We start from the raw sequence: 72089 nt of genomic DNA on the forward strand, positions 1-72089 counted from the left end.
TGCTAAGTGAAGTTAGCCAATTCCAAAAAAAAAAAAAATGCTGAAAGATTTCTCTGATATAAGGAGGCTGACTCATAGTGGGGTAGGGAGGGGGAGCATGGGAGGAATAGATGAATTCTAGATAGGGAAAAGGAGGGGACAGGGGATTAGCAAAGATTCTTTGTTGTCTGTTTTCTGAATTCAAGTGCCTTTGTTCATTGGGCATTTTTACGATTTTTTAATATCACGTTTTAAAGCATTTTCATTATGTGACATGGTATAGTTTTCCTTTAGAATGTTTGTGCATACATAATATCAGCAGGGAGATAAATAAAATTTCTATCCTAAACTTATTATTCAATTCAGTTTTTCTTTGTGTAGATAAGCTGAAAAATTGATAACAGATTCCTTTTTTATTTTCCTTTACCTTTTTTCTTTTTAATTAATTTCATACTTATAAAAATGTTTACATAATTCCAAAAGTCAAACATAAAATATTATCAGAAAATTCTAAAATCTACCCCTTAGTCCTCCATTAAATTTCACTCTGCTCTTAGAATATATTTTCATTAGTTTTAAAAATACTTTTCCTAATGAAAATGTTAAGTAAATATCAGCATTTATTTGCATACCCCAACCTATCTCCCATTTTAGATGAGAGGTTGAATACTTTTATAGTATTTTGTGTTTTGCTTACAACTCCATCCTGTTCATCCTTACATGAATAAGATATTCTGTATTCTACATAATTTCTTGATACAGATCTTGACTCAGTCTCCTATTGATTGAAAATTATTTGCTTTTTTTATTGTCTGTATTTAGTGTATTTGAGTCTTTTGATATTTCAAATAGTGCAAAAATGAACAATCTGTTCCTATGCATTTTTATATTTATGCCAGTTCATATTTTAGGACAGCTTCCTACAAGTGATTGTTGCATAAAAGAGCAAATTTGTTTGTCATTTTTTCAATATTACTATGATCTTCGCCGGAGAGATTTCTTCATCGCCATTTTTTCATGACTATTTTTCATTGCCAACATCATAATAAGAGCATGTTGACAAATTTTTAAGTTTTTGCCAGTCTTATTTTTTAAAAATCCTACTAGAAAGGAAAACTTCCCAAAGCTGTTCTGGGGAATATAAGTCCAAAATCAAGGAACCAGCAGGGTTGGGTTTTTTTGATGGTCCAGAGGGATAATCCATTCTGTTCCTTTCTCTCAGTCTCTGCTGATAGCTGTCCATCTTCTCTGTCTATTGGCTTGTGGGTACATCCCTCCAATCTTTGTCTTTGCCTTCACATGGTAGTCTTCTTGTGTGTTTCCATTTTCACATGAGTTTCTCTTCTTGTGTGTCTCTTTGTTCAAACTTTCCTCTGACTTTAAGGTATCAGTCAGAATCACATTAAGGGCCCATCTCATTCAAGTATGACCTCATAACTTAGCTAATGATATCTGAAAATATGTCTGTTTTTAAAAGCCACTTTCTGAGGTACTATGGTTTCAGACTTCAAAAAACATTTGGGTAGAGGCTGGGGGAATTCAATGCAACCCAGAATATATAGGGTTTGCAGAACTATGTTTAAATGTAAGACCAAGCATGAAGGTGCTCACCAACATTTCTTTCTTTCTCCCTTCCTTATTGTATGATTAGATTACATTTTATGAAAATTTTGCATCTGGGTAAATTATGTATGTTTTTTTTAAATCAATGGGTCATAAATGGAAACAATGTATGTTGAGATTGGGTTGAGCAATTGAAGCCCAGATATATCCTCCATGTAGCTATCTCTCATTATATACCTCCCTTTTATTTTATCTCTTTCTCTCTCATCCTCCTCCTGTGTCCCCAGGTTTTTCTCCCCTGCTCCTCCCACCCTCTTTCTCTCTCAGTTGTCCAGATACTAACTCAGTGAAGAACTTGCCTGGCACAGACATTAGATAGATGAAATCCATTCAAATTTTCCAATAGCTATGAAAACAGCCTCTTTTCCTATTCCTACTTGCATTAGCTTATTGAGTAAGAAATAATTGTATTATGTTAAGTCTACTTAATATGATGATTATTTAGTAATTAGAAGCAGGAAAGTTTAAATAGATGCTGCAGGTGGATGATGAAGAAATTTATATCCATGATTCGAAGTATTGCCACCCAAGATATGCAGTCACAAAATCTTGGGTGAAATTATTACCTGGACTTGGAAACTTGGAAAGCAGAATGTAGACTTATTTTGCCTGTGTCTATTCATTGGAACTTGGACACTTCCTTTGACAATGTGATACAAGAGAGATGAGATCAGAAAATAATTGGCCAGTTAGCAAGCAGAAACAAAAAAGGGATTTAAAAGCCAGTTGTTTTGATCCCACCAATAAATAATAGACAAAAAATAAGAAAAGTTTGGGAAAATTATGTAATTAAATTATGTGACTTGGTCTTGAAGTCAAAGCCAGATTAAGGCTCTTCACTTGCTCTAGGTAGGCCCCACTGACCCAGATGGAGTTTAGCAAAAGATGTTGGGCAATAAAACAACAAAATACATTATATTTAAAGTCAACATCTGAAATAAAGCTTGGGTGTGGTTACTGGCAATGGAGCTAACTGGGAACAAATAGATGAAAAGAATAAAAGGTTTGTGAGAATGGTAATAACAAAGAAGCATTGCTTTGCATTTGGACTAAAAAAAATCCTGTGAATGTTGAGAGAGACTTGAAAATAACACTCGCACTAAATCCTCAGAGATGGTGAAGGAATTTGATCCTCAGTGATCTGGAAGACTTTGGAGACATTTTATGAATACTTAGAATGAAATTTGCTACAAGCTAAGGAGGAGAATTTTCCTAGATGTCATAAACCATAAGGGAATGTATTGCCCATTAAGATGATCTAAACCAATGAAGAAATGGTACAAATTTATTTCAGAACTCCACCCTTGCAGAAATAAATTAAAGTTTTCCTTCTTTTTTTTCCCCTAGAATTCCAAAAGTATATTGCAGAATTCAATTATCAGCTACTTATCTATATTAGCCTAAATAATTAGCTCTTTTATTTATCTTCATGGTTCTTTCTATTTTATAAGTTGCCCTGAATATGACAATAATATTGGAATTGTCCTCAACAAGTTTCTGGAAGGAAATATAATATCAATAATAAGTGAATGATAAATTTTCTGTGACAATTGATTTCAGATTATAGTTTTTAATAACCCTTTTGACTTTTCTTTAAAGTATATGAAGAGAGTGCTTTGGTGATTTATGTATATTTGTTGATGGACAATTATTATTCAAACCAGATTATCATATTGGAAAATTGGCTAGAGAAAATGTTATTTTATTCAGTTGATTTTTTTGAAGGCAGAATCTTAGACAATTTCTCCTATTTTGATGATTGGTTTAGGCTTTCTCCTTTGTGTTTAAGTCACAAAACATTAATATCATATTAGATGTAGGCTGTAGTCATGACTTAGATTTTTTTTTTCATTTATGTACTTGAATTTATAACTTGTGATAGTCATATGTAAAGAAAATGGGGCACTAAGGTTATAGTGGTGGCAACTAAAACCCAGGGAGTTAAAGAAAACAATAGTATGCTCAGAAATTAAATGTTTAAAGAGTTAAATATTCATAAATTAGTACTTGAGACATAGAGCTACTGTGATTTTGATTAAAGAAGACATAACAACCAGAATATTGAATAAAAAATGAAAGCCTTATTTCCAGATACATGTTTTATTAAAACAAGTTGTAGGGTAAAATAAATTGTATACTAGGCCAAAAAAATTTTGTCAACAGTCTTGTTATTTAAAAAAAAAAAAAAGGTAACCTTTAATGGACACAACAAGTGTGTGGTTGGGTATACTATGCAGGATTTCCCTATGTTTGGCAATAAAACTCTTGTTATAAAGTGTTTTCTAGCTCCCATGTTCAAAGTAATGCATTGAGGGATATTACTGACCGTAGAAATTACAGGAAAGTCTGAGATGCTAGAAGTAACTATGATAGTCAAAATTTAAAAATTTAAAATCCTTCCTGGTTTGGAAGTAATTAATCTGTTACACCAAATACACATTCCAAATATAACATTCCATATATTAGGTTAATTACTGGTCACAATTTGTTTACATTCATTTTATCTGTACATTCTTATATTTAAAATAAAGAGGCACTGTGAGCAATAAGAACTTTTTATTGTCATGCAATTTTTGCAAATATGAGAAATATGTCTCTCCTTTATGCAGCTGTAGAATACAAAATACTGACGGTACCTTGGAGACAATTACAAAGTTTGTGTTGGATGCATACTTATAATGTTCTAATATTAATTGCAATGCACACATCCAGATGTTGGCCTGTTGTTTATTTCCCTGGATATGGCTGGAAATCTAAAGATAAGTCATAATGTGAAGACAAGTAAATTGGGATGTGTCAGAAATGGTTTATTTAAGAGAACACTTGACCAGACTTCTAACTCTGGTGATATTAAGTTTGCATAACAAAGAGGTGGAAAGAGATTTTCACTAAGATACCTAAATTTCAATTTTTTTTTGACTTCCTAATTTGAACAACAAGATTCCCCATATATTCTTGTGTGTGGCCAAATATTTAAGGCTGATTCAGTGACAGTTGTTATATTATAATGATGCACATTGGAAAAAGCAGTAATACTCCTTACAAAACTTGAAGATAAATCTTTATGCATCAATAACAGACATTTCTGTATCTTGAGCTTATAATAAAGTTTTTATGAAAAATCTGTTAAATGACTGCTAGGAGGAGGAAAAATGTTAAGACAAAATTAATTGAGTCTCATAACTATACTCAGTTTTTGCAACTTATTTAAAACTCATGGAGCTATTTGTGCCAAATGCTAGTAACCAAGTCAGCAAGAATTGTCTGCCAAATGCTAAAACTGCGTTAATTAAATTCATATTTAATTAATGCACATTTACTCACTGGGCAGTTTTTTTCATTTCCTTATTTTTGATAATTGTTCAGATAATTGCTGATTTAGAAGATGCTTAACTCTTTAAAAGTGTTCTACCGCCATCTAGTGTTTCAAAATAAAAATTTTATTATTTTAGTTTACAGATTTTCCCATCCATAGAAATTACTTGAAATTTTATGATTATATTATGAATTTAAATTTCAATAACATGAGATATACAAAGATATTTAAGTGTCAGTGCAAAAAAGTCATATTATTCACTTTGTGAAATATAACTGAAAATAATGTTTTACATATTAAATTTTAATAGGAATATATATTGAGTCATTTTATTTTATTTTATTTATTTATTGTTTTAAAACTTTTTTTTTTAGAGAGAGAGAGAGAGAGAATTTTAATATTTATTTTTTAGTTCTCAGCGGACACAACATCTTTGTTTGTATGTGGTGCTGAGGATCGAACCCGGGCTGCACGCATGCCAGGCGAGCGCGCTACCACTTGAGCCACATCCCCAGCCCTATATTGAGTCATTTTAAAGTTATAAAACAGAAAAATAACTTTGACTGCAACATATTAAGTATTGTAACAATGAAAAGTTGACTATACTAAAACCACTCTTCATTGTTCACTTTTTGTTACTTCTATTTAAAAACACGTGTTGATGAACTAAAATCCTAAATTGCACATTCAAGATTATCAATAATGTGTAATTAATTTCCCATACTAACTTCCACATTATGTTTATGTCACTCATCCAGTGTTGCCAGTCCTTACTATAGTGATTTAATTTCCAGTTAAATTCTGATGTATGTATTTGATAATTTTATCCTTATTATTTTAATTTCTCATAATCTGACATCTGAATGTTGTTCTGTTATATTGTTATTTTATATTTTCTCAGCAATTAATAAGTTAAAAATTCTTGAAAATTTTCTGTTCACCAAGAATTTTAACTTATAACCATGGATTAGTAATATATAGCCTAATTCAAAATATTTTGGCTTTTTAACTGTAGACAACTTTGCAGGCAATGTAGTCAATATTAAAAATCATGTATTGACCAAGTAGAAAATATAATAATCAATGGGCCATGTGTAGTCAACATAATAACTTTCTAAATATATTGCTCAGATAAAATATATTGTTATGGGATAAGGACACATCCTTGCTTTATTAAAACTTCTTGATACTTAGCATAACTTAACAGCCAACAAAACTTGCCAAATATTCAATTATTCCTACTATAAGCTCCATGGATCTAGATTTTGATACAATAGCTAAATGAGTCATAAAAAAAAATCATCCTATGCTAATTATATTTTATAACAATGGCAGGTTTTAAACACAAATGTATAGGGAGTAAGATAAGCAGACTACCTATAGATGAATGTAATAGTCTGATTTTCTAAAATTTGATCTCCAATTATCTGCCCTTCTAAATACTTAAACACATTAGGACAATACTGACCTGTGATGAATGCCATCCATAAATGCATTCTGCTTAGCTTATTTTTTTAAATCCAAATTACCTAACATTCTAAACTATTTTAGATTATATATGTGCCACTTGAACATAAAATAGCCATTTCACAATAAATATGTTCAGAACTGGGCTCAACTTTTCCCCTTTCAATCTGCCTTCCCTGCATTCCATTTCAGCTACTAGTAACTCACATCTTCCTGTTTTGTATCCCTCAAACATTGGTGTTGTCTTTCACTCCCCTTTTGAATATGAACCATTTACAATTAAAGAGGTATTATACAAATTTAACTAAACTTTTAGAGCTGTTAAACTTGACTGCTATTTCACAAGAACACACATTATCTGTTATTATTTTTGCAAGTAGTTTATACATGCTGACCCTATACTAAATTGTATTCAAATATCTATCTATCGTAATGTAAGGAACACATAAATACATATCATATATATGTATTATATATATATATATATATATATATATATATATATATATATATATATATAAAATACATATATATGATATGTATTATTTCACTGTTATAAGTTTCACATTCAAAAATAAATAATGTCAAGTTTTTCTTGCCTCCTTTAACCTGAATAAAAACCTCAGTTATACTTCTGACAAGTACTAGTATGAGTTTACTTTAAACTCTCCTATTTTTATTTGAGCAGTTGGCATAGAATTAGGTTGTAAAATTTAATGGAACTACATTAGATAGCAACTTAATTTTCTTTCCAACAGAATATTATTAGTAGTTTTGGGATCCATTATTTAAGATGAATTTTGCAGAGTTTGTTGAAGGTATCTAGTTTGCATTAGCATAATTAAGTTTTAGAAATAAGAACATTTCATCATCCACAGATTTGGCTGAATAAATGTTTTCAAAGAATGCTGCTTAACTGAAGAAAGGACAATGATCATTAGTGGTGTTTTAAAATAACTTCTAATAGTGTTGAGCTTCATATACACTGAAAGTGATTTAATGGTTTCCTTAAGGTCTTTGTAATGATTAATTTGAATTGTCAACTTGATTAGATTAAGAGATGCTAATGATTAAGAGGCTTCTGGCTGTGTCAATGAGGGTATGTCTAGGAATGATTGCCATGTGGGATAGCCAACTGAAGTGGAGACCTTCCCTAAGGTGGGCAGCACCGTCCAATAGGATGGTGGCTTGGAAGGAAGAAAAATTGGAAGAACAAGGAAGCAGCAGCAGATACAAGCTGGATTCTTCTAGAACTGGTTCTTGATAGCTGCTGCCATCTGAGGATATTGGACTCTTTCTTTTTCACTCTTCCCAAGCAGACTGTGCTAGTGATTCTCCAGGAAATTTTCAGAACCCTTTGGTCTTGCACTAGGGTATCCACAGGGAAGAAAACATGCTGAAAATATAAATGCCTGGGTCCATATTAAGTTGATATTAAAGTTGCTTTCTACCTCCTTCATTCCCTCTTCTGCTCACATGCATAGCTGAATGTATATATATATGTATATACATATATACATATACACACATATGTATATACATATATATATAAAATAAGTTCCACATTCTTCAAATATATATATATATATATATATATATATATATATATTGCTATAGTATATATATATATATATATATATATATATATATATATATATATATATATATATAATGGCTACATTCTCAAATTTATCTAAGCAAGAAATACTGTAGTTATTCTCAACACTGAAAACTCCATGAGGTACTGCTTGTCAAAATTCAGATAATAATCAATTATGCTATATGTAATCATCTGAACAGCAAGGGAATGATGGATGCCATGTTTATATGTGGTATATTACATCTTAGATGTAATGTAATGAGAGCAATCCTATTCCTAAGGATTCTTTTGCATGAAGGTACCAGCTCTTACATGGATCAGAAAAACTACATTGTGTGTATGAATCTATCTTTATTTGGTTCTATAAAAAATCAGAATGAACATTTTGCTCTGTTGGAAGTTATTGCAAAACTGGTAGTTGTGGAAATATTTGACAAATGAAGATCTACAGTGTTTTTATTGGAATAGAAGATTCCTAGTCCTATTTGGATTATTTAGATATTTGTTTGAACTAGTTTTCATTGTTTGAAATATTTTCAAAGACAATATTCCAAAAATTTAGGTAACAAATACTGCATTGTTTAATTTGTAGGCAAATTGTCTATAGCTTCTAAATTCTCATGCAAACATCTTTGTGACCAATTCATGTGTCTCAAACTGCCTAAACATTAATGGATTTCTTAATGAAGCAAGCTCAACCATCGAGACTTCTTCTAATAATGTGGAAGTTAGTATCAATAACAGGAAGTCTATGTGCCTAGGAAAAATATCTGACACTGTCTCAGAACCCTGTCTAATTTGAGCAAAATTTTTGACAATTTGATTTTGATTTCCCAGGTCACAAAAGTTTATAAATAGTAAATAAGAAATATGGGGAAGAGCTGGTAGCAGATACACAGATCAAAGACATGCCAAAAGGTAGGGTGGGGAATATTTAGGGTATTTTAATGAGACAGTCCTGCTCATTATAATTTCACCACATAGATAAGGATAAGTTAACTGGGGATGAAAAGGGAAAATTATAAAATGCAGAATACACAAAAAAGAGCATTTTGTAGAAAGGAAAAAAGAATAATGTTTTAACATATTTCAAAGATTTTTTTTTGCCCTTGAGGCATCTGCTCTAACACTGTTCATTATGACAATTGATTGTTTCAATGATACCTTATCTCATTAAGAGTGACTTATATTACCCATTACTGTATTTTAAGCAGATAAGGGATGCACATTATTCTAGGAAATCTCAAAATACTATTTTTAAAAATAAAGATAAGCTGTTAAAATTGCACTTAATTCAGCTAGAAAGTTATCTCATTTAGTAGTCTGTTCTCTGACAATGTCTTTTAGGATCCTAATGAAACTCTGAAGTTAGTTTGAAACATCAAAAACTATGGAAAATAGTTAACAGACATTCTTGTGGGTATAATACTGTGCTTCTAGTGATTTCTGTCATAACATCAGATTAGACAAATAAATAAAGATATATTCTGTTTTGTAATTTTGAAAAACTATTCTTAAGATTCAGCAAGTAGATTTAATGATATCACATAATTTTTAGCAATTATCTGCCTCTCTAAGGACACAAAGGTTTTTTTTTTTTTTTTTTTTTTTTTTTTTTTTTTTTTTTCCATTGATATGGTAGTGAAGAGAAGAAGATAATAGGAATGTGTGGTGGTGCTCAACTGTAATCCCAACAATTCAGGAGTCTGAGGCTAGAGGATCAGAAGTTTGAGGCCATCCTTAGCAACTTAGAGCGAACCTGTCTCAGAATACAAAGATGTCAGTATGTGACTTAGTGGTAGAGCATACCTGGGTTCAATACCCAGTCCTACACATGTACAAAAAGAAGATAATATTAGATAAGAGCTGTTTTCATTAATCAATTTAGGATTTTAGATCAAATTAGACTTAAATTCTTTAATATTTAAGATATTTCTGAAATTGAGCAAGGCCACATGGGTAGAGCTGTGAAAGAGTTGTTTTGAAGTAAAGTCTTATGGAAAGTGAAAAACATGAACACAGAAATTGAAGAGCACATTCAAGCAGATGCATCCTTCATTTGCTAATAAGGTGCTTTCACATAGTAGATATTTTTAAAAATTAGTTAAAATCAAAATACTATCTGGGAAGTACTACTGCATTTGTGTTCACAAGACACTTAATTTGAAACTACAAATTAAAAAAAAAATAAAGGTGATGGTATTTTGTGCTTTCTAAAATGTTTCTACAACATGGTTTCATTATGTCCCCATAACTCTAGCAAAGATGTTATTCTAAGCATTTTGCATCAGGGAAAAAAAAGGAAATGGACCCTGGTTAAAAAGAGGAGCACAGATAAAAATTACCTTTTATCTTGAACTTATGTTGTTAATACAGACCATAAAGTTACTATGCTATTAGAGTGGTCATTTAACAGGTTTTATTTTTAGTAAATGATTTTGTTGAAAATCATGCAGCCGGTAAATGAAGCTAAGATTTGAACATGGGTCTGTCTGGAATGGCAACTTGACTAAAATTTTTATTTCTATATATCAGCACAGTTTATCTTTGTTTTACGAATTAATGAATTGATATTCAACGCATGTCAATGTATCATTCTTTTACTCAAAACCCAGTTTCTCATTTAAAATGAAATAATCTAACTATTGTTGACTTTATACCATGAGGCTGGTTAAAATGTGTTTGTGGGTTGGATATTAGGTGTACCCTCAAATCTGTATTAATGCAAAGATGTACAGAGATGAAATGATTGGGTTTGAGAGTTGTAGCCCATTCAGTCCATCCTAGTTTGAAAAGACTGTGTGGTACCTATAGGCAGGTGGAACAAGGCTGCAGGAGGTAGGTTACTAGGAGTGTGACTTGAAAGGGTTCATCCTCCCTGTGACCCTTCTTCCTATTTCCTCTCTCTGCTTCCTGGCTGACAAGTCATGAGAAGCTTTCCTCCACCATGCCCTTTAGCCATGATGTGCTGCCTCACCTTAGGTCCAGAGCAATGGACTTAGCTGAACTTGGACTAAACCTTTGTAACTGTGGGAGAAAATAAACTTTCATTCATTTAAATTGTTCTCGTCAGGTATTTTGGCCACAAAAAATGAAAAACCTGACTAAAACAGAAATTGGTACTGAGAAGTGGAGCCCTTGCTATGACTAAACTCACTATGAGGTTCAGAAGCATCGGAAGCTGACTTGCAGGAATATTTTGGAAACTTTTTGAAATATAGGTTATAAAAGCTTTAGAATATTGTAAATAGAGCTTACTTGGCAGTTCTTCTGGGAACTCAGTAGACCAGAGTGCCAATAGGAATGTACACAGTGCTCATGAAGTTTCAAAAGAAAAACGAGGACTAGAGATTATTCATTTTCCATTCTTACAGGGAGGCTGTCCTTGTTTTGTCCATGTCCTGAGACTTTCTGTAAGGTTGAATTTAAAGGTGATAATCTGGTGAAGGAGAAATTTCAAGGTAGCACAGCATTCATTAGGTGTCATGTATATTGCTATCAGCTTTGCCTGCTATATGGTGAAAATTAAGAGCAGAAAGATCTTTAAATCTTGCAATTTGACCAGAAAAGTATACATAATACTGGCACCAAAAAGGTATAGCTGTTATAGAGATTCTAGTTATTAAAAATTGCTAAGTACTTTGCATAGACAATAGGAAGACACCTTGAAGGCATCTTGGGAATTTGCAAGACCACACTTATTCAAGGATGTAAAAGGAAAATCCCTTTGAGATCATTGGGGTTCCCTGCTTGCACAGGGATTCCTAGGAAGTTGTTTTACCTTACCTATTGTAGGCTCAGGGATGTAAAACATAAAGATTCCTTTGAGAAGTGGCCATGGGGGAACCCTGAGTTTATGGGGTTGAGGGGCTATGAAATTGTTTTATCATACTTAGCATCCCAGGCCCTTCTCAGAGGCTCTGTTCATGGTTTCAGGGGGCCCAGCTACTGCTCAAGCTGACAGCAGACCTGGGAATCATCTACTTGGTGCTAGTTGGTTCTGCAAAACTTCAGGATGGTGTGGTGGTGAACACCAAGATTTCAAAGGATAGACCCGAAAGGCCAGGCAATGTGTGGCAGGCTTGGAATTTCCATAGGCAGCCCCTGAGAGAACAATGTATGAAGTTGTGAAAGAGAAAATGAAAGTAGAATGGAGACACCAGGAATTAAAAGATACTAGTAATACAGACTACCTGCTAAGAAAACCTTCAGGTTGCAGAAATAATTAGGCCAGATAGAGGCCATGAGTGCTAAAACCAGCCAGGTCAAAGCAGCAAGTCTGTTTTTTTTTTTTTTTTTTTTTTTTTTTTTTTAATTTTGTAGTTGTAGAATGACTTTATTTTATTTATTTATTTTTATGTGGTGCTGTGGATCAAACCCATACTAGGCAAGCACCCCAGCCCTGTCCCATCCCTTCTTTCTATGTCACTTCTCTTCCATTTTAGAATGATAATGATTACTCTGTGACATTGTATATTGGAAGCATGTAACTTACTTTTCATCATTACATGGGTTCACAGCCAAGATTGCCTTGAGTCCTAGATGAGACTTTGAACTCAGACATTTGGACAACACTGGAACTGTCAAGATTATGGGAACTTATGGAGATAAACTGAATGTGTTTTGCATTGTGAGATGAACATGAGGTTTGGGAGCCAGGATGAAATGTTATTGTTTGGATACAAGATACCCACCACCAAAGGTCCTGTGTTAATGCAGGAATATTTAAAGGTGAAATAATTAGAGAGTTGTCAACTGCTCAGTCTGTACTAGTTTGAATGGACTGAGTAGTAACTGTAAGCAGATGGGTAGTGGAAGGAGCAGGTAAGTCACTGAGATTATGTCCCAGAAGGGTTCATGTTCCCTGAGGATGTTCCCTTCCTCTCTGCTTCCTGGCTGCCATTAGAAGAGCAGGGCTTTTCTAGCATGAACTTCTGCCATGATATTCAGCCTCACCACGGTCCCAGATCAATGGAGTCAGCTAATCCAAGAACTAAACCTCTGAAACCACAGCCAAATTAAAGTTTTTCTCTTCTCAACTGTTCTTGTTAGGTATTGTGGACAAAACAACAAAAAAGCTAACTTACACAGGAAGTATCTATTACCATAGTTATGCTGACTGTTATTCTCAGGAAAAGCACGACCAGCCACCCAACAGAATCTGTTGTGATTTTGAACTAGAAAATTACATGATACTTCAACCTAACACTACTTCAAAACACACCGTCTTTGAATGGCAATTGTTGGTCTCTATTTAAGCATTTTCTGCAGCAAATTTTATTAAGAAATTAATAAAGTTATTTTGAGACCTTGTCCATTGTTTTTTGGTTTATGTTAGATCATCATTCCGATAGAAAACGATAGGAACAGAAGAAATTCCTTATTAGATGAAATGATCCATTGTAATAGAGAAACCTCTGAAAGTCCCTATTGCCAACATGAACAGATAATTGCCATTTTCTGAACCCTATTTAGATTCCTTTGTGGAGTGTCCTAACCTCAGAACTGAATGAGCCATTGCCTCTAATCAGTTATCAAATGATGCCAAACACACATTACAGCAATGTTTACAGATAGTAACTTAGGAATGGAGGGCAAGACATCAACCTGGGAAATAACTGCATTGTAATTTATCAATTGTTGTAATTTGACTAGAGAAAAAAAGTAAATCTGCTGAATGGGTAGAATTAAAGATCAGTAATTCTTGAGGCATCCAACTAACTGGATAATCAATATAAATATTGATTAATATTCAATTATGGGGCATTAGGTGATGAACTGACATTAACACTTAGAATATGTTTTTGATTTACTGGAAGATCAGAGGACCCTCTACCCTGATGGTATGATATGTTCTGGAAGTCTTCCAGGACTTAGGAAAAGTTGAAGAAGGGCCAGACAAGGGCAAACATACTCTAAGATGTGGTCCTTATTCCCCAGCTAGAGTTCTTCTGACTTACCTGTATTATAGAAGCTTAAAGAAATGTAAATAGGATCTTGCCACAGATGGGGATAGAACAATTTGAAGACTTTGAGCTCTACTGCCTTTGTTCAGTTTTCAATTCCACATTATATTTCTTTTTATAAGACCTTATACTTTTTGAAAAGGGAATTTCCATGTATGTAATAAGTATCTTGAAGCAACAAAAAGTAGAAATATTTTTGCAGAAGATAGAAGGTGTATACTTACTATGGAGGAGGACCAAAAAGAGAAAACTGGCCTACTCTTTTGTTAGGGTACTGGGTGGGCAGCAAAACCAATAAGAAGGCAGCTTTGTGCAATATTAATCAGGAGAATTTTAAGATCCATTGGAATCTTGTACCAAGCCAGTGTTGCAACCACAATAGAGCTATTTCAACCAGATGTGACCATTGTCCTAACATCCAGACTTCCAGTAATAACCTGTGTGAACTGCTGGACACAGAGCATATAAGCTTCTCCCATCCCTAAAGCCTAGACTCTGAAATTCAATGAAAACATAGGTAGTTCTCTTTTTTAGATATTTATTTTTAAGTTTTTTTTTAGTAAAAAAGGAGCAGAGCACAATACCTTTTTTATTTTATTTTTTTATGTGGTGCTGAGGATTGATCCCAGGGCCTCGCATGTGCTAGGGGAACATTCTACTGCTGAGCCACAACCCCAGCACCAGGTAGTTCTCTTATTTATTTACTTAAAATAAAAAAGTTATTGAAAGTAATATTTCTTCCACAATAGCAACTATGTTATATTTCTTAAAAAATAATATTGAAATAATATTCGTATTTAATAATGACTGCTATTGAAGAATTCTTCCTCAGTAACAGATAGTAAATTGGAGAAAAAGGTGTACAAATTATCTCATGCTTTACAAAGGAAGGAAAGAAGGAAGGAAGGAAGGAAGGAAGGAAGGAAGGAAGGAAGGAAGGAAGGAAGGAAGGAAGGAAAGAAGGAAGGAAGGACGGATTTTTTTATGGTTCTGAAACACATCTGACAATGGGAGAAAGTGTTTTTGATAATTCAGTTGGAACATTTTGCATTTCAGTAATACTTTTGGCCATGTAGTTAGGCTTATATCCTTAAGGGGGCACTTTAATACAAAGCAAACTATTTCCCAAAGCTGATTTCAATTCTCAGTGGGCAAAATGGTAAATATCACTGAGTGTTTCACTATGAGATTTTCTATATATAGTATTAGTACTCTTTCAAATATACCTGTAAAAGCTAGAATCCTCACTGTAAAATAAGCAGAACACTATGTAGAATAAAATCCCCCCAGCCTCTCTCTCATCAGTTTCCCTATTAAAATAGACCTTGTTTGCAGATCATCAAAAACTTGTCAGGTATTTTCATTCTATGAACAGTAAGTAAAATTTAAAGAGTGAGACTTGGTAGGTTGTATCGGATGATTGTCCTCAATATTTTCTAGTTTTTACAGCTTTCACATTTTAATAAACTACTTGTTTTTGGTAAAGGCTCAGTCAAATTACAAATTGCCTATGGAGGAAGCTTCTCTAGAATCACTTAATAATTCTTTAAACTGAAGATGTTGGGAGAGGTTTTAGTATACTCAGAGTTGAGTCACGTGTAAAGGTTGATAAGAAAGACAGCAACTAGCCACCTTTGGTTTACATATCTGTAAGGGAGACCAGGGGTAAAAATAAAGATTAATATTCAGTATTATAGTATCTTAAAATACTATAGCCATATGTGGGCCTTAAAGATGGGTACATTTGGAAAAGAAAAGAAAATACTCCTTCAAAAACAAGGAAAATAAAAAAGTAAAATCTCATTTTCTGAGGGAGGTGGGAGTGGTGCATAATTCTGAAATGGATATTTGTGCCTTTTAATTTTTTTAACTTACCTTAATTTATTTATTAAGCACTATATTTCAATTTTATCTTATTATTCATTTTAAAATTCACATATAAATATATATCGATAGATAGATAGATCATGTGAAATGTGTTGTTTTGAAATGTATATACATTGCAAAATTATTAAATTTAGCTAATAATGTATTCATTATATCACATAATCACCAGTATTGTATGAGAATACTCTAATCCACTTTTCAAAAGCATTTTTCAAGAAAAATACAGTTAACTATAGTCTCCATGTTGAACAATAGATCTGTTATACTTACTCCTCTTATCTAACTGAAATTTTGTGTCCTTTGGCCAATATCTCCCCAAAACACCTCCCCACAACCACTTCATCCCTGGTAACTGCTATCCTACTGTATACTTCTATAAGATCAACATTTAGGATTCCATATGTGAGTGAAATCATGTGGTATTATCTCTTTAGGCCTGTGTTATTTCATTTAATATTCATCAGGTTTATTTATGTTATACAGAATGACAAAATTTCTTTCTTTTTTATGACTTGATAGTATTCCATTTTGCAAATATACCACATTTCTTTATCCATTCATACATTGGTGGATATTGAGGCTGATTCCATGTCTTAATTAATGAGGATAGTACTGCAATAGTCATGGGTCTTCAGATGTTTTTTAACATATTGATTTCATTTTCTTTACACCTCGCAATGAGATTGATAGGTCACAAGACAGTTCTACTTTAAATATTTTGAGGAACATCTTAATATTTTCCAAAGTGGGCATTAATTTACATTCCTATCAGTAGTGTGCAAGCATTCCTTTTTATATTTTTGTCTTCTTGTTAGTAGGCATTCTTGTGAGGACTAGAGGGAAAGTGACATCTCATTATGATTTTGATTTGCTTTTTCTTGACTATTACTGATGTTGGGTCATTAGGTCATCTATTGATGGACATCTGAACTGATTCCATAATTTGACTATTCTGAATTGTTTTGCTATAAATATTTAAGTGGTTTTATTGCTACAGTATGATATAGTTCTTTTGGATAAATAGCAAGGAGTAAGATAGCTGAGTCATACAGTAATTTCATTCTTAATTTTTTTAGGAATCTCCACATTGCTTTCCAGACTGGTTTCACAAATTTGCAGTCCCACCAGGAATGTATGAGTGTAACTTTCTTCCCACATCCTTCCCAAAATTGATTATTATTTGTGTTATTGACAATAACCATTCTGACAATTGAGATGAAATCTTAGTGTGGTTTTAATTTGCATTTTTCTTATTACTAGAGTTGTTGAACATTTTTAAATATATTTTTGGCTATTTGTGGTTTTTTCTTTTGAGGAATATCTGTTTATTTCATTTGCTCGTTTATTTAACAGGTATTTTTGGCATTAAGATTGTTGAGTTCTTTGTATTTTCTGGATATTAATCCCTTGTCAGAGGAGGAGTTGGAAAATATTTTCTATTATTCTGTAGGTTATCTCTTCATGGTCTTAATCATTTCCTTTGCTATACAGAAGCTTTTAATTTGATGTTATCCCTTTTATTCGTTCTTTGTTTTATTTCTGGAGCTTTAGGGGTCTTGTTGATGAATTTGTTGCCTATACCTAAATTTTTCAGGGTTGACAACTTGCAGTTGAAGGTATAAGTCTTTGACCCATTTTTTATTTGATATTTGCACAGGTTGAGAGATGGGGATATAATTTCATTCTTCTACATATGAATATTAAGTTTCCCCAGAACCATTTATTTAAAAGGCTGTCTTTTCTCTAAAATATATTTTAGGAACCATTGTCAAGTATTAAATGTCTGTATCTATGTGGATTTTTCTCTGTGTCATCTCTTCTATTCCTTTGGTCTTCATGTCTGTTTTGTTGTCTATACCATGCTGTTTTTGTTACTATGGCTTTATAGTATGATTTGAGATTGGGCATTGTGATCACTCCTGCATAGCTCAGGATTCTTGTTCAGGATTGCTTTGGATACCCTGGGTCTCTTACTCTTATAAATGAATTTAAGGACAATTTTTCTAGTTCTTTGAAGAATGTCATTGATATTTTAATGAAGACTGCATTGAATCTATGTACTGCTTTTGGTAGTATGACCATTTTTATAATATTAATTTTGTCTACCCCAAAACACGGAAGGTCTTTCCATTTTCTAAGGTCTGCTGCAAGTTCTTTCTTCAGAGTTCTAGATTTTATTGTAGAGATCTTCATCTCCTTGGTTAGATTAAGCCCAAAATATTTTATTTTTAAAAGTTCATTGTTAAGGGAATGACTTTCCAAATTTCTTTCTCAGCAAAATTTTTGTTGGAAAGCTATTGATTTCCGAGTCAACACTTTTTATCCTGTACTTTGCTGAATTAGTTTACCAGCTCTAAAAGTCTTCTGGTAGAGGTGTTGTTTTGTGTTGTGGTTGTTGTTGTTGTTTTGTTTTGTTTTTGTGTTTTTTTTTGTTTGTTTGTTTGTTTTTTGGTGGGAGAGGTCTTCTAGATATAGGATCATTTCACAGGGAAACAGAGATAATTTAGCTTCTATTTGTTTTCTTATTGTATCCTTTAATATTCTTCTCTTCCTGATTCCTCTGGATAGAGTATTGAGAAATACATTGAATAAAAGTGGCGAGGGTGGGCACTCTATTTTATTTCTGATTTTAGAGGAAATACTTTCAGTTTTTTTTCCATTTAATATGATGTTGGCTTTGGGTTCATAGCCTTTATAATACTGCCATAAGTTCCTTTTATTCCTAGTTTCTACAGCATTTTAACATGAATGGGTGCTAGATTTTATAAAAGACCATTTCTGTATCTATTGAGATGATCATGTGATTTTTCTTAATTTTGCTTAAGTAGTTAATTAGATTTATTGATATTTTATGTTGAACCAACCTTGTATTGCTGGGTTGAAGGCCAATTGATCTTGAATGTGTTTTTGAATGTGCTTTGCTAATATTTTATTGAGGATTTTGCATCTATGTTCATTAGGGATATAGGTCTATGGTTTTCTTTCCTTGATGTGTCATTGTCTGGGTTTGGTGTCTGAGTTCTACTGGCTTCATAGAGTGTGTTTAGGAGTGTTACCTCCCTTTCAATTTCATGAAATAGTTTGTGAAGGACAAGTGTTAATTCTTGCTTAAAGGTCTGGTAGAACTCTGCTGATAATCCTTCTGGTTTTAAGCTTTAATTTATTGGTAGGCTGTCAAAATTGTTGTTTCAATTTCACTTTGATATTTTTTGTTCAGGTTTTCTGTATTTTCCTGATTCAATCTGGAAAGCTCATATGTCTAGACATTATCAATGTCTTTGAGATTTTCCAGTTTATTGGAGTATAAATTTTCAAAATGGTTCCTAATGATGCTCTGGATTTTAGAAGTCTCTGTGATAATATCTCCTTTTCATCCCTAATTTTGTTTATTTGGGTATTCTCTCTCTTTATTTTGGTAGTTTGGCTATCTCATTTTTGATAAGGGAAAAGCTTTTTGTTACTATCTCATTGAAAATGTTCTCGAAGCCTTTATTTTTTGTTCTCTGCTATCCCAATCACTCTCAATTTTGTTCCCTTGATGCTGTCCCAGAACTCTTTTATATTCAGGTCATAGTCTTTTATGCTTTTTATTTTATTGCCAATTGAATATTAAAGTTTGTATGCCTTCTTTCAAGTCCTGAAGTCTTGCCTTCAAGTCAATATTTTCTATGCAATATATTCTGGTGGAGAGACTTTCAAGTGAATTTTTAATTTGATTCATTTTGTCTTTCATTTCCAGGAGTTCTGATTGATTTCTTTAGTGTCTCTGTTCCTTTTTTTAAAATGGTCTTTCAGCTCCCATTTTGGCCCCTTTAGTTAATTCCTTTGATCTTCTTTTAGTTCATTGAACATTTTAATAAGTACTTTATAATCCCTCTATGATTTCATCTAATTCCATATCTGTGGGATATTTTGTCGGGGGATTGTGTATTTTGGGAGGGGAGATTTGTTTGCTTGTTTTCTCACAAACTTAGAGGTCTTGGACTTATGAATCAATTGAAATAAATTCCCCTTTCTCTTTTACATATTTCTTTTTCTGTGCAGTTAACCTTTTGTTCTGGGACTTCTCTCTGGTTTTGGTAATCCGGTAGATGTTCAGGGATAAGAACTCAGTATCCCCTCTGGTAGATCTACCTTGGATCCTAGTTGTTGCTGTTTTTAGTTTTTTTATTTTTTGTGTGTTCGAAATTCTAGGTGTTAAAGTGATGTTGATGCTCAGGTGGGACTAGATCTTACATAGAGTGAGATTTCCTGTTATTTGGCTGAGTTATGGGTACTGCTTTTCTGTAAAATCTCTGCTCCGAACTCGAAGCATTCCAACCAATTTTCCAGCACTTGTTAGAGAAAAGGGGACCTGAGAACAGCACTAACAAGCAACAGATGTGCAGCTTAAGATAAATGTCTGGTGTCTACATTTACATCTACAACACTGGTTGCCCCCTATTAGGGATTGTTGGGGTCGGCATTTAAAAACAGTATCAACAGTAAAAAGCTGTGAAGTAGATCATGCAGCAAGTGTCTACTATGTTGTCTACTCTATTAATATTTACAAAAACAGAAGTGGGGTAGGAATTTATAATTCTTATAATTCTATTATATAGTGGGATTACATTTTTTTACATGAAGAAAAAATTGGCCAGGAAGGCAAGAGAAAGTTTAAATTAGTTAAAAAAATGAACACATACAGATAAGTATAGCAGATGCCATTGTACAGAAAGAGGAATTAAAAAAAAAATAACTAAAAGTATTACAAAAACCGTAACAGAGATATTGGGAGCACAAAAATCTGGCTGTTAGTGGGTGAAGAGATTGATGAAAGGGGAATGAACAAATGAGCAAATGTAAGAGCAAAACAACTCCAACCCACATATAATTTCTACCTATGTCAAATCAAGTATAAATAATAAACATGCGCTGAGGAAAGAAGCTAAAGTAAAATTATGTGAAACATACATGTGTGTGTGTATATATATATAATATTCACACAGTAAGAACACACTATACGTGTGTGTACATATACATACATATATATCACAAAATCTTGAAGTAAAAAATATTAAAAGTAAAAAAAATAATAAAATGATTTTTAAAAATTTATTTATTTGTTCTAATTTGTTATACATGATAGCAGAAGGTATTTCAATTCATAGTACATATATAGAGCACATTTTTTTTCATGTCTCCAGTGGTACACAAAGTCGAGTCACACCATTTATATCTTCATACATGTACATAGGTTAATGATGTCCATCTCATTCCACCAGCTTTCCTAACCCCATGCCTCCTTCCTTCTCCTCCCTTCCTTTTTCCCTATCTAAAGTTCCTCCATTCCTCCTATGCTTCCTCCCACCCCCTTTATAGATCAGCATCCACATATCAAAGATTCGGCTTTTGGGTTTTGGGGATTGGCTTACTTCACTTAGCATGATATTCTCCAACTCCATCCATTTACTGAAAATACCATGATTTTATTCTCTTTCAATGCTGAGTAATATTCCATTGTGTGTATATGCCACAGTTTCTTTATCCGTTCATCTATTGAAGAGCGTCTAGGCTGGTTCCACAATTTAGTTATTGTGCATTGTGCTTCTACAAACATTGCTGTGGCTGTGTCACTATAGTATGCTGTTTTTTTAGTCCCTTGGGTATAAACCAAGGAACAGGATAGCTGGGTCAAATTGTGGTCCCATTCCATATTTTCCAAGGAATCTCCATACTGCTTTCTAGATTGGTTGCACCAACTTGCAATCCGAGCAGCAATATATGTGTCTTTTCCCCCACATTCTCGCCAATACTTATTGTTGTTTTTATTCCTAATAGCCACCATTCTAACTGGAGTGAGATGAAATCTTAGAGTAGTTTTGATTTGCATTTCTCTATTTGCTAAAATATTGAACATTTTTTCACATGTTTGTTGATCAATTGTATATTATCTTCTGAGAAGCATCTGTTCAGTTCCTTAGCCCATTTATTGATTGGGTTATTTGGTGGTTTTTTTTTTTTTTTTTTTGTGTGTGTGTGTTAAGTTTTTTGAGTTCTTTATATATCCTAGATATTAGTGCTCTATCTGATGTGCATGTGGCAAATAAGTTTGCCAATTCTGTAGGCGTTCTCTTCACCTTACTGCTTGGTTTCCTTTGCTGAGAAGCTTTTTCAGTTTGAATCCATCCCATGTATTCTTGATTTTATTTATTGTACTATAGGAATCTTGTGAAGGAATTTGGGGCCTAATATGACATGATGAAGATTTGGGCCAACTTTTTCTTCTATTAGGTGCTGGATCTCTGGTCTAATCCCTATGTCCTTGATCCACCTTGAGTTGAGTTTTATGCATTATGAGAGATAGGGGCTTAATTTCATTTTGATGCATATGGATTTCCAGTTTTCCCAGTACCACTTGTTGAAGAGGCTATCTTTTCTCAAACATAAGTTTTTGGTACCTTTACTATGAGATAACTGTATTTATGTGAGTTTGTCTCTGTGTCTTCTATTCTGTACCATTGATCTACAAGTCTATTTTGGTGCCAAGACCATGCTGTTTTTGTTACTATTGCTTTGTAGTACAGTTTATGGTCTGTTATTGTGATGCCACCTGCTTCACTCTTCTTGGTAAGGATAGCTTTGGCTATTCTGGTTGTTTTGTTTTTCTAGATGAATTTCATGATTGGTTTTTCTATTTCTATGAGAAATATCATTGGGTTTTTGATTGGAATTGCATTAAATATTTACAGTGCTTTTGGCAGTATGGTCACTTTGACAATATTAATTCTGCCTTCCAAGAACAAGGGAAATCTTTCCATCTTCTACGGTCTTCTATAATTTCTTTCTTTAGTATTCTGTAGTTTTCATTGTAGAAGTCTTTCACCTCTTTTGTTGATTCCCAAGTTTTTTTTAGATTACTGTAAATGGGGTAGTTTTCCTAGTTTCTCTTTCAGAGGATTTGCCATTGATGCACAGAAATTTCTTTGATTTATGGGTGTTGATTTTATATCCTGCTACATTGCTGAATTCATTTATTAGTTCTAGAAATTTTCTGGTGAAATTTTTTGGATCCTCTAGGCATAATCATGTCATAAGCACATAGTGATTGTTTTTCTTTTCCTATCTGTATCCTTTGAATTTCTTTCATTTGCTTAATTGTTCAAGAACTATGTTAAATAGAAATGATGAAAGAGGGCATCCCTGAATTGTTTCAGTTTTTAGAGGGAGTTCTTTTAAGAATATTCACACAATAATATTCAAAACCATTCAAAATTATATTAAAAACTATTCAAAAGAATATTCACAACTATTCGCACAGTAAGAATACACTATATGTGTATACATATAAATACATATATATCACACAATCTAGAAGAATAAAAAAAGTAAAAAGTTAAAATACTATGAAATGATATTTTAGGAAATTTTAAAAGCTAAAATTTTAAAAAGAAGTGGAAAAAGATAAGAATATATTTTTTCAAAATGGGGAGAATACAGAGAAAAGAAAAAAGAACATATAAACAATAAAAGAAAAAAAGGAAAATCTTATTGAGAAACCAAGGATTTTTTCCTGATGAGATAGTCAAAACTGTTTGCAGTGATGGATTTTCATTCTTTGAATTTATTTTTGGCTTTGTAACCTTTGGGTCAATGGATAGAGTTGTTCTATCAAAAGCCTTTGTGTTCTGCACTTTGCTGCCAGGCATTGTGGCAAGGGGCCAAAGCTGGTTGAATAGTTCTCAGCTTCCCTTCCCCCAGTATCTGGTGGAATACAATGAAGGGTGCTGACAAATTATGTATTTATTTATTTTTATTATTTATTTATTCATTCTACTTTGTTACACCTGATGGCAGAATGCAATTGATTCATTTCATATTACACATATAGAGTACAATTTTTAAAGTCACTGATTGTACACAAATTATTTTCACACCAGTAGTGTCTTAATACTTGTACTTAGAGTAATGATGTCTAACTCATTTCACCATCATTTCTACCCCCTTGTCCCTTGTTCCCTCCTTTCCCCTCCCACCCTTATACCCTGCCTAAAGTTTCTCCATTTCTCCCATGCTCCCCCTCCATTGCCATTATGAGTCAGCATCATCATATCAAAGAAAACATTGGGCCTTTGGTTTTTTGGGTTTGGATTATTTCACTTAGCACATATTCTCTAACTTCATCAATTTACCTGCAAATGCCGTGATTTTATTCTCTTTTAATGCTAAGTAATGTTCCATTGTATGTATGTGTGTGTGTGTGTGTGTGTGTGTGTGTGTGTATATACACACACACACATATATATTTCCTATCCATTCATCTATTCAAGGGCATCTGGGTTGGTTCCACAATTTACCTACTGTGAATTGTGCTGCTATAAACATTGATATGGCTGTGTGCATTTCTGTAGTGGAGGCATTGCAGGGCTCTAAACAGGAAGTTCTAGTACTTGAGGGTTAAACTTGACTGAATTTTTTAACTCTGTGCATAGGTATTTGAGATTTGATACACACCCCCAAATTGATGGAGAGATGCTGGTCTCTGCAAGACAGCTACATCTCTAGGGCTTCTAGTAAAATATACTTTTAGGGCATAGGGAATAAACCACTACAGGTTCACCTTCACAGCTAGGAATAGGAAATACCAGGTATCTACACTGGAGTGCAGATGCTCCTGTGCGGCTATCACTGGCATATTACCAATAGCTCTTATGGGACTAGAAATAAAGGGAACACTCTCCTCTTGGTATCCAGAGTCTGAATGGTCCAGGTATAATTTTCTTTTTGCCTATTTCAGTCTCTCTGGTTCAGGCATCCTCTGGGAATTTTAAAAGTTATTGACTCCTGGTAACTTCCTTTATAAACTCCTGATTTCCTGTCTCTGCTCACTGCTTTGCAGCACTTGTAGATGTTTCCTGAACCAGGGGGATTGCTTTTTGTGCCCATATAATGCTTCCCACCCCTAGGTCTGCTATTTTTTTTAATGGAACCATTTTCCCTATTAACTCTGTGTTCATTACAATCAAACTTCTCTTGAATTTCCCCAAACACTTATTTCTTTAATTTCTTTATCTACCATCTATACCATTTTCTTTATCTTTGTTCACCCTCCCCTCTGTTGCTGCTGCTGTCAACTAAATTAGCATCTCTCTAATGTACTCTTTCTCATATTCATGTTTCTGACTTTCTTTATGATTTCTTTTGCAGTCCAGTATTAAGTTTCAGTGATTACCCACCTCACTGAGAAGCAGTCTTCTTGCCTTTTAAGTCTGGTGCTGAGGAACTGCTGGGAAGTGATCCTTTCTCTAATTCACAAATTTTTCTCCTCTTAAGATCTTTTGTATTTATATTGGATCAGTTGTCATGTCTCCTTATCCAATTTTTCTTATTTGAGTGTTCTTTTTTTTTTCTTAATTGGCCTTGCTGAAGTATGTTCATTTCATTTATCTTTTCAAAAAGACAACTGTTTGATTAATCTCTTCTGTTGTTTTTCCTAGTTTATCTTTCATTTATTACTGCTCTGCCTATTATTATTCCCTTTCTTCTCTCAAAATTGGGCTTGGTTAATTATTGTTTTTCTTATTTTCTAAAATACATTAGTTTTATTTGAAATATATCATTCTTTTTGATATAGGTGTTTATTCCTACAGACTTTGTTTTCAGTGATGCTTTTACTATAACCATTAGTTTTTGGTGTGTTGTGTTTCCATTTTTGTCTGTCTCAAAAAATTAATTAACCCATTGTTTGTTCAGGAGTGTGTTGTTTAAGTTGCATGTATTTGTGAATTCTCTATTTTCTCCCTTGTTATTGATTTCTAATTTTATACTATTTTGATCAGAAAAGGTATTTGATGTAATTTCAGTCTTCTTAAATATGATAAGAATTGCTTTGTGGCCTAATACATGTTCTGTCTTGGAGAAGGTTAGATGTGCAGTTGAAAAGAATGTGTATTCTAGACAAAGGGGAATGAAGGGAAAGGAGGCGGCGATAGGAATAGGAAAGAGAGTAGAATAAATCTGACATAATTTTCCTATGTTCATATATGAATACACCACCAGTGAAACTCCACATCATGTACAACCACAAAAATGGGATACTAATTAGAATAAGTTATACTCCACGTATGTATAATATGTCAAAATATACTCTATTGCCATGTATATCTAAAAAGAATAAATTAAAAAAAACCAAAAGTTTATTCTACAGTTTGGGGTGTTATGTTCTGTATTTATCTGTTAGTATAATTTGATCTAGTATGTTGTTGTCCAAGATTTCCTTATAAATTTTCCATCTGGTTGATGTATCCATTGCCAAAAGTAAAGGGTTGACATACCCTGATATTAATGTATTGCAGTCTATCTCTGCCTCAGGTCTCTTAATATTTTCTTTATATAATTAGCTATTTCAATGCGGGGTATATGTTTATTAAATTGTTTCATCCTCTTGAAATGAGTACTTTAACATCATATGATAATTTTCTCTATTTTTTCTTACTTTTACTCAAGTCTATTTTATAGACTTATATAAGAACAGAAAGAAATGCCATTTTTTGCTTTCATTTGCCTGGAAATTTCATTTTCATTCCTTGACTTTTAGACAAGCTGTATCCAAATGAAAGAATTCTCTTGTAGGAAGCATATAGTTGGGTCTTGCTTCTCTTTTAATCCATCCAGCTACTCTATGTTATTTTGCTGGCAAATTTAATCCACCTGAATTCAAGATAACTATTAATAGATAAGAACTTGCCATTTTCTTTTTTCCAACTTTTTTTTTGTTGTTGTTTTTTCCTTTGTTTGTTTATTCATCCCTGTCTTCCTTTGTGGCTAAGTGATTTTCTGTGGTGATAATTTTTCTTGGAATTTAATTTTATGTAACTAGTATAGGCTTTGACTTTGTGGCTATCATGAAGCTTATACTATATAACCGGCTATTTCATGCTCATAACAACTTAACTTTGGTCATAAAATTCTACACAAAATGTCCTCTCCCTCACATTTTGATTCATAATTTACGTATTATTATATTGGTTATCCCTCAACAAGTTTTTACAGATATTATTATTTTATTTTATTTTTAATAGTCTACCAAATGAGTCTTTAATCTACAAATGCATTAAAGATATTTAGCATATAGTCAGAAACATTCTGCATAAAAAATAAAAATAAAAACAAAACTATGGATCCAAGTGTTTTTGCTGTCCTTGGCAAAACTACCAAACTTTTAAAGGACTCATAATGCCAATCTTAAAAATCTTTTCCAGAAGGGAAAGCACTTCCCAACTCCTTCTATGAAGTCGGCTGTGCTCTAATTTAAAACGAAATGAAGACATTGCTAACAAAGAAAGAGAACCACAAAAAAAAAAAAAAAAAAAAAAAAAAAAAACCTCACATGAAAATTTGTAAAACACCCTCAATAAATATTAGTAAATTGACACAACAATATATAGTGAAGATTCATGCAGCACAATCAAATTAAATCTGTCCTGGGAATGCATTGCTAACTCAACATTCAAAAACCAACAAATGGACTGGGGATGTGGCTCAAGCGGTAGCGTGCTCACCTGGCATGCGTGCGGCCCGGGTTCGATCCTCAGCACCACATACAAACAAAGATGTTGTGTCTGCCTAAAACTAAAAAATAAATATTAAAATTCTCTCTCTCTCTCAAAAAAAAAAAAAAAAAAAAAAAACTAACAAATGTCATTCACCATACTATCACATGAAATAAGAAAGCCCTTATATAGAAGTAGAACAGTCAATAGATGTAGAGAAAGCATTCACCAAATTCAACACATATCCATGGTAAAATTATCAGCCTCAGAAGGAAACTTTCTTAAATTGAAAAATTGTACTCTATATGTGTAATAAGAACATATGGTAATAATAAGAGCATTTCGCTGTCATGTATTTAAAAAAATTAAAATCAATAAAATTAAAAAAACTGGATTGAAATACAGCTAAAAAAAACTTTAAATCTTTAACAAATTTTTAAAAAGATCATCTAATCAATTTATTATTATTTTAATAGCTTTTCCTTTAACCTTCATACTAGAGGTGTAAGCTGTGTAAGGACAATTAAAAGGGGTCCTTGTACATAGTCTTGCTGCAGCATTTCAATATTTAAATACCTTTACTGCTAACTGCTTACTTGGGATTTTTACACAGATGCAATGACAAAATATTGAAAGATAAAGCATAATTAAAGCTTTAAGATATTTAATGAAGTTTAATTAGCTAAGTTTACTAAGTTTTCAACTCTTTTTTAAATTTTTTTTTGCAAATTTATTTTGCTATGTATTCTAACACCTAACTTAAATATAAGAATTTTCCTATATACTTAGTCCTAAGTTCAGAAATTATTCAGGTTAAAACCAGCTATTTAGTTACAAAAGAAATAATCAGCTTATATAACTTAGAAGAAATTAAAATATGCAAAACATACATATATATTTTGAATATTTTATTTGCAAAGGATTATCTTATTTGCCAATCTCAGAACTAAGTAACTGGAGAAATTGCTTTTGGAAAAATGCTTTCCATTTGCTAGAATTTAAATTTCTTTAATATAAATTTAATGAAACTACTACAATTATCCGTGTACTATGTTAAGGATTGCTTAATGTTCTGTTCCAATATCCTTCATTTTAAAGCAAACAGTTTGAAACATTTTATTCAAAATTTCAACTGTAGTGTCAATATAATTGTAATGTTGAATGGATTTCAATTATCTCTCTCTCCTTTCTTAGCAGCTAATAAGAAAAATAGGAAAACATTGCTTATAGTTGAATGCAGTCCCTAGTCATGAAATTATTCTTGGGCTTAGTACATAAATAAGTATATAATTTGGAATTATTGTTAGTTTTTTTTTTTTTTTTTTTCTGGGACCTAGGGAGAATTACAGGACACTAAAGAAGATAGATACAACTTGTATAGAATCTGAGTTGATATATTTCAACTCAGAAAGTGATAACATTATGGTTATCCAAGATCCAAGAATACTGGCTATTATCATGATTCCTTGCCATAATAAAGTTTCCAGTAAAAAAAAAAAGTCCTGAAAATTGAAAATAAGAAATATTCATTAATAAACTTTTCATTAATATATGTCGTACCTTGTGCATCCTCTTTTTAAAAATCTGACTAGAAAACTCCTCATAAGGATAGTCCCAAGATGGAGTCAGCCAGGTTCATTAGAGGAAAGGCACAAGAAAGAAAAATCAGGCCTCTCATGCACAGGGAACATAGTAAAGCCCAAAGTAAATAAAACACATAAGAATAATGAGTATTGCAACTAATTACTCTTTACCCAGTAGTTTTGCTCAACATGTATACGACTCCAAAATTAATTGCATTGGACATTAAAAACTGACTTTGTGGCCACTTGATCCATTGCTCCATTTGAAATATCCATTCTTAATAGCTTTAAGGAATTTAATTATTTCAAAAGAGTGTGTCTCCAGGAAATATTCATTTCTCACAGATATTAATTAGACCTCAAGGCTCATGGCATTGGAGATTTTAGTAATTGAACTTATTCACATAAGCTGGGTTGCCCAGAGTGGCCTCTATTGCCAATACTTCACTTTTAACTTGAGGCTACTTTGAGGATTGTTAGATAGCAGACATTTAATTCTCACAAAACCAGTAAAATTGAAAGTTTAAAAATGTATAAATATGGTGCTATAAAATAGAACTTTCTAGGATGGTATTTCAAGAAAAGTAAAAATAATTTTTTCCCCCTTTGGGAAGTTCAGATAAACTCTTGAAGTCCCACTTAATTGGGTGTCAAGATATCAAACAATAGGAAGGACTGATAAGCATTCAGTAAACTGTCTTCCTTTTGGAAATTATGTTGGATAAATGACCAGTGAACTTTAAAGAATTAGGTTTTCTGTCTCTTCTTAACCTTTTATCCTTTGCAGTCATTTCAAAGAAAGACACATGTACCAAGAAAGATCCAAAGAAAGATTAGAAGATGAGTATTGGATTGCTACTCTTTTCTTGGTAGAATGTTTCAGTGATCTAAAATCAACCAGTAAAATTCATAATATAGACCGTTATAACTTGTTTCCCAGAGCTGAAGGTAAAAAATTAATAATGCAAACTATTTAATTTTCAATTGAATATGTAAATGCACTTAGAAAAAACAATGTGGACTATAAATATTTACCTAAATTTGTGTATAGAATAGACCCATATATGTCAAATAGCAATCAAATTATGTGAAAATTTCCCTCCAATTCCCAATAACATTGGAGACATGTTCCTTGTATTTTCTTAAGAAAACATTTTTGCAATATATTCTGCATATTATTGTGAACTCATGTTACTGTGATTTGATATAAAAAGCCATAAAGAGTGACTATTAGGATGTTTCCTGCGGAATAAATTTTTATATAATGGCTGAAGAGCCTATGATATTATCAGCACAGAAAGCATTATTAAAATTTGCTCTAGAGCTTCAACTACAAAGCCTAGTGATATTTAAATGTATAATAATATGCAACAGAGGAATGTTGCTGTTTCTATAAGTCATATATCATAAAACAATGTATATAATTATGAAAATGAAGAGACTTGGAAAATATTAAGACAAAAAGAGTATAACTTCATGGTTTGAACACAGCTCAGTGTTTCTGGAGAAAGAATGTGTGAAGAGAGAAAAGAGGTAGAGACATATGCTGAGGAATATACACATTCTACAATATCAGGAACTAAATATGTATAATTTTCAGGAAAACTAAAAAAAGGAGAGAAATACTATGTGGTAGACCTTAGTGTCACTAGAAGGAGGGTATTCATGAGATTGATCTATTGCAAAAGTAAATATCTCAATGCTGTCAAATTCCTTTTTTTTTCTCTTGTAATTCCTTTTTGTCTAGAAAGATTATTTTCATCCTTACTGAAATTAGTGAAAAAGAAGAAATGATTGAATTAATACAGGTGGAATGAAGGCACTACTCACATATTTAAGAAAACAGAAAAGCTGTGGAAATCAGTGAAGTAATTTCAAAGAAACAAAAAGAGGACTTTCAACAGTCCCAAGCTTTAGGGTTTGTGCTGCAGCCACTGCTAACCAAATTTATAGAGGCAGAGCTAGGTATCTAGTCAATATCAAGGTTTTATAAATCAGTAAATGTTTATATTCAGTAAACTCAATATATTCCATCTTCCTGATTCATCATTAAGATTTAGAATCTTCAAATTTTAGGGATCAATCTGAAGCCCTGGTAAGTTATAGACTTCTCTTCCTGATAAATATAATTTTTTTTCTTCTTCTAATTTAGTAAGACATGATAAATGAGAAATATTAGCAAGAAGTTAGCCATTATGAGAATGTAGATATAAGCCACTGTTATGCTAAATAAGCAGATTGTAAGACATTAAATTTCTATGAATGTGATTCTGAGCTCTACTTATTTTCATTTTATCTACCTATGTTTCCTTATAATTTTAATTTGAAAAAATACACTTACTCCCAGTGGTGGAACTTCTGAAAATGAAATTATTAAAAGATAAAATCATCAAAATATGATGGGAGATGATGCATTAGAGTGAAAGGAGAAAAAAATCAAACATTGTTTCAGTTGGAATGAATGGAAATGACTGGTTGTGAAAGGCTACCTGCTAGTGTTTGAGATGGATCAGGTAATCACTTATGAGTATAGATAATGGGTGATTTAAAATTAACCAAATGAAGAGAAAGTTTGGGGACATGACATTCCATCACATATTTGTAAACCCTATGGGTGTTATCTATCATACAACATCATGTTCAAGCCCAGGAAAGGAAATAAATTCTATAAGCCTATAAGTGTAGAAGAAAAAAATACAAAGGCACAGTGACAGAAATGTAATTGAAAAATATCTAAAATCTTTTTAAGCTGTCTTTAAATAATGCTTCCTTAAACCAGAATCATGATTGAATATCAGAGTTTGTAAGTGCACATTCCAATACCAAATATAAATGATGCTGAAGAGACATTTAATAAAAAAGAAGACATAGGAACAGATATAAGAGAATGTACAAGGAAATTATTAAAGCTTAAACTCCAGAGTAAATGCAAGAAGAAAAATGATACCTCCATTGGAGGTGAGGTCAATGAGGTCCACACATAGTCATGAAGTAGCATCCAAGTGAAACATTTTTTTTTCCTCTAAGACATAATAGTTTTTACTTAAAAATAGGAATCCAACAGACATATATAATAAGTCTTTTATTCCCAAGAAAATCATCTTCATATTGGTCTTTTCCCAGCATTGAAATCATCAACAGTTTGAAAGATTTTGTAGTGGAATTCCAGGTTGGAAAATGCAGCAGTCATTATCACCACTGAAATAACTGGAGTTCTAAGGAGGAGAAAAGCATGTTTCTGAGTCTGTGTCTATCCATAAAACCCACAATGAATTCATTCTCTGGTCTGCCAACATTCAACACAGGGCCTTTGACTGAGCAAGGGCATCAGAAATCCAGATTTTAGCAATTATCCTGACATACTGTAGCTGCCGGCAGTGTACATAGCTTGACACGGTCATTAGTTTTTATGCTGTTTTAGAGCAAATGTATTACCAGAAAAGCAATTTACTCCTGACAGAATACTATTAGGCAACCAAAGCATGAGACTGTCAAAGGTTCCCTCTAAGGGAAGCAGGCTGCTGACATCAGGTGCTCAGCTATCAAAAATGTATTTATACACTTAGATTTTTTTTAACTCAATTTCTTTTCTCTCTTATCCATTTTTATAAATATCTTGGTTTTTCTACTTGTGTTATTTAAGATCAGAAAAAAAATGCTTTTTCTATGTGAAAGTCCCTACTGCAATGACAGTGGTAGCTTATTTGAAATGATGGGGGGACAGCTGGCCCAGCACGCTGGCACCAAAATAAAAAGAGAGGGAAGGAAAAGCATGCAGAGCAAGAAATAAGGTTACAAGCAATGAGCTGTGACTAAGAAGAACTTCAGAGCTTGCAAACTCTTTTCAAATATCTTCACCCCTTCCTCAACTAAATCCCGACATTTGAAACTTCTTCAAATATAAGTTTTAAAGACATGTCACAATATGACAAACAAATCTCACCCTGATGAACAAAAGTGTATAATAATATAATGGTGCACTTTTTGACTCTTAAGCAGCAAAAGAACTGAAATACTGATGGTTACAAAATCCAGATGTCATTTCTTTTTGTTTAGCATTAAGAAACTTTCTGTGAGATCAGGGAATACTTCTTTTTCAGATAGTGCAAGAGTTCCTTAAAGAAAGAAGGATGGTGGGGCCAAGGTAATAAGAAGTTATAGCAAAAGGAAAGGAAATGGAGAAAGACGTAACACACTTAGGAAATAATGAGAAATTCTGCTTTTAAGTATGTAATATACTACTTTTTTATAGAAAAAATGTGTCTACATTAATTCATATTTTTTTAAAAAAATTCAATAAATACATAGACAAATAAACATACTTCTTTATTAAACACATGGTTTAAAAAAGTACATACTATATTTCAAGTACCACTCAAGTTATGGAAATACAGTAGTAAATAAGAGAGATAAGTTTTATGCTATAAGGGGCTCAACTTTTGTGTGGATTATTCATAATAAACACATTAGACTATTATATCCTGAAAAGTAATTGACACATGCTCCCAGTGAGCAAGAGGAAGGAATGTGACCAGCAGTAGACAGAGGAGAGAAATAAAGACCTGAGAAGGTGACATTTGTGTTCACCAAATATAATTAAGGCTGGAAGATACTGAGGCACTTGCAAAGGCTCTAAATTTTTTTTTAAAAAAATGAGTTTAGGAAAGAGAAAAAGACCATGTTGCAACTATATCTTACTGACAGAGGATAAGGATGAAGTTTCTGAAAGAAGACAGAAAATAGACAGAAGTTAATAAAAAGAATGGCTTCAATTGTCTGTAGAGTGAAAAGATATTGTAAGAAATTCAGCACGGGTGTATTTTGACCTGATTTGTGTTTTAAAGAGATCAGTCTCTGTGGATTAGAGGGAGAAAAAAGATGATAAATGAAAGATTTGTGGCTGTACACCAGTAAAGAGACTATGTATATCATGAAGATAAAAGTGGAAAGATTCCAAATATATTTGTGCTGCTAAAAAATTCTGTTATTGCAATTTAGAAATTGAGGTAACAAAAATGTATGAAGGATACTTCTTGGCTTTGGATGACAGACATTAGATAAATATGGTGCCTTTCCCCTGAAATGCAGAGGACCTACTTGTTGTTTTGTGGAATTTATTTCATTCTGTCTCAAAGAGATATCAACAGAAATAAATTGCTAACTAGGGAAGTAACATGATCAGATGCATTTTTTTTTATCAGTACTAGTGATTGAACCCAGGGTCTCACATGTGCTAGGCGAGGGATCTACCACTGAGCTAACATTACCCAGCCATTTTATTTTATGTTACTTTATTTTATGACAGCGTCTAGCTAAGTTGCATAGGTTGGCCTAATACTTGTGATCCTTCTGCCTCAGCCTCCCAAATAGCTAGGATTATATTCCTGGCTCAGCTCTAATTTTTATGAGCATTGGTAAGACTGTAGAAAATGTAGGAAAAACTAGTGTCAAGGACAACACATAGCATAATGTTAAAATATATTCAAGAAGCATAAAACTCCCAGATGTTGCCTGATTTTATATTTCCTAAATAAAGAAATGGGAGTAATATATAGAAATACAGTTAATAATTCAGAAATAATTAGCTCTAATTCCTCCAAAATATAAATGACTTAGTTAATTAAGGGCTATTGAAGTTACCTACTTATAAAAATTCTAGTTAGGTACTTTAATTTTGGGGGCATGAAGATGTAGAGAAAATAATATATAAGGCAGACATTCACAATGAACATGGGTACATGTCAATGAGTAAAGTTTTGTTATGCATATTTATAACTAGTACGAGTTATAAATCACTGTAGAACAGTGTACCAGGGAAACGTTGTGAGGGCCCTTTTCAAAATCACAATGCTATTATAAAATTTTGTGACACAGGTATGATTAGCAGAAAACTATTGCTGATAACAAACAATATGATTGCCCAGTTTCCACATCAGCAAGGATAATGTTTGGCATAAGGTCATCCCTCACCCTAGGAATATTGACCCAAGAAATAAAACAAGTTGCTGGCAAATCCATTAAAGGGAAAAAATTGGACCTTATAAAAATTAAACACTTACTGTTGGGATTACCCTGTGAAAAGAATGAAAATCAAGTAATGGACTGCAAATATTTGCAGATCACAAATACACTGATAAATTTGTATCTGGAATATTTAAAAACTCTTATAGCTCAACAGTAGAGACATCAATAATTCAAATAATGGGAAAATATGCAAAAAGACTTTTCACTAAATTAATGGCAAATAAGTACTTGAGAGAGTGTTCTACATTTCCTTACCTCTTAAGGAAATGCAAATTAAAACCACAACATATCATCACTACATACATAATAAGACACCAAACACGTGAGAGCATTCAGGAGCAGTGGATCCCTGAGACATGGCTGGCATTTTGTAAAAGGTACAGCTTCTCTGGAAGACAGTTTGGCATTCACTAAAAACAAAATAAAATAAACTTGAAAATGCCCTTAGACCTAACATGGTTATATTGGACATTAAAAACCAAAAAAATGAAAACTTAGACCACCCCCTACAGAAACCTGTATGTTAATGTTAACAGCAGATTTATTTGTAATCATACCAAATTAAAAAAAAATATCCTTCAATGAGGTGACTGGTTACATATTATGGTATACTGTTCAATAAAAATAATGTAAGATATTGTTAGATATTAATAACAGTAACTATTAATGCTGTATAATAGTTGTTCTGAACTATTGGATTTTTGCACCACAAAAATTATAACCATGGGAGGTAATGCATTGATTAATTGATTAGCTTTAGTCATCACAATGTGTGTGTGTGTATATATATATATATATATATATATATATATATATATATATATATATATTTAAAAACATGTTGCACACCATAAATGCGTACAATTTTATATTTCAATTAAAATTAAAAAAACATTTAAAAAGACAAAAAGAAATTATTGATACAAGCAGCAATTTGGTTGAATTTCAAGGGAATTATGCTAAGTGAACAAAGCCAATTTCAAAAGGTTACGGCAAAATTATAGAGATGGAGAACAGACTAGTGATTGCTGGAGATAATGGAAGATGATAGCAAAGGAGATGGTTGTGGTCATAAAGGGTTTGATGTGGTATAATTGTATACATGATTATATAATCACATAAGCATGATAATACAATTGTGATGAAACTACTTTGCAGCTGTGATATTGGTCCAAAAATCTATACATGAAATAAAATTTCACACAACTAAATACACACACAGACAAATGAGTGCATATAAAATTGATGAAATTTGAATGAGGTGAGTGGATTATATGGAGGTCAGTTTTATGGTTGTGATTTTGTACTCAATTATGCAAGATGTGTATGGGATTTCTCTGTACTAATTCTTGCAGCTGCATATAAATCTAAAATTATCTCAAAACAAACATTTTTTAAAAATTAGCTGCTAGCATCCTGAAGAGAAGGTGAGGGCAGACTCAATAGCTATAGTGGGAATGATGTAAGTGAGAAAATCCATAAAAACTAGCTTCTGATTTCAAAGATTACATCATTTGAATGGCTTATCTCTATTCACTCAGACTGAAGCTGCTTGGGGTTCAAATAAAAGTGGAATTAATTCACTGTGGTGTTATCTATTTTCCTTTAGTGACAGTTATTTTACTTTTGCCCTAAATTATAACCTCAAGGTGAGTTCTGTAGGGATTATCATATTGTTAGAAGCAATTAATGTACATTATGATATCTTTCCTATTTATCTTATTTAATTTACAAATTCTTGTTTGTGACCAGAATTTGACATTGACTTTTTTCCCTAGGATACCTCATCTTTAAATTGGCCCCAAAGGCAATGTAATTATGTGTTAAAATATTAGTGAGAAATGTTCTATTACATTCTAGTAACGTAATTTACATGCTGTTTAAATATTTGATGAAGACTTCAAATGAAATGAAAGTTAATTCATTACTCAGGAATACAGTATATATATTTTTTGGTTGTTTGTGTTATCCCACTTTTGGGTCTGTTAGTAGTTAGCAATATTAGCCAGTCAGGTCTAGAGGGTTCACCAGCTCTGTACATGTTGGCACAGACACTCGTTGAAAACAAATGTTTTTTTTTTTTCCTCATTCCATTAACATTTTAAGAGAAACTACATTTATAGAATCACTGTGGTGAATTAGCCTCTAAATGATGTATGAAATGAAATATCCTTGCCAACTTCAGATAATGGGCTGAGTTCTGCTATGCTCAGTTACTTCTTGGAATGTGTGTATGTTCAATCCTATTTAAATTTCCTTTATTGTTGAACTTTAAGTGTATTTTTAAAATCTTGAAAAGAAGGTGAGGTGTTAGAATCGTAATTTAGATTTAATAATAGATTATTGAGATAAACTTGAGAAATTCTATTGTGACATTAACTGTATTCCACATATTAGTTATGTGTAATAATATAGAATTTTCATCATTTATAAACATTCCAAAGACCTCCAAAAGCCTCATAGGCCATTTCTCTGCTGGGAAGAATTTTGAGTCACTTGACCAACATCTGAAACTTCTTGCACTGAGCTCACAATAAAAGATATTAGCCATCTGTGTTTTCAGTCAAAGTTAAGACAGTTGAGTTTGGTATTATCTACAGGTTTCAAAACTCATTTTCCCAGCAAAATGTAGGGGTTGAAGGGGGAAAATGCAGTTCAAAACTGAACATAAAGTTTGTATAATGAAATTCCCCCTCATTATAAAAATGATCCTGAAAATAACATGTTTTATCTCCTGTGTTAGTCAGCTTTTCTCTTCTGTGACTAAGGACCTGGCCAGAACAATTGTAGAGGAGGGAAGGTTTATTTGAGGGCTCAGGGTTTCAGAGGTCTTAGTCCATAGAAGTCTGGCTCCATTTCTTGAGGCTTCAGGTGAGGCTTAACATCATGGTGAAGTGTGTGGCAGAGGGAAGCAGCTCACATAAGATCAGGAACCAAACAGAGAGACTCCACTCTCCAGATACAAATATATACCCCAAAGCCACACCCTAATTCCCACTTCCTCAAGGCATACCCTGCCACTTCAGTTACCACTCAGTTAATCCCTATCAGGGGATTAATTCCCTGATTGGGTTAAAACTCTTATAACTCAATCATTTCTCCTCTGAACCTTTCTGTGTTGTCTCACACGTGAGCTTTTAGGGGATACCTCACATCAAACTATAACATCTCCAATTTTAAAATATCCAGAACTATAAATATATATTCAATCTAAGCAAAATTAAAGGTCAATGTATATAAAAGATACTCTGTTATTGACACAAGAAAGAGTATCAATCCTTTCTTATCCACAGTTTTCTATTTATATATTTTTGTCTAGTCTCCCTATTTCCAGGGACTCAAAACAGAGTAGAAATGGAGACAGTATCTACTAAACATCATTAAAGTAATGAATGAAATTGTTGTAAAAATTACTAATTCATAATTTCTATCTCATTTTAGTTAGATTTCAGAGGAAATTATTTCAATTAACCCTCTGTCTTTAAATTTCAATGATTCATGCCATATTTATATCAAATTATAAAGATACAATTATTTCTATTTTTATAGAGAAACTCTTAACTACAACTGTAATTAGTTTTAACAATCAGATCTAATTCCAACAGTTTGTATAAAATTCATTCCTATTTTATCCACACAGATAAACTATTCAATATAGCTTAAGATAAATATTCTGATGTGTGCCACGTCTTAGGTCAAGTTTTTATGGAAAAGACTTGGGGAGAAAAATCTACACAGGAAGATTATTGGGGAGTGCTTTTGGGAAAAGCTCTGCTAGGGAGGGAGGAAAGTTGAATTGAGCAGAAGTTGGACTCCTCAACATTTGGAAGAGAGTTCACATCAATCTTCAGAGAAGCCCTGGAGCTGAGATGACCCTTAAGGCTTGTTGGAAGTGCAGGCAAGGGAAACATTCTTCCTATCCCTACACTGACCAATTACTGGATGTGGCCTGCCCCTTTAACTAAATGCAATTTCCTTTGAGGGTCTCCTCTGTGAACTATTGCTAGTTCAAATGCCCAGAATTTGAGTGCTTTGGTCCTGAAGCAGAACTCAAGGTGGGTTTTGTCATCCACCACAGTCCACCACACAGGGCTGTTTCTCAAATCCACTTGCTCACAGTAATTTCATTGGATCGGGGAGAAGTTCATTTAGAATTTTCTTGTTTCTTTTTTCCTAAGAAGCATATAAGAGGCAAATTAGTGGGATGAATTTCAGACCTGTTCTAAAACTCAGAGGATCTTCATCATCTAATTCCTCTATATCTTATACTAGAATCCCCTCACTCTTGGTTAGCTCATCTTCTGGTATAGGTGGCTTACTATATAGGACAATCCAGACTCTCTCCCTCAGGGGGTCTGAGACTTCTTCCATTAAATTTATCTTTTTATCATCAAAATGGGGCCAAAGATTACCAAGAGAGTTCCAAATACATAACCTAGTTATAAATTCATTCTTCCTGTGTTATAATAGTAGCCTCATCTTCTCTTAATGATCAGTTAATCATGGCATTCCTTTGGTAACTCCTTTCCTTTCTTGAGATCTTTTGGCCAGGACTAGCTGTAGCTTAACGTTTAATGGAACTTTAACAAATGGGCCAAGGACCTGAACAGACACTTCTCAGAAGAGGATATACAATCAATCAACTAATACATGACAAAGTGCTCACCATCTCTAGTAATCAGAGAAATGCAAATTAAAACTACTCTAAGATACCATCTCACTCCAATAAGAATGGCAGCCATTATGAAGTCAAACAACTGTAAGTGCTGGCGAGGATGCGAGGGAAAAGGTATACTCATACATTGCTGGTGGGACTGCAAATTGGTGTAGCCAATTTGGAAAGCAGTATGGAGATTCCTGGGAAAGCTGGGAATGGAACAACCGTTTGACCCAGCTATTCCCCTTCTCGGACTATACCCAAAAGACCTAAAAAGAGCATACTATATGGACACAGCCATATCAATGTTTACAGCAGCACAATTCACAATAGCTAGACTGTGGAACCAACCTAGATACCCTTCAATAGATGAATGGATTAAAAAATGTGGTATTTATACACAATGGAATATTATTGAGCACTAAAAAATAACAAGATCATGGCATTTGCAGGGAAATGGATGGCATTAGAGCAGATTATTCTAAGTGAAGTTAGCCAATCCCTAAAAAACAAATGCTGAATGTCTTCTCTGATATAAGGGGGATTAATCAAAATGGGATAGGGAGGAAGAGCATGAGAAAAATATTACCACTAAATAGGGAAGAGAGGTGGGAGGAAAAAGGAGGGAGAAGGGGAATTGCACGGAAGATGGAAGGCGACCCTCATCGTTATACAGAATACATGTATGATGTTGTGAGGAGAAAAAAAAAGTGTGTCACATTAGATTGGGTAGAGAGAAGTGATGGGAGGGGAAGGGAGGGGAAGTGGGGATAGGAAGGGCAGCAGAATAGAATAGACATTATTATTGCTGTATGTATATAGGTGACTGTATGCCCAATGTGATTCTGCAACCTGTACAATCAGAAAAATGAAAAATTATACCCCATTTGATTCAAATGTATGAATTGTCAAGATCATTGTATGGTCATGGGTAGCTAATAAAAAATAAAAATAAAAAAAAGTTTAATGGAATTTTACATTTTAATAGAAGTAAAACTCTATTATTTTAATATTAATATTAATTTATATTTAATATTATTTTAATTGAAGTATTCTTACCAGAGTTTGACTTTAACATTCTCCCACCAAATAAGCTATCTAGCAATCTCTGGGTGGGAGAGAGAGACTATACTCATTGGTATCTTGTAAGTATCGTCAAGTTGCAAATATATATACTATAATACACTATAGAGCCCACACACAAGAAAATATTATTTGGCCCCAAATGTCAATATTGCAGAAGTTGGAGAGCCCTGTATGGACTAGTCTATTAGTCCAGAAGCTTCTAATACTTACAGAGGGTGATATGATTACTAAACTCCATATCTATGTCAATCACCATTTCTCTTTGTCATAATGCAGCTTCTTTGGTCAGAAATGGTATTATGTAGTGTGGTATGAATAATCTTGCTGGATTAAATATCCACTGGAATAATGGAACTATGCTATTGTTAATACATTTATCATATATCAAAACAAAATGATATAATAATGAGAGGTTCAGTAATTACTGTAGATATTTATCTGACTCTTGAAATCTTGTGTTAAAATACAAAGAAAAAAGTTAATGTTGGGCTGGGGTTGTGGCTCAGCAGTAGAGGACTTGCCTTGCACGTGTGAGGCACTGGATTCAATCCTCAGCACCACATAAAATTAATAAACAAAATAAAGGTATTATGTCCATCTGCAACTAAAAAATATTTTTTTAAAGTTAATGTTAATACTAGGGCTTCTACATATATTATATGCAATGATGATGCAAGGGATAATTGCTCTAAATATAAGAAGCTATGTCAGTACATAATGTACTACTTTCTTCATTGACAAAGTCTTGGTAAGACTTTTTGCTATTATCTAAATGTTTGGGTCTCCTAAAAAAATTGTACTGAAATTCTAACACTTGACATCATGATATTAGGAAGTGGGGCTTTTGAGAGCTGATTGGGTCATGAAGCATAGCCCTCAAGAATGGGGTTAGTGTCCTTAATAAAAGACCACAGAGAGAACCCTTGCTGCTTTCACCATGTGAGCACACAGTGAAAAGTCATTATCTATCAACCAGAAAGTGAACCCTCACCAGAAACCAAATCTATAAGTGTCTTGATCTTGAATTTCTTAGCCTTTACAATGTGAGAAGTAAATGTCTGGTGTTTATCAGCTACCCAGTTTATGACATTTTGTTAAAACAACATGAATAAGTCAGAGACAAAGAAACAAACAAAATACCAGTGAAATGACATGGCTGCAAATACCAAATGCTCCCAAGACAAAATTGTATTACTTTATAATGTTTTGCTTCTTCACTCCCAGGAGTAAGATGTTTTAGGCTCTCAAAGCAAATATTCCCTAGTAATTGCCACAAGTGAATTCCTTTACACATGAAATCACTTCAGATATTTACAGAAACATACATACTACCAATAAATTCTTTCCCAATTTAAAGGTCCATGACTAAACCAAAATTTTGCAATACATGTGATTCATAGGAAGGTGACAACATACGCTCTAATAGGTTTTGCATTAATGCCTCTGATAAAAGGTATGATAGAAAGCCAGATGTTGCTTATGTTTATTGAATAATGTTACAATTTATGTATTCCAACACACTTAATATTCCAACACATAGCAATCCCTTTATTTATAATTAATCTGTACATATGCAAATGAATGTATGTGTATCATTCCTTTCAGTAAATACTTTCAATTTTATTTTCATTAACACTAAGGTTGAGTAACATGCTCTAAAAGCTGTATTGGGGAGACAGATTACTAAGCAGTGGTATGAAATCAAGTTGAAGGTAATAATTAGTTTAAATACTATGAAATTGACAAAACTGCACACATATAGCTAAATTAATGATATTCTGTCTAAAACACTGCAAAGTTAATGGTTTAGAGTTGATGAGTTTTTAGATTTTCTTACTCTTCCAGAATGTGAAGATCAATAATTTCAATTAAAATAATTCTCTCTGGTCACATTATTTTCTCTCAAAGAAATGTTTTATTTTTGCTGGTGGCAAGTTACCTTTGCTTTAGTAAAATTACAAATCTTTTAAAGTTACCTTATGTTTTCCTTTAACAATTTAGATACCAGGTGGTATTAACTACTTTCTGTTTTTTAGAGAAAATGAGAGAATCTACATTTTATTTTCTTCTTATAATAAGTTATGCTATTTTGGTGTTTTGATGCAGTCAAAACAATTTAAAGTGTGTGCAGTAAAATCATATATCTTCTGGCAACATGATCATGAATATAGTCCTTTTCTGCAATTATATACATTTTTTTTCCTTAAATTTGGATGTTTTAGCCTACACATTACAATTCATATAAGTGAAATATGAAAAATAAAATACAAAGAATCATGCTTAAATATTAATTTCTTTTTAATCCTGCTGGTTGATTTCTCATGAGAAGAATTCTGCCTTTTTGGTATTGAATTATTTATAAATAAACATTAAAGCGATATGTATTGTCATGGTTATTTATAGCATTTTCTTCATCTCAAGAGTCCTAAGAGTCTTAAGGAAGAACTGGCCCTTGGAGTTATAAGTCAACCAACAAAAAAATTAACATTAAAAAAAATACTCAAAGAGTATGTTTAAAAATAACTCTATTATTTTATGATTGCCAAACTCATATTTCATAAACACACAGTAGACAACATTTTCAGTAAGAATAGTTCTTCTATCCACTTAGAAAAATAAAGCTATTTCCAGCTGCCTATTAATAGTTACTATAAAAAAGAATGCCTCATACAGATTTTATTCTCTCCTGAACAAAAGTAAAGCATTAGTTATACTCTGCCTGGTTAATGTGCTTTTTGTAGAATTACAAGATTCAATTCTCAATGGAAATGAACTAAATTCTAAGTACATTACCTAAGGTATTGTTCTCCTGAGCCTAAATTTCAGTTAGTGAAGCAAAGCCAATACAGATGCTTCTATTCTGTTCACAAAGGGAATAGACTCATGGGGTGAGAAAAATTGGCTATTTACCAAAAATACCCATGATAAATCTTAAACTGAACAATCTCCAGTATAAATAGCCTAAATAATTTGAATGTGAGGATGTTAATATAACTAGGTCACCAATTCTTAATAAATGGATTGAAGTGAATCATTCTTATGGTATTTTTAGCATTAATATACTATCATAAAATTAAAATTTATTATTTTTAAAAACATGTGTTTTTAAACTGAATTCTATATTGGAACAAAAGTCCAAACCAAAATACAGACTTGTAGTATTGAGGGAAAAAAAGTTTGAGACAGCGTATGACCCAATATTTCATCTCTTTTTTGCAAAGACTATCACTAGCACTTAAAAGATAGGTTGAATATGTTCTGCTAGAGAGATTAAGATAAGCTTTTTTTCATTCATTTTTCATAAGTGTACTGGTAAAAATAAGATAGAGAACTGAATTTATAATTTATTTCAAATGCAGGCTTTTTTTCTGTGAAATTGTTTCATGATTGCACTTAAATTCATTGAGGGCTAGGACAAAATGTCACATTGCCCTCAAGGAATGTTTAGTGTCATTCAATAACTCACCACTTATTAGTCTGGTCATTTTAATGTTCACTGAAGTCAGGAGTGGTTTCTTAAGACCTAAGGAAGACCTGGTGTTCCTTATCTTATCAGCAAATATCTGGGAAAACATCGTCTTTTATGTCTCAGAATATAGACAGATGTACTTTAACAGGAGTCAATTTTCATTGCAAGGTGAGGGAGAGGTGAAAGTAGCATTACTTTTTTTGAGAGAGTATACATGTTTCAATATGAGGATGATAAGATAAAATGATTGATTATTTTCTTGATACAGATTTTGGTTATTAATGAGGGAAGGCAAAATATAAAACACTATATTACAAAACAAAACTTAGTGATGGAGATAAATAGGAGAATAGAGGATCAGAAAGATTAGTGTTCATTAATTAGAGTTTAACAAAGGCCAGTCCTACACTTCCTTTTTATTATACAAATCCCAAGATTTAGTCAATATTCCTTAGTTCAGAATGTTCCAAAACTATTCCTAGTTCCTTAGTAACCATGCCATTCAACTTACCCTAAAAAAATATATATGTCACAAAATATATTTTAAAATAGTAGGCTGAGTTAAGGAGGACAGATAGAAAAGAGGGGTATATATTTTTGCCTGTTTTAGGACATTTAATGTATCAACAGACACTAGTATGGCAATATGTAAATCAATGGATGTGTAACTGATGTGATTCTGCAATCTGTATATGGGGTAAAAATGGGAGCTCATAACCCACTTGAATCAAAGTGTGAAATATGATATATCAAGAACTATGTAATGTTTTGAACAACCAACAATAAAAAATTTAAAAAAATATGTATCACTCTTTTCTGTCTTCTATAGCTCAGTCTACTATTTTAAAATATATTTATGTTACCAACAATCTTTGTTATGTACTCTATATTTCTCAATTGTTTAAGATTGTAATAATATACCATATTTTTTTTCATCCATTTAGCTGGCAAGAGATATTTGGGATATCCCATTTGGGACTATTATAAACATTTTGTGTAAGTATCTTTTGGTCATAAATCTTCATTGTATTGTGAAACAACTCAAAGGGGAATTCTAGATAGCCCTGTGCTGGACTGTTTTCTAAACAGCATCATTTCCACTCTCAGTACCAATGAATGAGAGTTCTGATTACTCTACAGCTACATCAACATTTGTTGTTGTTAGTCTTTTTAATTATGTCTATCCTGGTTGGCGTGGCATTTTAATTCAGAATGGTTTAACATTCATTCCTGATGACTATGAAGTCAATCACATTTTCATCAGCTTATTTGATATTTATTTATTTATTTGCTTGTATGTGAAGTATACATCCAAGTCTCTCCCTCCATTTTATCAGGTTATTTATCTTTTGATTATCTTGTGAGAGAGATCTATACATTATGTTTATCAATGTTTTCTAAGCATGTATATTAAATATTTTCTTTTAGTAAAACTTGTTTCCTCACTTTTATAAATATGCCTTTAAAAGATAACCCTGCAAATTACAACCTATAGACTATATCCAACTTGTTCCTTGCTTTTGTAGTAAGTTTGAGTTAGAACACAGCCTCAACCAGTCACTTACTTATGATTTATGACTGCTTGCACTCTACAACAGCAGAGTAAATAATGTGAAATGTGTTCCACAAAACCTATAATATTTATTCTGTGGCACTCTGTAGAAAAAAATGCAAACTTCTGCTTTAAAATATCAGATTTTTAAAAAAATTTAATAAACCACATTTTCTTGTATGTTTTATTTTTGCTCTACCTACCCAAAAACTTTGTCTAAAACACAAGATTGTTTCCGTAAATTTGTGTCTAAAAGTTTTTTTATTTTAGATTTTATGTTTAAGTTCCTTCTTGAACTAATTTTTGAATGTGACTTGAGTTAGAAAATAAAACCTTCTTTGTCCCATAAGGGGATACTAAGGTGTCTCAGAACCATACATTATAAAAGCTGTTATCCTCCTATTAAATCACCTACACATGCATTTATGCATATTTGGTTACTATGACCTATAGCCTTTATCCTCTTCTCTTGACATTTTTTGTGTGACATCACACAAACACCAGAGAATCTTAATTTCTAGTTTTATTTTAAAAAGCATTGAAATCATATAGTTGTTTCATTGTGTATTATAGATCCTCTGAATTTTCATATTATTTTAGTTTTGTCATTTGTTTCAAAAGCATCTAATTACATGCTCAAAGGATGATCTTTAATCTATATATCAAATTTTGAGAGATGATCTTCCTAATAACAGTGATTCTCCCAATGAACATATTTTAACATTAAGTAGACATTTTATTAATTATTCTTTCTTTGTTTACCATGTTAGCATAGAAGGCTTGAATTATTTTCATGGGAAAAGGGCGATAAATTTTCTATCACTTTAGATAATAGTAAACCAAATAAATAAATATATAAAACATAAGTTTTCAAATGTTGGACAAGAAGCATCATCAGTCCGTGGTCTTTGTGATAAAGTTCTAAGAAGTTTATAAATTAGTTCTCAAATGTAAATTATATTTTCTTATGTTTAAAAAGAGCACAAATATTTATTTTAGTAAGCTTTTTCACTGTTGTGACTAAAATAACCCAACAAGAACAATTATAGAGGAGAAAAAGTTTATTTGAAGGCTCACAGTTTTGGTGGGCTCAATCCATAGACAGCCAGCTCCATTTCTCAGGGCTCTGGGTGAGACAGAAACAACATGGCAGAAGAGCATGGTAGAGGGAAATGTCTTACATGGTATCAGAGAGCAGAGCGAGTGACTCTGTCAGATACAAATATATACCCCCAAACCACACCCCAATTCCCACCTCCTCCAGCCACATCCTACCAATTCAGCTACTATTCAGTTAATCCCTATCAGGGATTAAATTACTAATGGGGTTAAAACTGTTACAACTGAATCATTTCTCCCCTGAACCTTCTTGCATTGTCTCACATGTGAGCTTTTGAGGGACACCTTATATCTAAAACATAAGAGTTACAGACTGATCAAATTCTTTATTTTTATTAAAGAAGCATATGGTACTGTTTGAGCAAGAAAGTGGGGAATAAGCAACTATTAGTATTCTGGAGTTTCTTACTTTTGGATGATTTAGAAGGACTAGAATCTCAGATCTGGTGATATCAGGCATCCCTTGGCTGGGATGAACCAACTCTCAGAATTATAGTCTTCAGAGTTGACATAAAGGCATTATTGCCACAAGCAGCTTTACATGGATGGAACTAAAGGTTTGTGAGATAAAATACCAAGGGAATAACTCAAGTTTTATCCCAAGGCATGTGATCCATGCTACTATGATTTGAGAGTCTACTGCAAGCTTTGTAAATGGTAATGACCTTGGACAGATTCAAAAGCATTTTTGTACACTCAAACAGGCCAACAATGATCTAGAAAACAATATGATATAAATTACCTTTCCCATAAAAATTATTATAACATGGTCATCATTTGCTATCTTTTAAGAATAGTACCAAGTACTTCAGTATATTATTTAACTTAATCTTTTTATTTTATTATTTAACTTAATTGGCTTTTCATTGCTGTGACCATAATACTTAACAGACATGACTGAGAGGAGGAAAGATTTATTTTGGCTCATGATTTCACCCATCTCAGCCCATGCTTGCTGGCTCCATTGTTTTGGGCCTGAGGTGAGGCAGAATATCATGGTGGAAGGGCATGGAGGCAGAAAGCTGCTCAGCTCATAGCAACAAGGCAGTACAAAGGGAAAGTGAGAGAGGAACCAGGAAAAAGCTGTAGTCCACAAAAGGAAAGACCCTACTGACCTACTATCTCCAACCATGTCCCACTTGACTTCAGTTTTCCCCGTGTCCCAGTAGTCCATTCAGCTACCAATGGATTAATCCACTGATGAGTTCAGAGACCTCATGATCCAGTCACTTCTCCAAAGCTCCCTGGACATTGCTGCACTGGCAAACAAGTCTTCAAGTTCATGAGTTTTGGGGGAACATTTCATAGCCAAATCAAATCACCCCCTGTGAATTAGAAATCACTATCCACATTTTATACCTTAAGAGGCTAATTTTATAGGAGTTAAGTAAAATTAACCAAAATAATTGGATGAGTCTAATATTTGAACTCAAATTTATTTGACTGAAAACTGTGTACTTTGTATCATTTGCACAACACCACCTCCTTGAACTATAAATTTTGTAAGGACAGTTTATAGTGAAAAGATTTCAGAAACTTCAATGGAACACTCTAGAGAGTAACAGATCTGGGTCAACCTCTCAATTTTGACAGAACACTCAAAATCACTTCAATGGGCTTAAAAGAAGGCATGAAAACATTGCCAATTCTAATCAGCTAAGAGAGGTGGAAATAATTTATTGATTCTTTCTAGGAACTAAGTTCATAGAGTTTTATATATTTCTTCTGTTAAACTTGGGGTAAAAATTATAAATATACTTGCTTCTTTTGGGAGACTGCTTCATTGCCATTTTTCTTAACTTGCTCCAAAATGAGTAAACAACTTCTATTTAGCTCTCTCATCTTCAGCCTCCACAAAACTAGACTTCAGTGCATCCTGAATAAATCACATCATCCTAAGAAGGAGCACCTCTGCATAAACAAGATAACAGGTTGATTTTCTTGCAAAAAAAAAAAGTGAGAAAAGATTTTGTTGGTTTCAGCAGAAACCAGCTACATTTTTCTTCTGCTTGCTTAGATTACTGCTAGAGCAGCTACTCTTAAAAGAAGTATAAGGGAAACAGAAAACCCTGTTTAGAGTATCAGAATCTAAGACTGTCAAACCCAGGACTGATAATACAGGCATCTCTTTTATTTATGAATTTTTTACTGTTCATAAATTAATTAAAGATGAAGACAGGTTTGAACAATCAAATAGGATGAATCTAGAATTTTATCCTGAAGACAGACCTCATGAGATTGACACTAAGATTTGGGGCAGTTAGTAGGTAATTTCCCACTGATCCTGAGTAAGTGAGGTATAAGGACAAAGTGTGGAGATGGAAATGATAAGGAAAAGTGATAAGTTAGTGTTATCTGTGATGATATTCCTGAATCAAAGTGGACCTGAGTTTGTGCTCTTAGCTAAGATGCATTTAGAAAGCAAGAAATAACCTGATTCCATAAATCCAGAGGCATAAGCAGAGCATAGAAACTGATGCTAAAAGAAAATGTTTAAGACATTAATATAGTCTGAAAAAATGCAAATGGATTCATAGCTGGAACTTTGAAGACTTCTCTGAAGAAGTAGTACAAGTAGGTTAAAGTTATCATGATCATGGAACCAGTATACTTAAGATCAGTAAAAATAAGTGGCTTGTTGAGGCATCAACAGGCCCAAATTTAGGCTGATATTCTGCTACTAATAAACATACATGTTAGAGATCATGTTCTTTTTAGTGTATTTCAATAGTTTCTGTTTTTTTGTATTAACATTAAATATAATTTGCTAAGTAAATGTTTAATAAAATAAGAAGGCACTTCTGGGGGTATTCTGATTGGGAATAGAAGTTAAATAATAAAATATGTAAAAAAAAATCATTTTGAAATACCTAAGGAAAACTAAAATTAATAGAATATATCATTTGGGTTAACTGGAGTATGATACAATGAGAAGTCTGGATATTAGCTACCAAAGAATATATACAGTGCCTATAAAGACACCAGGGGACAATGAGACATGTATTTTCAATACATGTCTCAAAGCAAGTAAAAAACATTTTGTAACATTTTGTTATTGAATTGAAAAGTCCCTCAAATTGAAGTATACTCCGTATGTCTCCCCAAGGTAAATTATGGCTAATTATTCTCCTGAGCTATGTAAGACAGTTAGAACAGAATATTCCTGAACCATCGGGGAATAGTTTTGAGTTTCTATATTTAAACAGCTATAAAAGTGTTTGGATTAGGTGGATTTTTATCCATGACATTAAAAAAATCTGATTATTGCATATTCTCCTTTCTCTCATGAGGTACAAAAAAATCTCTGAACTTAAGAACGATATATTCACTCCATTTTCTAATGTCATATTTTTAGCTAAATGACATTAAACAGAAAAAAATCATTCCATAGTTCACTTAGCTTATAAATTAACAAACTCTACATGTAAACAGAACTATTTTGAGGGTTAATTATTGAAAAACAACTGCTATAGAGTACAGCTTATCTTTTGGTGAGATAGGTGTCAGGCAACATTTCAGACTATGTTTCTTACATTTTCTATATTTATTTTGATAAAGACAATGTCAATGACATTGGATGTTTGACATTTTTTTCGCAGTAGAACAAAGGAAAAAAACAACCAAGCAAGAAAAGCTTTAAAGCTTTGGGCAGTTTGTGGATTCTAAGGAATCTCCATCTAAATTAAGGCTGTGTGAAAGATAAGTTTGTTGTTGATTTATATGAAACTATTGTTGGGCACAAAATATATATTCAAAATATATATTGGGTTCAAATTGTCTTTTACTTTGTGTAATGCTGAGAGAGCGTGGCCAAGCGTGGTGGAGCATGGTGGTACACGGCTGTAATCCCAGTGACTTTGGAGTCTGAGGCAGGAGGATCTTGACTTCAAAGTCAGCTGCAGCAATGGCGAGGTGCTATGCAACTCAGCGAGACCCTGTCTCTAAATAACATACAAAATAGGGCTGGGGATGTGGCTCAGTGGTTGAGTGCCCCTGAGTTTAATCCATGGTACAAAACAAAACAAACTAAACTTTGCAAAGAGTATCAAAAAAATATTTGTGATGCATTTGATCTTATTCAAAAAGTTATGGATAGCTAATAAGATCATTTAATACTCTTTGAAGTTATCAAGTTTATTTTGGCAGCATAAAATAAGATTCAAGAATTGAGGACAGTTGCTATTTGTTTAAAATAATTATTGGGATTGGGCCACTCACTCTGTTAAATGTTTCAGATATATACGTTTGAGTGCAATGGCAGAAGGGAGACAATAGTAATTGTGGCAGGAAGGGGAGGGAGGGAGAGAGAAAATTAATGGGAGTGTGTATGTGCATGTGAGTGTGGTTGTGAATATGTGATTATGTGTGAGTGATCCTGAGAATGAAAGTATAAAATTTAAGTAAAATAAAAATCAAACAACTGTGATAATGTTGAAGGAAACCAAATGTGAGTTTAAAAGATAGATTTTTTGAATAAAAAATGTTACATATTTACTCCTTTTGTTACAATATTTACTGAACTTAAGTTATGCTTTTGTTTTAAGACCAAATACAGTTTGAATCCATAATCCTATTATAACATAAATGTTACATGAATTTAAAGTACAGGGAATTGATCAGTGAATTTGTAAAAGTATTCTCTTTCCATATGCAACAAATTTCTATTATTATAAAATATGCCATTTCCATTATATTAAAATTAAACTAGATGCTCAGTCCTTAGTGTAAGTATAATTAATAATGAGATATCCTTATTTATAATGGGCTGCTGTAAAATCTAGATATACTAATTCAACAACAGTTTTGTAGATTTTAGTAAGTCAATTTCTACACATGACTATAATGTTATGTCTATAAATATAGCACAGAAAAATGCACATACTTTATTCAAAATCCACATCAACAGCATTACTCAGAGAATGAGAAATGAATTATTTAAATATTTCTCTAATTTAATTTTGAAATTTAGTGGTAGGAATGAATCTTAGAGTTGAACTAATCTTGTTACCACACTTTATATAGGAATTTGAAAGTCTCTTATTAGTTAAGTAAATTGTCCTTTGTGGAACACAGATCTAATATTAAAACCCCATGTTTTTCAATTGATGTTATACCTGTCTGCCTTTGGACATTTTAATATTTTGCAATTCTGAGATGTTCAGCACTATGACCTGTTTCTTTTTTTCTTTTTTTTCAGAAAAGAATTTTTTAAAGCAAAATTTGCTAATGACTCTTGAGTTTTATATAACTCTTGAAAATCATATATATCCTATCGTGTGGTGTGAGTTTTGACGTGTGGGTGAGATGTAAGGCTCTATATGTAGATATGGGACATACGCTTGGATATGAGTGGATGTAGGAGGAGGACTATAATTTTTTACTGAATTGTGAAAAGTTACAAAATTATTACTGTCTACCCAGGTGGTTATAAAAGACATTGCTTAAAGTCAATTAATATAGAAGCATTACTTTATCAATATGTTGATAATTCCCAAATTAACATTCTACAGGAAAACCTCTTGAGTACCAGGCCTATTTACATAACTATCTGATAACCATGTGGGCATCCCAAATTTATCACACACCATAACCTACCCTTCTTTTTTCAAATCAATTCCTAGGCTAGATCTTTGTGCTAATACCATGAGTTATCTAATCAACTAAATAAGAAGTTCAAACTTAAAGAGTCATCTTTCATCTCTTTCTCATTTCCTACCCAATCAAACCCTAGTACTTTATATCCTAAATATTTACTGTATCTTCTCCTTTGACTTTAGTTTAAGGTCATATTAGTATTTTTCAAGTAGATTACTTTCATAGTTTTTAAGAATTCTTTTTTTACTGATTTTAAATGTGATCTCAGTAAAATGGTTAAATATTTTAAATTATAAATACTTATTATATTATTTTATGTAATAGCCTTAAAAATAGTCCACCATTTAAAAAAAGAAATATAAGCTTCTCAAAATAAAATTCAAGACTTTCTGAAGAAATCAGGGATAAGTCCTTACACTGTTAGTGTCTGAGTTCCATAAAGTTGAGGCACTTGTAGATGACTGAGCCCTCCACACTTTGAAAGCTGGACTGTGCTTGGCACAAGCTTCTTCACTTGGTGGATCTCTTAATAGTTATAGATACCAAGGAACTCTTACCTGCTGTATTTTTCTCCTACAGATGTCCCTCTATTTTGTACCTTGGTTCTCCTTTGCATACATGGTATTTAATGAAACTATTGTGCTCTATTATGATCATCTTCTATATTGACTAGGAAACTGTTCAAAATGAATAGAAGAAGAGTGTTAAGAGAATATATCAGGTAATTAAAATATCACAATATGGACTGAATTTTGGCCAAATTTATGGTACTATATTCAATATAAGATAAATTCCTTTGATGGATGAGCTATTTAATTTCAAAAGATAATACAGATCCAAAAAGTATAGCAATGAGGATATGAAACTTAAAGACAAAAAGAACAGTATGCATGTTTCTCAGAGAACTTATCAAGGGAACCAAGTTTAAATAAAGAGGAGAACTTGAGGATTCACCACGTATTTACAATTTGCATGTATCCAATAATTTAGACTGTGACTTTGACTAGCTTCACTAGTCTGTGAGCCAGGATGTGACTGTTACAATGTGCATATTTACTAATATGTATAGTGTTTTTATTTTGGCTGGGTCACAGCAAAGCATTTCCACCTTAGTGTACTCATCATATTACAAATCTAGACCTTCATATTTCTTCCTGTTGATAGGTTACTTGACTGAGGTTATCAGTGGCTCATTTTAGTTTACAGTTTTGTTTTGCATATAGTTCTTGTTCAGTCTACAGCATCTTTGTTCTGTGAGAAATTTAATATGGTTAGAGACATTTGGAAGAATGTTTAGAACATAAACATGATTAATAATACTTCCTTCCAAATTTCTATTGATAAATATAATAAAATATAAGTATAGTCTTGCAACTCCAGAACCTAGAAAAATCATTCATGGAAAATTAATTTTATAGAACTTGAAAATATCACTTCTTTATACCACAATTCTATAAAACATTGATAATTCACCCATAAGCTTTAAGACAGATAAATATAAGAAGAGCTAAAGAAAAATGTGTGCCAAGTAAACTTTTCAATGGAGAATACCTAAATTTCAGATAAGTTAAATAGAGGCATAATGTCAGTTAATCTTTTGCTATGTTGCAGACAGCAGAATACTTGAATAAGTGATAGTTCAGTTTTTCCTGCTAAAAATACTTTTACAAGTGTTTTATTTCAATTTTAAGATAATTAAATATGTCATTACCTTTGTCCTATGCAATATAGGATTGCAGGTCACTTTTTATTGTATATATGCAGGTCAAATAAAATTGAAATCATGGTTTTTAGAAAGGTTTTCAATAAATCTTAGAAAACTTAGATTTCTCTTTTTCTTAAAGATAGAAAACATCACATATATCAGTAGAAATTTATAGCCTTATTATGCAGTCTGAGATACATATTCATGAATTTCCAGAAGTCTTTCACATGTTTAGAGACTTGCAAAACTTCCCTAAAATCAACGTAACCTCTAGACTAGATTGTCACTTGTCAACAAGGTTAACCCAACATTCTTCCTAAGTAGGAAAATTGAGTGTCCTATAATTTCCTTCCTTATTGAGGAAGTGGCTGATTTTGAACAAAAAGACAATTAGAAGGCATTAGTTTCAGGAGGGCAAAATGGCCAGAGGCCATGCTTAACAGGTATCTGCAAAGCTCTTATTTCACAGTTGCACTACTTCCTCCGATTCCTCTGTCTTTCAGACTACAGTCCTTCATGACTCTTCCTGCCATTTTCCCAATGTTTCCTTCCAGACCGTCTTTACCATGGTTCCTCCCCAACTGTTGTTATGTATAAATAAGCTCTAATTCTTTTTTATAAACTGTTTAATTTCTCTAATACCTATAGTAGCACTCTTAGACTGGACCCAGATTAATATATCACCCAAAGAGGATTCATTCTTCATCTAACTGGTATATTCCTCATCTGTGAAAGAGTGGACAACATGGAAGGACACACACATGCTTTCAGGGAGTATGGATCACCTATTTGTCAGCTGGGTAAGTCAAATCAGCCTTTCTGATCAAACAGAAAACACAGTTAATGTTCAAGGTACCTTTTATTCACCTAAATAGAATTTCAAAAAGGAAAAGTATACAAAATATTTTCTGTTCCAATACCTTAAACTTTACATCCAAATGTAGCAAGTGAAATGACTTTCTTTACTTAAAGTAAATAAATGGATTGTGTTCAGTTCATTCAGTAGGTTAAGAGTGGCATGGGGCTGAGGTGATAATCCCTGTGCTTAAAAAATATACACTCTTGCCAGCCATGGTGGCACATGCCTGTAATCCCAATGCCTTGGGACGCTAAGGCAGGAAGATAACAAGTTCAAAGCCAGCCTCAGAAAAAATGAGGCACTAAGCATGAGACCCTGTCTCTAAATAAAATACAAAATAGGGCTGAGTTAAATCCCTGGTACACTCCTCCCTACTAAGATGAATATACACTCTATTGGCAGTGGTTTAAGAAGTCAGAATTATACTTTTTCCTTTATGAGTTTTAAGCACAAAGGTGGAATGTGAACACACTGCCGCAGTCTGGCTGGGCACAAATCACCGAGCCGCCACAAAGCACTTGTATGTTCAAACAGGAAACTTTATTGCCTGAACTCCAACAGCACTCCACGCACATTCCCCTGCAACTCTCTGGAACGCAACCCACGCGGCTCCTCTCTTGCACACCACACCAACCAGAACTCTCTCCACCGGAACTTCACCAACCAATGCAAACTCCCCAGGAATTCCTGAGAGAACTCCAAAGTAGCGGGGCACCCCAGGTGGACAGCAGGGGTCTATATACAATTGAATCAATCCAGCATCATTTAATGGCTTGCCTCTCAACCATTACTTCTGGCAAAATGCCAGGGGCCATTCCAACTGGCTGTGGCTCTCAACAACACACATGTATAATTATGTATATGTATATGTGTGTGTATTTATATATACATATATGTATATGTACATATATATTGTTTGAGTATGTGACTTTGCTAGAAGTCTAGCTGCTATTGTAAAACTAGTATGTGATTACTTTAATTCCTTTATATTCTCTGAAGCAAAAACTTTTTCCTATTGCATGCAGATTTTCCATTTTGAGTTTCCATTGTGCAAGAATTAAGAAAGATCCTCAAAATACAATTATTTCAATTTAATATATACTTTATTTTCAAGCATCTTGAAGATCACCCCTGGGTTTGGCAATTCCCTAGGAAGACTCATAGATATCAGGGTATAGTCATACTTACACCTATTAATTATTAAAGTGTTAGAATACCAAGAACAATCAACAAGGGGAAAAATCTCAGGGGTGATGTCTGGGGGGGAATACAGAATTCATCCTCCAAGGATCCTCTTTCAGAAGAGTCACACTGGATACAATTACCCCAGCAGTGTGTGAAAATAAATGTGAACTGTTACCAACTAGGGTTATTCCTTAGGGACTCAGTGCCCAGGGTGTTTCTTGGAGCTGATCACAGAGGCACTCCTGCTTGGGGAGTACCCAAATTCCAAACTATGACAAGGAAAGCAGGCATTCAGCATAAATGATATTGTTTATTTGAATAGGTTAGACCCAGTGAAGCACTCATAAATCAGCACTAGAAACCCTGCTAAAATCTAAGTTCCCAAGTGCCCACCAAGAGCTAATCTTGTGTATTGGTCAGTGTGTTAGTCAGCTTTTTCACTGGTGTGACTAAAATACTTGACAAGAACAATTAGAGGAGAAAAAATTTATTTGGGGGCTCACAGTTTCAGAGGTTTTAGTACACAGATAGCTGACTTCAATCTTTGGTGCCTGAAGTAAGGCAGGAGTTCAAGGCAATTGAGTGTGGTGGAAAAAAGCAGCTGAGGACTCAGCACCAAGAAGTAGAAAGAGCCTACTCAACAAGGACACAGTATACACCCCAAAGCCTTGGCCCCAGGGATCCAGCTCCTTAGCCAAGCTCCATTTGTCTACAATTACCACACAGCTCAACGCTATCAGGAGACATTTTATTCAGCTTTTTCATTACTGTTACCAAAAATCCTGACAAGAACAATTTTAGAGGACGAAAAGTTTATTTTGAGGCTCATGCTTTCAAAGGTCTCAGTCCATAGATAACTGGCCCCTTTCCTTGGGGCTTGAGGTGAGGCAGAATATCATGGCAGAAGAGTGTGGCAGAACATGTCCAGTAAGAAGAAGAGAGGGCTAGCTCCCTCACCACAGACAAAATGTATATCCCAAAGACATGCCCCCAGGGACCCACCTCCTCCAGACATATCCTACCTGCCAATAATAACCACCAAGTTAATTCCTATCAACTGATTAATGCACTAATTATAATCTAATCATTTCACCTCCAAACCTTCTTGTATTGTCTCACACATTAGCTTTTGATTAATACCACATATCTAAGCCATAACAGAAGATAAATGCATTGATTAGGGTAAGGCTCTCATAACACAATTATGTCACTTCTAAACTTTCCTGTACTCACGCATGAGTTTTTAGGGGACATCCCACATCCAAACAATAGCAGTCATCATTTCATTGTTGAGACAAAATACCTGAGAAAATCAGCTTAGAGGAACAAAACTTCATTTTGGCTGTGTTACAAAAGTTTCAGCACATGGTCCCTTTGCTCCTTTGTTTCTGGTCCTGTGGTAAGATAAATCATCATGATGGGGTATGTGTGGCAGAGCAAAAATGCTTACCTCATGGCAGTTTGGCAGGAGAGAGAGAGAAAGAGAGAGAGTGTGTGTGTGAGAGAGAGAGAGAAAAAAAGGGTGGCCCTGGAGATAAGATGTAGGCTCCATGTGCATGTCCCCAAGGACCCACTGGCTTCAATAAGATCCCACCTCCTAGTTTTCACCATCATTCAACACTACATTCTAATTATGACACCATCAATGAATGAATCCATTGAATTCTTAGGAGCCAATAATTTCCTGAAAGCTCACCTCTGTTCATTGGTGTACTGGGGACCAAGCCTTTGACATACAAGCTTTAAGAGGACATTCCAGATTCAAACCATAACATCTTATAAGTGGACCTTTCAACAAATAGCAGTCAGACCTTCTATGCTAACTCCTTTTTGTATATCCCTATATTAATAAAGTGATTAAAAATGTAACTGAACAAGTGCTAGACCTGTGGCCACTGATGTCAGGACCCAAAGTACAAGTAATACCTTTTAAGTTTAGAAATGTTTGGGAAAACAGAGTGATGCTTCTCTCCTTCTGGGACTTGATAAGATCACTACTCTTATATAAAGTAGCTGATGGGCATATGGTTTAGCAGATTTTTCTCAGCTTGAAAGACATTGGTTTCATAGCTGATGTCCCAGTTTTATACATTTACTGAGACACTATCTCTCAAATTAGAGTATTCAATTCTGGTTTAATTTTTTTTTGTTTGGTCTTTATTGCTCTTATGAAAATAAGAATTGTGTTTTAGCTCAGCTCATGGATACTTTAAAACCATATAACAGTCATACCCTCTTGACCATACCTGTCTAGCAGTTAGGTATTTCCTCCTCTGGGTACCTGTAGCTGATTTAATGGTAACTATGCAGTATATTGCATCACAATGTCCAAATGTCAAAAACAAGATTTAACTACTACTGGATATTCAAAAAAATATTTCCTAATGAATGAATATTCTCTATAGTTTATATCTGTTTGTACTGATGTAATGGCTGGAAGAATGAATACTAGTAATTAGAAAAGCAATCAATCAGGCCTTGTAAACCTAGAATAAAATGAGATAATAACATACACAACATAGTAAATTAAAATATAGAATATGTACAGTATACATGCTATGTTTGTGTTTAATTTTTTTTTCGTTATAGATGAATACAATACTTTTATTTCTATTTATTTTTATGTGGTGCTGAAGAGTGAACTCAGTGTCTTTCATGTGCCAGACAAGCACTCTATCACTGAGCTACAATCTCAACCCTAGCTATGTTTATTTTTGTGTGATTTATTTTAAAAACTTTTCAGACAGCCACTTTTTTATTTGAAAACAACTATAATCTTTATTTCAGGATATTTAGAAAAAGTTGATAGTAGGGTCATATATTTCAAATGAACTGGAATTATTTAAACTGTAAAACAAAATTAATAATAAATAATAAGAATAATGAATAATATGAAAATAATAAATTTTATAACCCCCAACCACAAGGAAGATTATAGTTTAAATAACTTCTAAGTATACTGTAGCTACATAAACTGGAGACAGCAGAGTAATTCTTTTCTTCTCAAATTAGAGACTGTTCTCTTTCCACCAAGAGCCAGAAAATCTTATATAAGCCCTCCCACAACAGCAGGCATTTAGATTCATAAGTTCCTTGGTATTTACGAGCAGCTGTAGTTAGCAGAACTGGAGGAGAGTTCTACCTCCTGGAGTTCTAGAATTTGCACAGATCTGTGCATAACAAATAGGAACAGAAATAACTGGAGCTATGAAATGCACTTGATGAAGAAAGTTCTTAAAATTGGTACTTGAATCAATCCCAACCTTAATGACTGAGATTTCTGTGCAGCTACAATACCAGTCTTCATACAAGGGATTGATCATCTAATAAGACACTTAATTGGATGCATGAAAATAAGGGATTTGACAAATTAGAAAAATGGGACAACAAAATTATCTCCTCAAGCATTCCTTGGCTAAAGGTTTTTATTATTATCTAATATAGAACTTTTTGGTAATACATGTCAGAACACCATTTTACCTATGTCTATTTTTCTTAAGGATTAGTAGCTATCAACTAGTTAATTTTCTTTAGTCATACATACTTAATTACAACTTTTACTATTTTCTTACAAAATCCAGCTATGAACAATGCATTTCCTTCTATTATAAAAGGTTATTTTTTCCAGCATATTGGAAGAGAGAAATGTATTTATCTTATATTTGCTCTGGATTCAGCCCCTTAGTAGCCATACTTTCTAGCTTTTCCTTTGGTAATTCTTGGATTCCATCCACATGGACCCTAGAGAGGTTTTTGTCCATATTTCTTCTATTTTTTTCAATAGTGGAATTATTCATATGTGTAATGTTAAATATCTACAAAGTAGTAGAACCAAAGGACTTATACACAAAAGCAACAGCTTTCTGCTAGAGTCTTGTCCCATTCCCCAACTCACTCTACTTTGAGAACTTGTAAATTTATAGTTGCTTAGTTGTTTCATGAGGAAAATGTATATTAATCTCTCAAGAAATGTTTATAGAATTATATCTTATGTTATTTAATTCAGATTTTATATATTGACTTTCTACTGTGGTGGCTAGGAATTTAGTGCACCTATTTTCCTCTATAGCTCTTACCTTAATAGTTCAGATAATACTTTTTATTATATCATTCCTCTATTAGTTTTATATATTCAAATACTTAAAAAGTATTTTTATTTCCTGTCACATATACTGGAAAAAAATATTTTGTAGTTTTATCAAGAAAACAAAGAAATTATATAGTTTTCCTACAATTTGGCTTTCACTTGCTTATTTCGTAAATTTTATCATCTTTACTTTTACTTTAATATATCTAAGTTGAATAATATTTCCATGTTGTTTTTCCCCCATTTTTATTGGTGCATTGTAGTTGTACATAACGATTGGATTTGTTGTCACATATTCAAACATGCTCACAATACATGAAATAACAACATAATTTGGCCAATATCACTGTCCAGCATTTCTCCCTTCCCTTCCCATCTTCCACCCCTTGGGTTTTTTTCTCTCTGATCTTTGATTGTTAGGCAATCCCTGCCCCCATCTACCTTTTCCTTTTCCCTCTTTCACTTCCACATATGAGAGAAAGCATACAACCCTTTACCTTCTGAGTTTGACTTATTTTATTAACATAAGGGTCTCTAGTTCCATCCATTTTCCTGCAAATGACATAATTTCATTTTTCTTTGTGGCTGAAAAAAACTCCATTTTTTGTGTGTGTATATCACATTTTCTTTTTAATTTTTTTATCCTAATTAGTTGACAGTAGAATTAATTTTGACTTGCCATACATAAATGGAGTATAACTTCTCATTCTTTGGGTTATACATGATGTAGAATTACACAAGTTGCATAATAATATATGCACATAGGGTAATAATGTTGATTCATTCTATTATCCTTCCTACCCCCTACCCTCCCTTCACTCTCCTCTGTTTAATCCAAAGTGCTTCTATTGTCCCCACCCCCCTTATTGTGAATCAGCAGCCACATATCAGAGAAAACAATCCTCCTTTCGTTCTTTGGGATTGGCTTATTTTGATTAACATAATATTCTCCAATTCCATCCACTTATCTGAAAATGCCACAGATTCATTCTTCTTTGAGGCTGAGTAATATTCCATTTTGATTATATACCACATTTTCTTTATCCATTCATCTGTTCAAGGACACCTAAGTTGGTTCTATAGTTTAGCTATTGTAAATTGAGCTGTTATAAACATTGACATGGCTCTATCATTGTAGTATGCTAATTTTAAGTCCTTTGGTTATAGACTGAGAGTAGGATAGCTGGGTCAAATGGTGGTTTCATTCTAAGTTTTCTGAGGAAAGTCCATATTGCTTTCCATAGTGGTTCACCAATTTGTTGTCTTACTAGCAATGTATGATGAACCTCTTTCCCCATATCCTTGTCCACATTTATTGTTGTTTGTAATCTTGGTAATTGCCATTCTGACTGGGGTGAGATGGAATCTCAGTGTAGTTTTGATTTGAATTTCTCTAATTGCTAGAGATGTTGAAGATTTTTACATATATTTGTAGACTGATTGTATTTATTCTTCTGTGAAGTATCTGTTCAGTTCCTAAGCCCATTTATTAATTGGGTTGTTTAGTTTTTTGGTGTTAAGATTTTTGAATTCTTTATAGAACTATAGAAATTAATGCTCTGTCTGAGGTGTGTGTGGTAAAGAATTTTCTCCCATTCTGTAGGCTCTCTATTCATATTATTGATTGTGTCCTTTGCTATGTCAGACTTTCTTTATCTGCCCATCTACTGATGGACATCTAAGCTGGTTCCATAGTTTGGCTATTGTGAATTGTGCTGCTATAAACATATCTCACTATAGTATGCTGACTTTAATTCTTTAGAATAAATACTTAGATGTGGTATTCTGAGTCATATGGTAGTACTATGCCTAGTCTTTTGAGGAAACTCTATACTGCTTTCCATAATGGTTATACTATTTTACAATCTCACCAATAGTGTAAAAGAGTTCCTTTTTCTCCACATCCTCTCCAGCATTTATTGTTATTTGATGACTGTCCTTCTGTCTGGCATGAGATAAAAATCTAGTGTAGTTTTGATTTTGCATTTCCTTAATTACTAATGGTGTTGAACATTTTTTTTCATATATTTGTTGGCCAATTGAATTTCTTCTTTTGAGAACTGTCTGTTTAATGTATTTTTCCATTTATTGTGTTATTTGATTTTTTGGTGAAAAGTATTTTGAATTCTTTATTATATTCTAGATGTCAATCCTCTGTTAGAAGACTAGCTAGCAAATTTTATGCCATATTTTTGGATCTCTCTTCACATTCCTAATTGTTTCCTTGCTCTACAGAAGCTTTTTAATTTGATGCCATTCCATATATTAATTCTTGGCATTATTTCCTCAGTTTTAGGGGTCTTATGGAGAACCTTGTCTGTGCCTATATGCTGGAGTGTTGAACCTATGTTTTCTTCTAGGAGTTGCATAGTTTCTGTCTAATTTCTAGGCCATTGATCCATTTTGAGTTTATTTTTGTGCAGGGAAAGTGATAAAGGTCTAGATTCATTACTCTACATTTGGGAAACCAATTTTCCCAGCACCATTTGTTAGAAAAGTCTGTCTTTATTCCAGTGTGTGTTTTTGGCACTTTTGTCAAGGATCAGATGACTAGATATGTGGGTTTGTCTCTGTTTCTTCTATTCTGTACCATGGATCTACATGTCAGTTTTTATAACAATACCATGTGTGTTTTATAACTATAGCTCTGTAGTATAATTTGAAGTCAGGTATTTGAATGCCTCCAGCATTGCTTTTTTGGTTTAAAATTTCTTTGGGTAATTGGGGTCTTTTATTCTTCCAAATGTTTTTTTTTAACCACTTTTAAACATCTTTATTGAATTGTAATTCACATACCTTACAACTTACCCATTCAAAGTATACAATACAGTGATTTTTAGTTTATTTACAGATTTGTGCAACCATCAATCAAGCATCTTTAAAAACATCTCATCACCTCAAAACAAGCCCTGCACCCTTCATCTTTTCCCTCCTATACTCTTATCCCCCCTAACCCTATGCAACCATTAATTAACATTCTCTTTGTCTATTCTGGATATTTCATACAAATGGAGACATTCAATGAAGGCTTTTTGTGTCTAGCTCCTTTCACTGAGCATGTTCTCATTGTTCAGTCATATTATAACATGTATCAATATTGCATTCCTTTTAGTGCCCAAATCATATTCTAGTATTTGGATGTACCATTTTTTGTTATCTGTTCATGAATTGATGAACATTTGAGTTGTTTCTACTTTGGGGCTGTTAAGGATGCTATGATGATCATTCCTGTGCAATAAGTATATTCACAAGTCCTTTAGGTGTTCACAGTGCCTGTTACAGTTTGAAAGCCATTATCATAGATTGGAGTTGGGGAGAGAACAAATGATTTTTAGAACTGATTTTTTTTTTATTTTGTGAGGATTATCATTGGTATTTTGATGGAGATTTCATTTAGTCTATATTTCTTTTGATAATATGACCATTTTAACAATATTAATTCTGCCTATCCATGAGCATGAGAGGTCTTTCCATCTTCTGAGTTCCTCTTCATTTTCTTTCTTTAATATTTATAGTTTTCATTGTATGAGTCTTTTACCTCATTGGTTAAATTTATTCCAAGGTGTTTTTGTTGTTGTTTTGTTTGTTTGTTTACTTGCTTTTTTCAGGTATTATAAATGGAATTATTTTCCTGATTTCTTTATCAGCAGGTTTGTTGTTTGTATGTAAAAAGACTATTGGTTTTTATATGTTGACTTTATAACCAGCAACATTGCCAAGTTCGTTTATTAACTCTACCAGTATTTTGGTGTAGAATCATATCTGTTGCAACAGTGATAACTTCCACCTTTCCTATTTATATCCCTTTACTTTTCTTTTCCGATTTCTCTTGTTAGAATTTCTAGCACTGTATTAAGCAGGAGTGATGAGAGTGGAAATCCTTGTCTTCTCCCAGGTTTTAAAGGAAATACATTCATTTTTTTTCCATTTACTATGAGGTTGGCTTTTGGTTTTTCATATATAACTTTTATGATGCTGAAGTAGATTCCTTCTATTCCTAGTTCCTTCAGTGACGAATTTTGTCAGAAGCATTTTATGATTATATTGAGATTACTGATTTTTGTTTTTAATTTTTTATGTAATAAATTACATTTATTGATTTACAAATGTATTAAAACATCCTTCAATCTCTGGAATAAAACCGACCTGTTAGGCTTGTATAATTCTTCTTAATATGATGTTGAACATGATTTTCTAATATGCTATTAAGTGTTTTGGTATCTAAGTTCATCAGGGACTTTGGTCTATAATTTTATTTTCTTGATATGCCGTAGTCTGGTTTAGTTAGTAGAGTGTGATATTCGCTTCATAGAATGAATTTGGTAGTATTCTATCCCATTCTCTTTCATAAAATAATTTCAGGAGTACTGGCATTAGTTCTTCTTTAAATATTTGGTAGAACTCAGATGAGGATCCACCTAGTCATGGGCTTTTTTTGTTGGAAATTTATTCTATTTTATTGCTAGTTTTTGGTCTGTTTATATTTTCTATGTGCTCTTGATTCAATTTTTGTCAATTCAATTCAGATCATTTTTGTCTAGAAATGTGTTCATTTCTTCAAGGTTTCCAATTTATTGCAATATTAATTTTCAAAATTGTCCCTAGTGATTCACTGGATTCTTGAGATATTTGTGGTGATATCTCCTTTTTTCTCTAATTTTATTAATTTGGGTTCTCTCTTTTTCTTTTAGTTGGTTTGGCTAAGGGCTTATCAATAGTATTTAACTATTCAAATAATCAACTCTCTGTTTTATTGTTCCATTTCAATGTTTTTGTTCACAAGTTCATTGATTTTGTCTCTGATCTTAATTAGTTCCTTTCTTTCACTGATTTTGGAATTGATTTGTTCTGTTTTTCAAGGGCCTTGAGATGCATCATCAGTTTGTTTTCTTGGGATCTTTCTGATTTTCTTATGTAGGCACTCTAATCCTTGTGCTTTTCTCTTCCAACTACCTTCATAGTGTCTCAGAGTTTCTGGTATGTTGTTTTACTATCTTTATTCTCAGAATTAAAAAAAAAAATTTCCCTTGCTTTCTTTTATCACCCATTCATCATTCAAAAGTGTATTGCTCCATCTCAGTGTGTTTATCTAGTTTCTGTAGGGTTTTATTATGTTGATTTTAATTTCATACCATTATAATCTGAAAAGATGAATAGAATTGTGTGTGTGTGTGTGTGTGTGTGTGTGTAAATATTTCTGTATTTGTTGAGAGTTGCTTTGTGGACTAAAATATGGTCTATTCCAAAGAAGGTTCCATGGGCTACTGAGCAGAAAGTGTATTCAACTGTCTTGGATTAAATATTCTATAGTGTCTGTTAAATCTGTTTGATTTACAATATTTTTATGTTCAAAGAGACTTTACCAAGTTTATGACTGGATGAACTGTCTAATAGTGGGAGAGATTTGTTGAAATCACCCAGTACTATTGTCCTGGCATTTATTTGTTGCTTCAATTTGAGTACTTTCTCTTTTGTTTAATTAGTTAGACCCATGGTTGGTGCACAAATACTTACTATTTTTGTATCCTTATGTTGGATTGTTCCCTTAACCAATATGAAGTGATCTTCTTTGTCTCTTTTGATAAATTTGGTTTGAGGTTTGCTTTGTCATATTTTAGAATAATTACTCTTTCTTTTTTGTTTTTTCAGATTTCATTCACATTGCATGTCAATTTCTATTTCACTTTTAGCCCAAGACTGTCTTTGCCTGTAAGGTATGTCTCCTGCAAACAATATATACTTGGGTCTTGCTTTTTTTAATTCATTCTGCCAGCCTTTGTCTTTTAATTGGAGAGTTGAGACCATTTACATTCAATGTTATTAAAGAGAGATGTTTGTTAGTTACTGCCATTTTGATTCGTTTATAATATTTAATTTGTTCCTGTTTCTCATTTGCTTACTTACTCTTCAAATGAGATTTGTTCATTTGTAAACTCTGGGGTTTATTTTTAATTTCTTCTGGGTCATATTAGTTCATTAAGTAAGTTCTATCATTCTAGTTTAGTTGTCATGAATTCTTTTAGTTTCTGCTTATCTTGGAAAGTTTTCATTTCTCCTTGATTTTGAAGGAGAGGTTGTCAATCTTGGTTGACAGTTACTTTTTTTTAGCACCTGGAACATATTATTCTAAGGTCTTCTAGCATTTAGACTTTATTGCATTTAGAGTTCATGCTGGGGAATCATAAGTAAATCTTATAGGCTTGCCATTCAATATTAGCGGACATTTTTTTTTTGTCTTATCACTTTTTAAATTCTATTCTTCTTTTGTATGTTATGTATTTTAATTATAATGTGTCATGGAAAAGTTCTTTTTTGATATTGTCTATTTGGGGTACTGAATGCATCCTGTATCTGAATGCTCATCTCATTTTCAAGGTGTGGAAATTTTTCTGTCATTATTACCCTACAGAGGTTGTCAATTTTTTCAGTCTGCATCTCACAACCTTCCTCAGTTCCAGAGATTATTAAACTTAGTCTTTTAATGTTGTCCCAGATTTCTTGTTGATTCTGATCATGGTTCTTAGTTTCTTTTCTTTAATGCCATCTAAATGTTCAAGGTTCACCCCTTTGTCTTCCAGCTCTGAGATTCTGCCTTCAGCATAGCCTATGCTACCACAGAGACTTTCAACTGAACATTTTATTTAATTAACTCTATCTTTTATTTCCAAGATTTCAGTTTGGTTGTTTTTTTTAATATTTTTATCTCCTTGTTAAATTTCTCATTCATGTCCTGAATTGGCTTACTTAATTCATGCAGTTGTTTTGTGTTCTCTTGGAATTCATTAATCATTTTTTATAATGAATGGTTCTCTCAAATTCTTTATCTGATATTTCATCTACTTCAATATGTTTGGGGTCAATTGCTGGTAAATTACAAACTTTTGGAGGTTTCATGGTTCCTTGTTTTTATTATATTTCTTGTATTTCTGTGTTGGATTTTATAAATCAGTTCTAAGTTATTTATCTTTTGCTCTTATGTGCGGGCTCTTTTAGGGCACAATTTTCTCTTGCTAAAGTGTCCTAGAATGAGCTGCACTGAGACCCTTCATAGGTATGGTATCCAAAGCCTTGTGTTAATTCTGTTTTTTTTCTATAGTAGTGGGCTTCCATAGGTGGGACCTGGGAACACAGCCCCATCCATTTCGATTCGGGGTCTGATCATTAGTTTGTGTTTTTTTCTCTTCTTTGCATTAAAGTAGTTGAAGATTGAATGTCATTAATTTGTATGCAAAGCAAGGTGTACTTTCATTTGGTTGAGTTTAGTTCCACAGCAGAGTCTCTATCCTACAAACTTGTAGTATCCCTGTAGATTTCCAGCACCTCACAAAATAGGGCAAAACAACCATAGCAACAACTCATGTAAACAATATATAGCATTAAAATGAATACCCAGCTCCTACTATGATAGGTACAGCATTTGTTACCTGCCCCCCCATACACACATTGTAGTCAGTAATTGGCAACAAGAAAAACAATAACAACAGTGAACTAAATCTGGCTTTAGTGCAAACAGCAGGTGTCAACTATGTCATCCATAGCTGTAATAATTTCATCATCATTATTTGTAGAGGCAGGAGTTATATAACCCAATTTTAAAAGATGGTAAAAATAGAGTTAGTTAAGTGGAAAAATGTGCTAGGAATGTAGAAATGAGTTTATAATTTCAAAAAGTGTACATAGAGAATGCAGAAGAGATGTAGCAGGTGATGGTTTTACATAAAGAAGAGACAAAATGGGAGAAAAAAGTAAAGTGAGAAAGAAAATGAGAAAAATAGAATTTGGCTGATAGTAGGAGAAGAAAATAGAGAAATAAGAGGAATAAAAGAATGAAAATGATACAGAATAAGGTCAAATATACAAACCAGAAAACTCTAACCCTCAAAGGACTAGGCAAGAAAAAATAATTACATTTAAATATGTTAAATTGAGGAAAAGAACCAAATATAAATGTACGTATCTGTGTCCCTGAACCAATCAGCACATCGAAAACAATCTCTCTCTTCCTCTTTTTCCCTCTCTCTCTCACACACACAAATGAAAGGGAAAAGAAAAAAGAAAAGAAAAGATTGTTAATGAAAAATGATGGAATTATCTCTACTGAGGGGTGAAAAGAGTCGACAAGAATGGATAGTCCCTGTCTATACCCAATTGTCTTTATTTCCATTTTCTTGACCTATGTACTGAGAATAAGAGCAAAGGCTGGGGTTGTTAACCCTTCCTCTTTTCTGTTGCTTTCTGAGCTGCCAGTTGAAGTGGCCTAAGCCTCAAGCTGGCTGAAATAATTCCCAGCTTTCCTTATTTATTTATTTTTATTTTTTTTTTAGTTGTTGGTCGACCTTTATTATTTATTTACTTATTTATTTATATGTGGTGCTGAGAATTGAACCCAGTGCCTCACACATGCTAGGCAATCTCTCTACCACTGAGCCACACAACCCCAGGTCCCCATAGCCTCCCACTCCCTTTCTTAGGTAAGATGGAGTAGTTTGTATTATCAACTGGAGCTTTTTCCACACAGATCTGATCAGCGTGTCCCAGGGTGAGGCTGCTGCTGAGTTGTATGAAGGGAGTTCCAGCAGGTAGGGCTTAGATCTATAATCAGGCCTCAGGGGCTTTGTTGGGTGGTGTCTGCTCTGGAGAGATTGTATCAACACATCCCTGGGACCTGGCAATTGCAGATCTGTTTTGGAAGTCTGGATCTCAGGAGTTCCCCCCAAATTCTACTTGTGGGGTATGAAAGACAATCCTCTACTCTCTGTTGCCCAGGAACACAGCCTTCCCAGACTTAGACTTTCAAAGTATTCATACCCACCTGATCATATACCCAAACCACTTCAGCTGCTCACATGAGCTGTCAGAGGAGAAGCGAGTTGGGCTCCCCTTCACTTTTCCGATTTAAATCCTCCTGGGTACAACCACCTGTGCCTGTTTCCCTCTTGGTCTACTAGGTATACCCTAGGCCACACAGCAGCTTGATAGCAGAATGTGGCAGTGATGAATTGCTATGATCTCCCAGATGCCTCAATAGCCAGTGCAGTGTGGCTACTTAAGAATGGCTCCCGCCTCCATTCTCTGTGGCCATTTGGAAAACACAGAGCACTTTTCCAGCACCAGTGCACAGAGCAGCATCTGGATCAGCTAAGTTTTGGTCTCTTTTCTCATATTAGGATTTTCCATGCCAAATCTCTGTTTCTCTGTATTCCCCTCCTTTTATGTTGAGCCAGCACTACTACAACTGCTACAACTGCTGCTACCAGCTTGACTACAATGTACTCTTCTTTGTCTAATATGCCCAAATATCTGAGTCTCTAAGACACTTTGTCCAATATTGAATTTTTGTGAAATCCCTATTTCACCCACTTCACTGAGGAACAGCATTTCATCTGCTTGAATCTTGAGCCATGGAGCAACCAGGAATGCAGCCTTCTTCTAAACCACCATAATGAATCCCATTTCCAGGCTTTCTTAAAAAATCTTTTATGTCTGGGCTTACTCTAAAATCTTATTATACAGCTTTTCTTTTATGAAGTTGACATTTTAAAAATCTCTCTTAGGATGGTAATTTTTCTCATTTAAAATACATACAATTTTTCATTAAGTATATTTATCTTTATAAAATGCATTTATTTTTGTAAAAACATTTACCTGATTTTTGTTCATATATTTTGTATATTTATTATGAATTTCTCTGTTACTTTTCAGCCTTTCTCTTTCCTTTTGAAGATAAACAAAGCTATCCCTGCATGTTTTGTACTTGTTTAGAATTTAAAATGCAGGTTTTTTAGAATAAATACTACTGAGAATGACAGACAATCAGACAATGTGTTTAGAATTTAAAATGCATGTTTCTTAGAATAAATACTACTGAGAATGACAGACAATGTGTTCTAGAAGGAAATTTGCACAGTATCTGTCCCACTTTGCTCCAATCATCTGTTGAAAATGTTTACAAAATAATATTTGTTAATTACTCTAGAGTTAAACACTCAACTAACAAAATACCTGCAATCTGGGATGGGAAGCATAATAGTGGACTCTATTGTCAACATAGAGGAAGAAAATAATAATATGCTTCATCACTTTGTCTCTATGTTGTCTTTATCAAGTACTGGCCCTTCTGAATTCTTTGTTCTCTGGTCCTATGTCTCTGTCTTTTTTTGTCCTCTCTGTCTCCCTACACACACACACACCCACACACACACACACACACACACACACACACCTTGTTTCTTTTGAATGTTTTCCCCATATTATGTTGAAATTGTTTTTATTGCTGATGGATCCTTTCTACTCCCTTTGTTCTTGCAGGATTACCCCTTTTACTTTCCTTGCCACTTAGAGTAACCATTAATATTACATAAAAATATGTGTCATGTTTTCCTTTGGGCACATGGTAGAATTATAATTCTATGAGCCCTTGGATCTATGCATAGTAAATGACAAAATAAATCATATTCTGGTTGGAAAAATCTGAGATAATTCCCCACACTCTTATCTTTTGCTTGTCACAAGTGACTAGAGTTCCTCCATATGGGACTTTTAGGAAAGTCTGCATATGTATGAGTGGATGGAATAGCTCAAGGCCATAGATCCAACTCCTAAAAGACACATAGATTAAGCAAGAGAAAGCTTGCTATTTCCAACAAATGGAATGTAGGAGCAACTTTGTGCTGCAGTGTTATATACCCTATCATAAGAGATATACCAACATGCTAAGAAAATAGTAAGTAGCAGGTAAAATTGAAATCTTTATCTGTAATTGCCTCTTCCCCACCAGCTATGGTCCCTTTATACTACACAGCAGCATCAATATTTGCCTTTGTTTGAGCATATTGAGAGTGGTTCACCAAAAATTCTCTCTTTTTTAAACATACCACAATTTTAACTGTCATAATTATTGTTGATATAGATTTCAAACATTTTGTTTACAAAGATGAGTAAGATATATTCTTGTTCCTCAGGATCTCACTAATACAGAAGCCAGTAATCAGGGATGAGCATTATTTTTTTCTTATATATGATGGTGGAGGGAATCTTAAACTTGAAATGTACCAGGGAGATTCATATATAGCTGGATGTACTTGGCAACATGTGGGCCAAACTGTGAGTATACTTGACTTGCAAAAATGCTAATAAATTTCTTGTGAATTATTTTACTTTAAGAGAAAAGTTAATAAAGCACCTTAAATATTAAAACCTCACATGTAAATTTGCAAATAAAATGAAATAAAATACATAAACAGGGTGCTTGTTACTTGGTTATACCTTTAACTAGACTTCCTTAAATGTGTGTTCATGTCCTATGAATGAAGGCTCTGGAAAAGGCCAAAACCTCAGTTCTAAAAAATATACAATACATTATGAACTAAGTTACATTTCTTTAGAATTTCTCCTAGGTTATAATGTGTTAATGAGAAAGTATTTAAGTTACTACACAGCCTACTGAACTAGCAGTTAATAAAGTAATAATACAGGCGGCAAATCTTCATTAATATTGAGAATGTTCTCTCTAAATATTTCTTGGTGGAATCATCATACAGATAAGTAAAATGTATTAGATACCATATGATAACTGTCATAGTAGCTTGTGAGTACATGTGTCCTTGTATTTTTAAATATTTAATAAACATCAACTATAATAAAAATGCTAAGCTTTGGTATGTGCAAATATATATATATATATATATATATATATATATATATATATATATATATATATAATTTGTACAAAGGAGCTTAAAGTACACCTAATGACTAAAAATTAGATCAACAATTAGAGTTATATTTCATAAATGCTAT

The sequence above is a fragment of the Marmota flaviventris genome, chromosome 1 (assembly GCF_047511675.1).
Source record: "Marmota flaviventris isolate mMarFla1 chromosome 1, mMarFla1.hap1, whole genome shotgun sequence".
Classification (NCBI taxonomy): domain Eukaryota; kingdom Metazoa; phylum Chordata; class Mammalia; order Rodentia; family Sciuridae; genus Marmota; species Marmota flaviventris.